A 72,089-nucleotide genomic window follows, 5' to 3' on the forward strand; every position below is an offset into this window, starting at 1 on the left:
TCTCTTCTAAAATCAGTTGAACTCTTTCCCTGATTTTTCTTATTCTCAATTAGGAAGCATGATGATTATTAATGTGGGAAAAGAGAAAATGGCAAAGCTTTATTTCAGTTCATGACAGTCAAGTAGAAGTATGTTGACAAATTATAGTTTAGAGTCCCAAATAAAACAGAAGCCCCAGTTCACAGAGTTTGGACAGCTAAGCAGCAGAGACCAAGTGGGCGCATGTATGTATGGAAGAGTCACACAGGTAGACAGATGTATAGAGATTAAAGAGGACAATTAACATGGAAAATAATTGAAGCTTTCATAACCTGAGGACCACTCTAAAAAAAACAAGTAGGGAAAGTGAATCTTCAGTAGAATTTAGGAGACATTGTGAAATAACATTAAAGAGAGAACAGGTGTAGCTAGACACTGAAATCAGAAAGGGGGAAAATAGAGATGTGCTTTGTTGAAACATATTTCATTGAAGCTCCAGAGAGATGTGATGTGGTTTATACCACGTTAAATAGCCTGGGGTAACAGGAATTAATGTTGGCTGAGTGGAGAATAGGAGGTAAAATGGAAAGATTGGTAGATCATACTACAAAAGACTTTGCATGCCAGAGTGAAGACCTTAAATACAATTTTCTAGGTCCTGGAGACTTTAGAGTAGTTTCGTTTTAAAAGTCATATAATTAATATTGGACTTTAGGAATATTTTTCTGGTACAAATTATAAGCTTGATCAGAAAAGGGGGATTTGAAGTCATAGTAAGCCATGAAGGTCTTATGATGTCATAGGAATAACAATAAAATTAAGTGACAAGAGTAGAAATGGAGAAGGGAAGGTATGGACAGAAGAAAAAAATAACATTTGTCATTTCTCCTATCAATTCTTGGAACCAGAAGAATGAGAGCAGAACATAGAGAATATAAAGTAAAAAGGTGTGTTGGGCAAAATGAAGGACAGGTGGTTGGTGTTACGAGAGAAAGTGATTAGAACTGCTAGAATAACATGGACAAAATGCAGAAAAGTAAGGTGTGAGTTCATCCTAGACAGAAGAGTGTGTGAGAATGCACAGAAGAAACTAAACATGGCCCTAGATAGGTATGTCTCAAACAAGCTTGTTTGACCAAGGACAGGGTGACATTACTCAAAATGCATTGTACTCATCAATGGATGTGTTGAGTTGTACTGCTACTTAAGATAATAAAAATATTTTTAGAAGATTCAAATACCTGAAGAGTAGTATCAAACTATTGTATGGATCTTTACCCTACCGCTGGGCCTCTTCTTACAGTCTAGCTTTGATTGTATGAATAAGACAGTTCGTGAAAATGGGAAAGAATAATGCACAACCAATACCTTCACTTGACAATGAGGAATCAGAGACCCTGAGTGAAAATCCAGAGACAATCAGTGAAAGTCATGAGACTGTGATTGGCTGGATCTAGAACATGATTTCTCATCTCCCAGAACCTTCTCATGGCAATAAAACTTTCCTGCACCACACATCTGTAATTTTTCAGTTCCTGTGAAAGTTTTGCTTTTGCAATATGCAATCAAATCTTACTTTGTCTCCTCAAAATGACTGAAGTAGGCTGGTGCCTGAGAAATATATTGTGCTAAATTAAATATACTCTTTTGTAACCTTAAAGATAAATGTCATGCAAATATCCTAAGGATAAAAAGCTGCCAAGAAACTGTTGATGTTTGACTGTGGACATCTAAAACCAATGCAGAAGGAAGTGCCCTCTTCCACTCTTATCTAAGAAGACTGACAGTTTTAATAACAATGTCAAATGCATTTGAGGGGCACATTTTTTCCCAGTTATTTGTGCTGTGCAATGCACTATCTTGAAATGTCAGAGCACTGCTTTTTCCCCCCCTTGGTGGTGACCTTTTCTATTGAAATGTACTAGAACAAGATTCGTATTGCAATGTTCAAATTCAAATTCAATTATTTTCATGCTACTACTGTTATAAATAGCTGTAATTAGCATTCTTGAAGCAACATTCAACATCTCTGTTCTCTCTTGGTACCAATGTGGATTTACATGGTGACTACAGGATGGAGAATAGTTTTTAGTTTGAGAATGCCAAACCTCGCCCCCATGCCTGAGACTCACTGATGACTATCGTCTCCTCTCCAAATCTGCCTTTGCTAGCAAGTTTTTCGTTGCTTTCACAACTGCATCATAAGTTTTGTTGTTTTTCTTAAAGCAGTATATATCACAAGATGCAATAGCCCGTTTAGGAGAAACAATATCTGGACACAATGTTGAATATGAACTAAACAACTGTGTGGGTGGCGACAGAAGGGAAAAACTGGGAAAGAGCAAGGGAAGGGGTGTCATCGTCCAAAAAGAAATAAACTCATTACCTGACTTATGTAACTGTACATCACTCTTTATAATAACAATAAAAACATTTTTTAAAGAAAGACAATGTAGGAAGTTTTGAAGATCACAGAGCTTGTAATGGCCTTCTGGAGTCAAATATTTCCATCCTATAGTTACATTTGTTGTACTCCCATACAATAATCGTTTCTCTCTCCAAGTTTCAGTTTCCTTTATTGCAACATGTGACATAATGGTTCATAAGGATCTTGGAATAATTAAAGAAGATGTGCAAGGTTAAAGAAAATCTACAAAGAGTTTTTCTTTCTTGCTCTCTTTTCCTTTTTATTTAGTGCTGACGATTAAATTCAGGGCTTTGAGTTTCCTAGGCAAGTGCTCTACTGCTTGAACCACAGTTCTATCACTTTAGAGTCTCATGCTTTAGCCCAGGTCAGCCTCAGAGTATAATCGCTTTGCTTTTACCTCCTCAGAGCAAAGGATTAGGGGTATGCACCAACCACACGCAGCATATGAAAGTGTTTTTAAGTGTTTTAACACATAAGGGTTAAGAATCTATGAATTCACATAAAAACCTACAAATTCTGTGATAGTAAGAATTATGTCTATACTTTCCTGCAGTGGATATTGAGGGAAAAACCTGACTCTCACATTGTAAGGAATCCATAATAATTACAGGTAGAGTGGATAGACTAGTTTTTTCAAGTACTTTTACATACATTGTCAAAATTGAGCCACAAATCATGCCAGATAATGCTAATGTTTCCCACACTATACATATAAGAAAGTTAGAACCCAGAGATATTAAATCACTTGGTCTCAAAAGCAGAGGCAAATTATTATAGATCCTCAGGTGTTCTGATCCCAACTAGCATACTTTTCTAATCCAAGCTTTCAACTTACTTTTCAATCTCTGAGTCCTGACTACAAGAGTTTTTATAGATAAACCATGGAAGCTGAGTGCTGGTGGTTCATGCCTGTAACCCTAGCTACTCAGGAGACTGAGATCTGAGGATCTCAGTTCAAATCCAATCTAGTAGGAAAGCCATGAGATTATTTTTTAAACCCTAATTACCAAAAAGGCTGGAAGTGGAGTTGTAGTTCAAGTGGTAGAATACTAGACTTGAGCACAAAAATCTCAGGGATAGCATCTAGGCCCTGAGTTCAAGTCTTAAGACCAGGACAGACAGACAGACAGACAGACAACACACACACACACACACACACACACACACACACACACACACACACACACACACACACACACACACACACACACGGAAATCACTGTTCTATTCACATCACTGCATTATTTGAGCATGAAAGTTAAAGTAGGTAACATATATCAAACTGTTATATCAATGTAAGTCATTATTATTGTAAGTCATTATTATTGCGTTTAGTGAAGGAATCTATAACAAAGTTGGATTGTTGTATGAGATGATGCAACATTTTTGCTGTTGTTTGTTGTGGGGTTGAACTCAGGGCCTGGATGGGAGCTGTCCCTGAGCTTTTCTGCTTAAGGCTCTAGCGCGCTACCACTTTGAGCCACAAGTCTACTTCCAGTTTGTTTTTTGTTTTTGGTTGTTTTCTGGTTTTTGTATGTTTGTTTTTTCTGTTTTTTTTTTTAAGGTGGCTAATCGGAGATAAGAGTCTTATGGCTGTTCCTGCCCCGAGTTTGCTTTGAATCACAATCTTCACATCCCAGCCTCCTAAGTAGCTAGGATTCCAGGTGTGAGTCATCAGAACCCAGCCTGAATGCAACTATTAAAAAATTAAAATTTAAAGGCAAGAGAAAAGGAAGGAAAATCTGGGTTAAGGAGAGTTGATGGATTTGCAATAGGAAAGGTTTTGAATTCCTGATTCCCAACAATGCTGGCAGATCAAGGAGGGAAAGATTTTTTTTCTGACATTGCAATGATCTCTTGTGTTGTCAGCCTGTATCAAGGTGTATCTCTTATATATTGTAACATGTGGTTGATAATGAAACTAGAAAGATACAATCTTTCTCCTTTTTGTTTCAAGTTCCCTTAAAAACATTGTGTTCCCATAGTCATACATTGTTGCTTGACTTCGAATTTTTCTAAATTGCTTTTTAACAGCACCAAATATCACAAACTTTGTTGAGGTACCATGAAAGTTGAAAAACAGAAGTAATGCCCCCAATGCACAAAGTAACTTCATTAGTTATATGGGATGCTGCTGGTAATTAACAGAATCAACCAAAATTGTTGAACACAGAATATGTGGAAAACACATGGTGCATGATTTTATTGGCCTATTTATTAATTTTTTTAATTTTTGGAACAGGGTTTTACCATGTAGCTCAGGCTGACTTTGAACTCACTGTAGCTCAGGTTACTGTTGAACTCTCAATCATCCTTCTTCTGCCTCCTACCTACTGAGGTTGCATACCTATTTCCAAACTCCTCCACTTGCATCATTTAGCATAATTGATCTATTCATTTCTTCACAAACATTTACTGACCACAATGCTACCAAACTCATTCTATAAGACTTAACACCCAAACCCTTAGGAACACAACAAGCCAGGTGCTGATGGCTCACACCCATAATCCTAGCTACTCAGGAGGCTGAGCTCTGAGGAACATGGTTCAAAGACAGTCTGGCAGGAAAGTCTGTGAGATTCTTATCTCCAATTAAGAGGTAGAGTGCCGGCCTGAAGCAAAAAGGCTAAGATACAATGCTCAGGCTCTGAATGTGAGCTATTAACCAATCTGCTTGATGAACATGGATGAAAATAATCTTAATTAAGCATTCATAAACTGTTTTTAACAACATATTAATATCATGCAGTTATCTAGTTGGTTTTATTCCAGCAATGTAAGGGTAGTTCAACATATACAATTCAATCAATGTAATGTAGCACATAATAAGTGACAAAATCACAGGTCATTTCAATAGAGATAGAAGAATACCGTGACAAAATTCAGCTTTCTTTTGTGGTATAAGCTCTGAAGAAATGAGGAATAAAAGGAATGTATGTCATCATAATAAAGGCTATGTGTAATAAACTTATAACCAACATCATACTAAATGGTGAAAAACTGAAATTATTTCCTCTAAATTTAGGAATGTGACAAAGATGTCTACTTTCTCCACTCCCATTCAACCTACTACTTGAATTTCTAGACAGAGCAATACAACAATAAAAATAATAAAGTTACATTTGAAAAATTATTAAATCATGATAAGTTCTACAGTATGAAATAAAATAACATGAAAGAATAAAGAATAACGGAAAATTATACAAAGTGAAGTAAGCCAGGCCCAAAGAAATATAGGTCCCATGGTTTCCCTTATTTGCAATAACTAGTATACATCTAGAATAATCTTACCAGATAAGTAGAAAAGGGCAAAAGCTCTGCACATATGACCATATAAGATGGTGCTGAGCAAAATGAACCCCAAGATAGGGACACAAGAGGTATTTTCTTTGTTGCTGTTGCTTTAAAAGTACTTATAAGGTACTATGTGATTTCTTTTGTATGTTCTTCCCCCATGGTATAAGCCCTGTTTTCACTGTATTTGATTCTGGTTTCCTGCATCTTGTATATACATTTCTCTAATTTGGGGAGGGGAAGGGAAATAACAAAATCCTGAAACAAGGATGCAGGTTGGCCCATTGTAACAATGAGACATACAAGACACTATGTTGAAACAATGAGATGTACAAGTTATTATGTCGAAAAACGAACTTGACAACTTTGGTGTGGAGGAGGGATGGCAGGGAGGATTGGGTGTGGGGGCGGGGAGAATGGGAAGGAATGGGAAGGGGAAACAAAGGAGGAGGCTACAATGCTTGATAAGAAATGTACTCATTATCTTTCCCATGTAATTGTAACCCCTTGGTACATTATTTTCATTAAAAAAAAAAAAGAGAGAGAGACTATGTTGAAAACGAACTTTACAACTTGGGGGAGGAGGGAAAAGTTGAGGAGGTGGGAAGGGGGAAGGGATGGTAGGGGAAAAACAAAGGAAGAGGTAACAATGCTCTGGAGGAAATGTACTTGCTCATGTAATGTACACTCATGTAATGTACACTTACTCATGTAACTGTAACCCCTCTGTACAGTATCTTTACAATAAAAATATATATTAAAAAAGAATAATGGGGGCCTGAGGTTATAAATGCCACTTAGACATTCTGTCATAGACAACTTCACTGAAGTTCTAAAATTAGCAGCTAAAATTAGAGAAGCTACAATTGGAGCAAAGGCTTGAATTAAGTGAGGAGTTATCTATGAAGTGTAGGTACTAAAGAGTCATGAACAAATAAAGCCTAAGCTCAAATGCCCTGAAGCAATGAGAAACTAGACTCAATTGGAAATGAGATCAGAGACCCAACCGCCACCATCAGGCAGGCTCCAAGGAAAAGACAAAGAACTTGGGTTTTCTAGTCAACACCCTGTAGAGTTCCTAGTCAGGAAAATGACAGAATTTGATTTTTCAAAGCATCATGCTGATTATGGTATAAGAAATGGATTATAAATTGTGCACAAGGCAAGGGAGGAAGGTAGGAGAAGAATTTGGAAGTAATTAATCCTCCAAAGCCAGGCAAGGGACAGTGGTGACTATCGGGGTAGGGTCGGTAGTAAATTGGGGAAGATGATGTAGTCTCTACAGCTTGTGTGTTCTGAATGAAATGGGTTGAATTAACTAGTGGAGAATGAGGAGATTTGACATGCAAGAAGGGGAAATTGGAGCGTTAACAAACTAGGGAAGAATATTAAGATGGTGAGTAGTAGATCCCATTTCAAGATTGTGGTTCTGAGTCTCGTGGGAGATGAGGTCATGGGCAAGTGTGATTTGTTTTTGTATGTAGGATATACATTTATGAATAATGAAAAAGAGCCTTTACCCAAAGTGACTAGTACAAAACGCAAAGTTCCTTCGCAATCTGATTAGGTCATTATTTTATGCATTATCTCAATCTGCTTTCATATTTGCCTTTTCTCCCTCTATCTTAACCAAAATTTCAACTTACAAAAGTTGAAGACCAACAGGAATACTTAATGTCCAACTTTTTATCAATAGTTACTAAAACATATTAAGCTACCTGTTTTCAATCCCTGGGTATGTTTAAACTAAATTATTGGCTAAATAGAAAAACAGACTAGACAATAGTTATCACACAAGCAAATAAGCTAGTTTGATTAGTATCACTGCTGTTACCTATTGCAATAACATATTGAATAAAACCCCATGACTGTGTCTACCTTTACTGTATTGGAGGCAAGGTCTTACTCTATCCCCCAAGCTGGCCTAGAGTCATTAGGTAGCAAGAGGGCATGAAGAAGCAAATACAGTGATGGATCTTAGTGGAGAGTGTCTGCCATATTGCTCCAGACCTAGGGCAGCAAGTGAAAAACTGGACTGGGAAAAGTGAGCAGGGATTTGGCCATCCCATCTTAAAAAGGGAGATACTGGAAAATGACTGGTGACTGACTCCCGCAATCCTAGCCACTCAGGAGAGTGAGATCTGAGGATCACAGTTCAAACCCAGCCCGGGAAAAACAAATCCAAAAGACTCATCTCCATTTAACCGAAATAGAAATGTGGTTCAAGTGGTAGAGCATCAGCCTTGAGTACAAGAAAAAAAAAAAAAGTCAAGCAAGAGCTAGAGGACCTGAGTTCAAGCCCCAGTACACACACACACACACACACACACACACACACACACACACACACACACACACACTAAATAACTTTTTCTTAAAGAGAGTATTTTTGACATTCTACTGAGGGACACATGGTGGAGAGGTGCGCAAAGAAGATGCCTTTGCGCCTGCCCTTGCAGCTCAGGAAAGCAAACCCTCCCCAGGTCCCACGGTTGCCAACCAACACTGGGAGTTTAGGGGTGGCCTAGATCTCCACCCTTGGGAGAAGATGGCATTCCTGGGCCGCAGCCAGCTCTGAGTGAGTTCCCAGCACCCCCTACTTCTTGATGTGACATCCAAGTTTCTATGTCACACAGGTGGAGGTGGGCCTTCCTCGCATCCCAAGGCTCCCTGGCCATCCTGAAGTTAGCCATCCCCAAAAGCCTCCCCCCCCCACCCCCCAGAGGAGAACCAGGTGCCCCTGCCCCTGCGCCTGGCTGCTCTTGCAGCAACCAGGCGTGCGCCCCCTTTCCCGATCCTTGACGTCAAGCTTGAGCCCGGCGCGGGAGGGAGGGAGGCGGCCCGCAAAAGCCATTCCATTCCAGCAACAGCTTGCAGGAGTGAGCTGCACATCTCTCGCCTGGAACACAAGATCGAGAGCCCGGAACAGGAGAAGGAGAGGACCTGCGGGGCTCCGAGGACACCCCCTCCTTCCCACCCCACCCTACCCTGCCCTTGGGCTTGCTGCTGCCCAGAGGGAAAGAGGGTGCGGGGAGAAGGGGAAGGCGGGGGCCGCGCGGTGCCCCCAGCGGGGGAATGTGACATCAGCGCGCGCCTGGGGCGCTGGCAGCTGGAGGAGCGCGCGGGCCGGGCTGCGCGCTGCACACCTCGCGCGGCAGCGCCCGGGGAGGAGGAGGAGGAGGACGCCGCCGCCGCCGACGCAGATCCGGCTGGCTTAGGCAGCCGGGATGTCGGCGAAGGAGAGGCCAAAGGGCAAAGTGATCAAGGACAGCGTCACCCTCCTGCCCTGCTTTTATTTCGTGGAGGTGAGTTGTGCCCCCCAGGAGCTTAGACATAATGCGGATCTTCCGGAGCGAATTGGGGTCCTGGATGGGCGATTGGAGGCCGGGAAGATGGTGCTGGGTGGGAGGGAGGGAAAGGGGAGCCCCCTCCCCCCCGCTGCTCCCAAATGCTTGACCCTCTTCCTTGCGCCCCACACACCCACCCTCCCTTTCCTCCTGGGGTTTTTGGGGAGCACTCCTGTGCGTGCTCGGCTGGGGGGGGGCGCGGGGGAATACCTGGCAGATCAAGGTGGTTGGAGCTAAAGGCGGCCTCCCGGGAAGACATACCTGTGTGAGTGTGTTTCTGGTTATGTGGTGCCGTGTGCACCACGTCTGCCAATAACCCGCCACGGGGCCGGGGGTGGGGGGCCATAATGCCCCTGTTTCCGAATGTATTATCTTTACCATGCTGACTATGTATCTAGAAGTCGGGGAGCCCTGAGGTGAGGATTCAAATGTACACAGCTGTGCCCCCCCACCAGACTCTGAGAAAGGGAGATGTTTGCAGAGCACTGCGATCGGATCGCCCATTGCTGTTATTACCTCCCCCCACACACACTCCCACCTCCACCCCCAAGCCTTCCCCTGTAGTTACTATGGTGCTGTCTTCTGCTTCTAAAACTGGGGTTACATTTCTAACCAACAACCATCAGGCTATCAGCCTTTATTCCACGGTGAAATGAAAACGAGTATATTGTACGTAACAGTATTTACACACAAAGGCGTATGTATTATATTTATATTATATATATATATATATTTAAAATACATGACATCATCTAATGGTACATGCTATATATCTGGGCATTTATTCCTTGCTGAGCAGTATCACAGAGAAGCAATCAACATGCAGATGTATTCTTAATGAACCTTTAACTTACCTAATGCAGTATTTGAGGGAGGAACATTTTATGGGAGCCGTGCTGGAGATTGACAGGTACTGGACTTCATCTACCATGATCCATTGCATTGGGAAGACATTTTTTTTTTTTAAGCAAAGAGCTTCTGAAATTAGAGGTAGGGAGAGGAAAGATGTATTGGATAGGTTTAGGGAAATCGAGGGGATTTAAGCATACAGCTCTGCCCTGTGTAATTACAAGCTTGGGTTGCACAGAGAATTGAGAATGTTGCTGGATTTTATAAATATCCTTTCCTGGCTATTTCCACAGACAAATATGGAGGTTTGCACCTCCAAGTGCAGCGAATAGAGTCTGTGTTTGATGCCTGGGAGGCTTATCTGGGTTGGAAAAAAGTCATTGCCCTGAAGCGTGGGGGGAAGGAATATGGCAAGTCTGTTCTCATCTAGAGCAGCATATCTGGAAGTTTCTTTCGTGTGTCATTCATTTGTTACATTTTCAGATTTGAGAAAGGGGTATGTGACCTGCATACATCTCAGACGAATAGTTGGTGACCCCTTCCTCGTGACCTACAGAAAAGAAGAGACAGCTGGTGGCTCATGCTTAACACTTAGCTACTGAGGAAACTGAGATCTAAGGATCATGGTTTGAAGCCAGCCTGGGGGTGGAGGGAAAGAGGGACAGAAAATGTCTATGAGACTCTTATCTTTAGTTAACCACCAAAAAAGCCAGAAGAGGAAGTATAGCTCAAGTGGTCGAGTACCAGCCCTGGGCAAAGACAAGCTAAGGGACAGCACCCAGGCCTTGGGTTCAAGACCTAGTACTACCACAAAGATTGAAAAAAGAGAAAACATTACCTTGCTTATTTAAAATAGTTGGTTCATTTATTGTCCTTCCTATTTTTTTTCCTCACAAGGGATTTTAAGGCCATAACTTAGGTCATTTGTTGTTGTTGTTGTTGTTGAAAAATAACAAAGAACTTTGTCCAGAAAAATGTGAGCAGCAACAGATTCCATGGTAAAAAGCCTAGAAAGATGCCTGGCTTCAAGTTCAGTGGTCAGACTGCTTGTTGAGTGCCCAATCTACAATGGTTTTTCACTAAAGCACTTCGATTCATATCTGGAGCTATTACATTTGTTCAAAGGAAACCAATGAGTTTTTAGGTTCCATGTCTAGGAAGGTCCACCCACAAGGTCAGCTAGAAGCTAAATACATATGCATTAAAGAAGTATAGCTTCTAGGGAAAAAAAAATAAAATAAAACCTCTGTCCTGAGGAAACAAGCCACAAAATTAAGCTCAGTACCTGAAAAAAAAATCCAAATTGTGTACTTTGATGGGATCTTTCAGAGGAGTTCCTGTCCTATGAGCCTAGGATTTTACAAGTAAGAATGCACTGGGCACCAGTGGCCTGTAATCCTAGTTACTCAGGAAGCTGAGATCTGAGGATCATGGTTCAAAGCCAGCTAGACTAGGAAAGTACGTGAGACTCTTATCTCTAATAAACCACCAGAAAACTGGAAGTGGCACTGTGGCTCACATGGTAGAGTGCTAGCTTTGAGCTGAAGAGCTCAGGGACAGCACCCAGGCCCAGAGTTCAAGTCCCACAACTGACAAAAGAAAAAAAAAGTAAGAATGTGTCAATGCATGTGAATTATAGATTTAGAAACAAACATCTCACAAATGTAAAATTGTGTTCATGGCTGGAAATAACCCAAGTTCATTGCTTTCACTTGGTCTCTTCAGTTACCCTGTATGAAATCTTTAGCAGGAAAATTACTTGAGACAACTCACAGAGTTTGAGTATTTATGACATAATATCTGGGGGGGGGGGAGGGCAAGAGTCTTTCAAGAGAAATCTACAAAAATAGATCATAAATTATTCCTCCAAAAGTGAGATGTATGATAAGGCACTAAAAATCTTCCAGAATATGGAAGAAGTGTTTGAGGCCTGTTACTTAGGAGTTAACATAACACACTTCCAAGCTCCATTGAAATGACTCATTTTGAAGCTGATGGAAATGAACTTTGCATCTCCTTTAGAAGAAGAATCAACATAACTTGAATTAACATGTCAATTAAAAGCTCTAGAGTAATGACACTTCACTTTATAGCATAATTTCCCAAGACCTTAGTGACTAAGATAGAAAAGTGTAACATTAGGAAAACTGTTTCCATCATTTATCAGCCAAAGTATATTTTTTCAAGCTCATTCTGTTACTTTAGACCATAACTGAAGGAACAAAAAGGGGCCAAAAGGACCAGGTAGAGGAAAGAGCAAGATATCCAGCACACGGGATGTTGTGGCCAACTTAAGCTGTCCTTCAAAGTGTTCGGGCTAGTGTCAAATTGATACTCCTTGTAGGTATGAGATACAAAGAAACTGGATTGGGAAATTTTCAACTGGACCAGAGAAGGGTAAAAATCAAATTAGAATCACATCAAGAAAATGAGAACAACCTACCCTTACAGACAAATCAACCCTGTTCAAACACCACCTGTTTCACACACTGCTTACACAATTCCAGCCATGATGTTCCTCTCATTCTCACATTCCTCAGATAGAATAGAAATCATTCGATCTACACATGGTTCCTCAGATTCACACACAATAGAAACTATTACATTCATGTCTGAGAAAACAGAACACAGTATGAGGTTAAAGCTGTTGTATCTGTAGCAAGGTAGGCCCACAATGTTTTGATTGCTTTTCTCTCTTCTAAAGGCCCTGAACTTGAAACAGATTGTTTTACTACTAGGCTAAGATATCACCTAAGAGATCACTCCCTGACTAGGTCTAGCTTGAGTGCTGTCATTGCTCAGGAGAAGTTACTTCCTCTACAATTCCGACATGATTTGGGTTCCATAAGTTTCCTGAAATGTATCTGTATACATTTTATATACCGATATACATGTATACGTATGTATACATGTATTATGTATGTATATTTGTATATATGAATATATATTCATCTGTATATGTTTCTACATACATCTGTATCTGTGGACATGTATTTGGGCATGGATGCTAACAGAAGAGGGCTATTTAGAGCAACAGAGCCATTTATGAAGTACTTCGAGTAAATCTAGTACTTTCCATGCAAACCATTCAATTTAATCCTTGAAGATTCTCATTAAGAAAGAGAGCATGATTACGGCTTTGAAGAAGGAGAAATCATAAAAGATAAATAGCACACCCCAGGTCACAGGCCACGCCTGATGTGAGCTCAGAGCTCAGGCTCTTCACCACTGCCCTCATGCTCACTCTGGGCTTGCTCAAAGGATTTCCATACAGACAACATCACCCATAAACCAGAAAGATGGTCTTCTGGGAGATTGAGGCAAGAGAATCACTTGCATCTAGCAGTTCAAGGCCAGCCTGGATAACAAAGTGAGACTCAGTCTCAAAAATAAAACCAACCAGCTAACAACCAGTAACAACAACCTGGAAAGAAAGTAGCAAGGGACATAGCACATCAGTTTATGCAGAAGATGCAGGTTTCTCTGGAAAAAAAAACAAAACCTAGCTTTCTCTGTCCAGTTGTCCTCCAGAGAAAGACTCTAAGCCTAATGAGTCTGTAGACAATGTGAACCCTACATTGGCTCTATAGCAACTAGTATCCCACCCCCAAACAAGTGTCCCTGGCTAGAGGAGAGGTAGAGATGCAGGGCATCTCTAATTACATCCTTGTGGGCAGCAATCCTCACCCAGGGTCCAGCCACTGAAAACAGGTATCCCACCCCAGTTCACTACCTAATGACAGGAAGCAAAGCACTCAGTTAATAGGCAGAATGGCGCTTTCTTATAGCTGCTATTTGATAATAAACGGTGCTCTGATTGAGAGTAATGTAGCATGGAAGTCTGAAAAAAGATCCCTGAGGAGTTTCAGTACAACACCTCAATTTAGGAATAAGTTCGATAATTTAGGTTTGTTGTTGTTTCATGTGTTTGATTTTGTGCTGATTCTGATGCTTGAACTCATGGCTGGGGTGCTCTTGCTTGGCATTTTTGCCCAAGGCTAGTGCTTTATCACTTGAGCCACAGCTCCACTTACTTTTTGATAGTTAATTGGAAATAAGAGTCTCATCGACTTTTCTACCTGGACTGGCTTCAAACTGTGACCCTCAAATCTCAGCCTCCTGAGTAGTTAGATGACCAATGAGATTTTTTTTTCCTAGTGGTCAACCTAGGAAATAAAAGCAAATTGTGGTAAGAACTCTCACACCAGTGTATCTAAGCCCTCATTAGACTGAAAAGTAGGCAGAGTAGAATATGTCTCTGAAAATAAAGCCTTTAAAGTGCCAAAGCACTCTCCAGGTGAGAGCTGTGTCATTTACAAGTACTTATTGCAGTCAAGACTTTACCTAGAAGTAGTCAAAGGTCTTTCAGGCTTAATAGCCCAATATTATACATGACAAGGCTAGTGACTGGGTATTAATGCATTTCCTTTATGCAAAGCCCTGTGATGACTCACAATTTTGTTCTTAATTGTTCTCCTTTTCAAAAACTGATTCAGTATGTAATATAAATCCATGATGAAAATTGTGTTTTAAGCCAAAAAGATGTAAGTTCTTTTTTAAAAAAAATTATTGTAAAGGTAATGTACAGAGGGTTGCAGTTACATAATCAGGTATTGAGTATATTTATTTTCAGTATCCCCCGCCATTTTCTCCCAGGTTTTTCCCTCTTGACACCCCTCCTCTCCCCGCCCCCAAGTTGTATAGATCCTTTCCAACCTAGTGTCTAGTGAGTATCTCTGCTGAATTGGTTCACCCTTTGTCCCACCTTTTCCTCTTCCCTTCCCCAAATCAGATAAACTTACATACAAGACAAAAAGTACAGAAATAAAAAACAGAGACAAAAGGGGAAAAAATAAAGAACCATATATGATCATATAAAATGATGCATATCAAAATGAACTCTAAGAAATGGAAACATGAGGGATTTTTTTAAGATGTAAGTTCTTAATACAAAATAAATGGAAATAAGATTTTTATTACTTAATCATTTGCTTTGACTACATTTTATTATTAATCTGATGTTTATGGAGCTAGTTTTGTTTGACTATATGCAGATGTTTTAACTGAAATATAGATCCTGATACAACTTTATAATCTCTTGCTTTCATACACACACACACACACTCACACACACACACACACACACACATACACACACACACAAATAACACTCCAGCCATGTATAAACCCAGAAGTGAGAAAATTATCTATTTACCATAAAGAAATAGTTTCTGAAACATTAAATCTAAAATAGCTAATACTAAAAGAATTGAACTTATTTTTGAGAAATATTTTTAAGAAATTCGTTTTCCTTCTTTTCTTCCTTCCCTAATCTCCCTTTCAGTTTTTAGATAGAATCTTATCATATAGACCACATGGGCCTCAGACTTCTTCCAGTCTCCACCTTCCAAATTCTGAGATTACAGGTGTGTTTGACTACACCCTGAGAATGCATTTCTTAATTGTAGTAAATGTTGATTCACAAGATTTCTGTTCTGTCTCACATTCTATGTGTGATCTTACTGGATCTTATTGGAAATTAGAGTTCCTTTTTTTAAATTTTAGCATCAAGAGGAAACACATCACAGTTCTGTAATGCACGTACCCAAATAGTAGCTCTAGGGTTTCTTTTCTTCCTTTTTCTTGATTGTAAAGAGATTGTTAAAAAATACCCCAAATCCAGAAGTGGCTCAAGTGGTAGAGCGCTCATCTTGAGCTGAAGAGTTCAGGGACAGCGCCTAGGCCCAGAGTTCAAACCCCACAACCAACCAACCAAAAAAAAAAAATACCCCAAACCCTGCCAAGTAAGATGAACTAGCAAGTCAAGTCTTTTTTAAAATTTTATTGTCAAGATGATGTACAGAGGGGTTGCAGTTACATAAGTAAGGTAGTGAGTACATTTGTTGTGGAACTTGTTACCCTCTCTCTCATTTTTCTCCCACTTTTCCCCTCTCTTCCCCCCCCCCCCGCATTTGGCAAGTCTTTCCTCCTCCTTTGGAGTCACAATGATGAAAGTCTGGTGAAAGAGAAAAAGACAAAGGAGAAAATAATGAATTCCCAAATTTTGGTAATCAAAGTAAATGGGGACATTTTTGGAAATAACAATTTTCAAACAAGGAGCCAACTATTAGGGAATTTGATTCCTACATACAATAACTATTTTACTTCTGACCAAGTCACTCAAAACGTTCTTTGTCCTACATTTTTCCAATAGGGGAAAAAATATAGTTAGCTTCTGCTACTTTCAAAGACATTTGAATAATGATAAAAAACCATAGTGATAATGAGTTTAAAAAAAGAAGTTGGGTGCTATTGGCTCAATCTATAATCCCAGCAACACAGGAGGCTGAGATCAGATGATTGTGGTTTGAGACCAACCCAGGCAGAAAAGTCAATGATACTCTTATCTCCAATTAAGCACCAAAAAAGCTGGAAGTAGAGCTGTGAATAAAGTGGTAGAGTGATAGCTATGAGCAAAAATGGAGCACAGAGACAGCACCCAGACCCTGAGTTCAAACCAAGGACTAGCATATTTATATATATATATATATATATATATATATATATATATATATGTGTGTGTGTGTGTGTGTGTGTGTGTGTGTGTGTGTGCATGTATCATATATACACACTATATATTATATATAGTATAGTATAGATACTTTTTATTCCCATATATGTGTATATATATATACATATATGTATATATATTCCCATATATATGTATATATACATATATATGTGTGTGTGTGTGTGTATATATATATATATATATATATATATATATATGTCCTTCAGGGTACCAGGTATTTTGTAGTTTTATTTTCTTTTCTGTTTTCTTTCTTTTTGAGGGAGAGGGTCTTTTTTTTGTTGTTTTGTTTTGTTTTTTTGTTGGTTGTGAGGCTTGAACTCTAGGCCTGGGCTCTGTCCCTTAGCTCTTCAGCTCAAGGTTAGCACTCTACCACATGAGCCACAGCGCCACTTCCAGTTTTCTGGTGGTTTACTGGAGATGAGTTTCATGGACTTTCCTGCCCAGGCTGGCTTTGAACTGTGATCCTCAGATCTCAGCATCCTGAGTAGCTAGGATTACAGGCATGAGCCACTGGCACCTGGCTGGGTCTCAGTTTTTAAACTAGACTAGCCTCCAGCTTGGCATCTTCCTGCTTATCATCCTTCTCAATGTCCTTCTGTACGCAGCCTTCACATTTCTTTATTTACTTACTGCCTTATTTATTTATTTATTCATTCATTCATTCATTCATTCATTCATTCATTTTGAGGGTACTTGCTTTGTGCTCAAGGCCTCATGCTTGCCAGGCAGGCCCTCTACCACTTGAACCACAACACTCCCCACCCCCTATTTTTGCTATACTTAATTTTCAGATAGGGCTTCACATTTTTTTTTGCCTCCTTGACCCAGAACACAGTCTTCCTCTTTATGCCTCTCACATAGCTGGGCTGACATACATGAGCCATGGCACCTGGTTTTTATGTTTTTTAAAAATTGGAACATGACTTCTCAGAGACAGACATTTCTCTTTATAAGGGACACATGGCAATTTCAGTGAGAGTTGGGATTTGAGAACTTGTCCGCTTGCCTCATGAATTATGATTATTTGACCATCTCCCTCTTACATTATGACTTTGCCCCGCCTCCAGAGATGCTGCGGCATTTAGCCACGGATGGCCCTGCCTTTTTTGTGACTTAAGTTGGCTTTACAGTATCTAAAGTCATGGGCTTGGAAGAAGCCTGGTTGGGCCCCTGACAGAACTAGAACCAAGTTTTTCTCTACATAATGGATTAATATGGACTTTGTTACTAACATTTTCTAGTTACTGGTAGTTGATTACCTCCAGCATGAATTTTAAAACATTGTATTATCATTATAAAGGTGATGTACAGAGGGGTTACAGTTACATAAGTCAGGTAATGAGTACATTTCTTTTTGAACAGTGTCATTCCTTCCTTTGCCTCTCTCCCAGTTTTTTCCTCCCATCCCCACCCACATGTTATAGGGTTCATTTTCAATATAGTATCTAGTGAGTACCACTGCTGCGTTTGTTTACCCTTTATCCCTGCGTTTCTGTGCTCCACCTTACCCTTCCAAAGACAGATAAACAAACAGACAAGACAAAAGAAAAGAGCAACAAAGAAAAAAACCTCTTTTTTCCATCTCCTGGAGTTTATTTCAATGAATAATATTTTATATGATCAGAGGCACATAGACATTGTACCTTTGTGTTCCTCTCCTAACCGTGTCCTCCTTTGGTCTTGCTGTGTGTGAATGCCTAGAGTCCTGTAAAATTTATCATGTCCCAGTGTACTTTAGATCTAGCTTCTGCATATGAGAGAAAACATGCACCATTAGTATGTCTGAGTTTGTCCAGCATGGATGTTTAAGGGTGGGACACTGTCTACTTACAAAGATGCTTCCTTTTGAGTTTTGCAAATAGCAACAACAAGATCCCTATGGAGACTGATAGGAGAAAAAAGAGGGCAGAATTGTGTCTCAAATGAAGCTTTAAGAAAGTAGAATCTATAGGTTTATGAGAATGATGGAGCATAAAAGAAGTACAGGTCTCAACGGGATAATAGAAACAGGGAGGTTAAGGCTCCACCGTATTAGGATAAAAGTGAAGGCGGAAATCAAGTGGATGTGAATTTATTGGATCCATTCTGTGAGAGAACATGGAGACACCTTTGTATATTCAAGCTGTCCAAGCTAGCTGGGTAAATAAAAATCATTTGATGTGGCGCCGTGGCTCAAATGGTAGAGCTGTAGCTTTGTGAAAAAGTACCTAGGGCCTGAGTTCAAGCCCCAGTACCACCACAAAAATAAGTAAATAAATCTCAACTAATAAGAATAAGGACCAAATATTAATTATCTGGGCATTGGTGGCTCTTGTCTATAATCCTAGCAACTCAGAGAGCTGAGCTCTGAGGATCATGGTTCAAAAACAGCCTGGGCAGGAAAGTCTGTGAGACTATCTCCAAATAACTACAAAAAAACAAAAACAAAAACAAAAAACAAAACAAAACAAAAAAACCCCACCAGAACTGGTACTATGGCTCAAAGTGATAGAGTACTAGCCTTGAGCACAAAAATCTCAAGGTTCAGTGTTCAGGCCCTGCATTCAAACCCTGGGACGGGTACACGAAAAAAATCATTTGAGGTACAACCATTTTGTTCATGCTGGAAATACATACAAATACAGCAAACTTTGCTTCTCTGCATGCATATATATACCATACAGGCTATTTCTTCAAGCAAACTCTCTCTTTTTTATTCAAAATTTAAAAACATCCTATTACAGAATTAAACATTTTCCTTATATAATTAGGTTTAATGCAATTACATAATCCAATAAAATCTGACCTGAGTCTTTCTTTTACCATATATTAAAAAAACTGTAGTTTGAAAAGTTTCAATGACCTAAAAATACACTGTAGTTAATATCAGAACAGGAATAGGATTGAGGTCTCCTGACTCCTTTTTGAGTGTTCTTCCCTAATTACTGCTATTTCTAGAAATTATTATATTAAAAAATGTCCCTCTGGGTTATAACATTTAAAACGCAGGTCATTAGAAGGAATTGTGACAGTCAGTCCTTTGTAGATACTTAAGTGCCTTTCATGAAATAACACTGCATTGAACAACACAATAAAGAAATTAAGAATGAGTCTTTTATTTTTCCAGATTTTTAGCTTCTTTGAAAACTATGGTTATAGCTAAAGGGAAGAATATTTTAAAAGTATACATTTTCAGTTACTTCTCTTCACATCTAGTCTCTCGGGGAGAGTAGTGGTGAAGGAAACCATGGAAAAAGCTAATATATAATTTGCACAATAATTTAAAAATTGCATTTTCCATTATACTTCAGTACAATTTTTCTCATAGATATCTCATTCATTCCTTCAAACACAAGTGAAGGGTGGATATTATCTTTGCTCTAGTCAATTGACAACTCATGCAGAGAAGTTCATGAATTTGTTTATAACCCAGCTAGTGCTAGTCTCCCTATGACACAGAGAAATTTAATTGTGATGTGAACTGTAAAAGACCCCAATAGCAGGCATCATGAGACCATCAGCTTTCTATGGTTTCTTCTAGAACAGGTTAGCTAACTACTGCACTTCTCAATGACTCTGGAATGGAGGAATTTCCTTATGATTGAGTGAGTTTGGACATTCAGGATGGAAAGGCTAATTTTGATATAATTCACATGTCATATAATTCATATGTTATATACTATAATATATTCATATAATTCATATTGAGGTGGTTTTTCCCATTAATAATTACACTTTATCAGTTGTTACATCCAGACATTGTTGTTTGGTTTCTAAAATCATAAAACAATGCAAGCCAGCACAGAGCAAGATAGCTTTTTCTGTTCTAAAATTCTACACTTCTTAGGCATAAATAGAAGAGAAAGGAGAATATAGGTAATTAAAAAGTTAATGTAATTTGTGGGAAAATTAAAGAAAAAAATCAGTAGTGCTGGGATTTGAACCCAAGGCTTTCTTTGAAAGCACTGTATTACTTGAGCCATATTCCACCTCACCCCCAAAATTAGTATTTAACAAACAATATTGTGGGAATGGGAACAATCAAATTATGTGCAAATAATGCTTTTGCTGAAAGTCTGTTGTACGATACGGCTTAGGTGTAAACCCTCATTTTGTGAAGTCATAGGGTATGCTTCAAAATCCACTCTTCACAACTACAGACTAAAGGAGAGCAATCTTATCCCACGAGGGATGTTGCAGTGAAATTCCTGAAAATAGCTTGTTTGCTAATTTTATAACAATTTATTCATTGAGCCCATATTTATTGATTGCTTATTCTGTGCCTTTTAGCTAAATCCATAGCAACAATAAGAAATCATTACTGGAATACTTCCTAGTCTATAGTAGAGCTTAAGAAGAAATTTTTCCTGAGTGCATAGCCTAAAATAGGAATAATCATTGGAACATAATTGTTTCCTTTTAAAAAAATATATTTTTATTGTAAAGATATTGTACAGAGGGGTTACAGTTACATGAGTAAGGTTATGAGCATATTTCCTATCAAGCATTGTTACCCCCTCCTTTGTTTTTCCTCTACCATCCTTCCCTTCCCTACCTCCCCAACTCTTCCCTCCCTCCACCCTGAAGTTGTAAAGTTCATTTTCAACTTAATGTCTTGTACATCTCATTGTTACAGTGTTTCAGTATTTTGTTATTTCCCTTCCCCTCCTCAAATTAGAAAAATGTATATACAAGATGCAAGGCACCTGAATCAAATACAGTGAAAACAGGAGTTATACCTTGAGGGAAGAACTTACAAAAGAAACCAGAAAAATCACATAGTACATTATTAGTACATTAAAAATAGCAGCAAGAAAGAAAAACCTCTTGTGTTCCTATCTTGGTGTTCATTTTGCTTAGCGTCATCTTTTGTTTGTTTTTTTTGGGTCCGGTCATGGGGCCTGAACTCTGGGCCTGGGCACCGTCCCTCAGCTCTTCAGCTCAAGGCTAGCGCTCTACCACTTGAGCCACAATGCCACTTCCGGCTTTTTTTTTCTGCTTATGTGGTGCTGAGGAATCGAACCCAGGGCCTCATGCCTGCAAGGCAAGCACTACCACTGAGCCACCTTCCCAGCCCCCCCCCCCCCCGGCTTAGCATCATCTTATATGGTCATACGTACATAGCTTTTGACCTCTTCTGCTATCCTAGACATATACTAGTTACTGCAAATAAGGGAGACCATGGGACCTATGTTTCTTTGGGGCTGGCTTACTTCACTTAATACAATGCATAATTGTTTCTTTAACTTTTTTTTAATGCTGGGATTGAAACTAGAGCTTCATGCATGCTAAACAAATAGTTTATCACTAAGATAGTCAGACCACCTGCAATATTTTAAAAATATTGTCTCTGCTTGTGGAGACATTTTTACTTGTAAAATAATTGATTATATTTTTCTCTGCCTTGCAGATTATTGAACAACTCAACATCAAATCAATGTCTTGATATATATGAGTCCTCATTTCAAACTCACACTTAGGCTCCTTTTATCATTTAAATTACACTGATGTATTTTTTTGAGATTTAAAATGTCCAAAATGGAATAACTGAAGCAATAAATGTGAGGTTTCAGCTTTCATAGTAAACTATTTTAGTTACATAAAGGCACATACCAGCAGACACATTTTTCTGTCTGTGGTAGAACAATCAGATAAGTATGTTTTATTTAAGAACAATATTAGTCGGGCGCCTGTGGCTCACACCTGTAATCCTAGCTACTCAGGAGGCTGAGATCTGAGGATCGCGGTTCAAAGCCAGCCCGGGCAGGAAAGACCGTGAGATTCCTATCTCCAATAAACCACCAGAAAACCAGAAGTGGCGCTGTAGCTCAAGTGGTAGAGCGCTCGCCTTGAGCTGAAGAGCTGAGGGACAGCGCCCAGGCCCAGAGTTCAAGCCCCACGACCGACAAAAAAAAAAAAAAAAAAAAAGAACAATATTGTCAATATTCACATCTATAAGTTCAAATATAAATATTTAAATAGATTTCCCTAAATATTATAAATATAAATATTTTAAAATATAATGTTATATAGTGTAATATAACATAAACATTATATATTAAATATGTGTTACATAATATAATATATAACATAAACATATTGCATATATCAAATATGTGTTATAATTATACATATTTTATAATATATTACATATTATAATATATAATATAATCATGTAAATACTTAAAGTTGTGTATAATTATGTTTGTTTATTTATGTTTAAATATAGAGTTAAATTTAAATATAAGTTACCCATATGTGTATATAAATATGGATACTTCTGTCTATATAATGTATATTACATATTCATTTGTACAAACAAATATGGGTATGCCTATTTACATAAATACATAAAATTTATGTATAGAAACATAGCTAAGCGCATGCCCCCTGTGAACTACTATGGTCAGGTTAAAATTTTATTAACACTTTAACTATATACAATTAATATAATATGGGTAATGATTTCTAATGTCAAGTCAGTGCCTAGAAAAAGACCTTTCTCTGACAACTTTCTCCATTTTGTCTAGAGTATTCTCTTTTGGTGGTTTCAGATATTACTAGATTTCCTGAAAAGAAATTTTGGTCTTCTGATTGATCTCACCCTCTTTGATATTGCACATTTAGGTCAATTTTGTACATATAGTGGTTTTTTCATAATGTACAAATGCACTAACATTAACACCTCAGTGGAATGCTTGCTCCTGCTTTATTGCTAGAATTGCATACACGCCCACAAAATGGACATCTCTTGCCTTAAGAGCCATTATTTGACCTAATAGGTAGAAAAGAATTCATACTTACTGAACACCTTCTATATACACATATAAAGTTCTCATCTAGGCCCCTGTACCAAGGACACTGGCCGTGAGGCCATATCATTCACATTCACAGAGTTTAGCAGCGTTATATTCAACTTGTACACAGCAGGCTTTCCCCAAGTCTAGATTTAGTCATCTGTGAAATGTTATGCTTTCCCAAAAATGATGAATGAACCAAAGGACAACCCGCTTTTGTAAAGAAGGGACCTCATTTAGGCTACTAGCATGAGATTCATTAAAAGCTTTTCTCCAAAGCAGTTTGACACCACTCAAGAATTCACAGTTTCTTTACCCTTTAGGCAATGATGTGGAAATGCAAAACAACTGGGAACTGAACTGAGCCAAACATTAAGAATTTTCAAGGTGAAGATTTTGGCCTAAATATTTTTCCTAGGAAATTAATTTACATATACTATAGAGATACACTATACAAAGTTCTGAAACATTTTCTACTCAAAGACCATATTCGTGTTCTACCATCCAGTTGAATTTTGCATGTTTAAACAAATATTACTTAAATTTTACATGTTTAAATAAATATTATTTGAGTCAGACGATGATGGGTCATGCCTAGCTCACAGTTCAAAGGATCGTGGGCAGGAAAGTCCAATGAGACTTTTATCTCCACTTAAAAAACCAGAAGTGGAGCTGTGGCTCAAAGTGTTAGAGCACTAGAGTTGAGCAGAAAGTTCAGAGACAGCTCCCAGGCCCTGAGTTCAAGCCCTATGACCACGACTACCAACAACAAAGGAAGTATTTTTTAATAATATTTTCTCCTTTAATTTTATTTCTTTCATTTATTCACTTTTTTTCCCTGTGTATGTGGTACTGAGGAATCGAACCCAGGGCTTCATGCATGCTAGGCAAGCACTCTACCACTAAGCCACATTCCCAGCCCAAAGGAAGTATTTTTGATGATTATCTAATGTTAAAATCTAATATTATCTAATTATGAATTTGATTATCTAGTTTTAAAGTAGATTACCTAAGATTTAAGTGTCAGATTGTAAAGTTATTTCATAGATAATGATTCCCCCAATGGACCAGGAAATAACAAAGGCAAAGTTCTTCATAGTATTCACTTTTTAAACTATCCTGTAGATAGATACACATCGTAGTCCCTCAATGACTTTGTGATACATTAACTATTGTGCTAGTCAAGAAATCCAGCAACTTAATTAATAGAGTTGGAGTGATATAGAGGCCACACTGAACATCAGCTTTGGTCTTGGTTTCAGTCTTTTCTCACATACCCCAAAGGCAAGTGGTCCTTTCAGTCCTATTTAGAAAGAGGAAGAAATAGCCAAGACCTCAGTGCATAGATGTATGCTCTAATATGACTAACAAAGGCCAAGTGCAAACACCTCCTAGAAGACAAGTATTCCAGATCTGTAACAACTATTATACATCATGTTATAACATTACCCATGATGATGCTCTCAGTCTCACTGAAGAGGCTAAATTCCTTCCTCCACCTCCACCCCTCCTTCACTTCCTATGGTAGATCACTGAGATCAGGGCAGCAGACTAGAGAAGAAAGGAAAATAGGCATCACACAGGAGACATCACAAAGTAGAAAAGCTTTAGGGAGACCAGTTCCACACATTATTTCTTTTTTTTTCTTCTCTTAAAAAATTACCTTTAAGTATTTGTACAAGGAGTTTCCCTTTAACCTAGCAGTTTAGGAAGACAATATATCTTGATCAATGGCATGCCTTTCAACATTCCTATCCATCCCTCCCTTACCCATTTCTTCCCTCCCTCACCCATTTCTTCCCTCCCTCTTCTTAATTTTATAGGATGTGCGTTGGATTCTTGTCTGCATTTTCTCCCTCTTCTTCTCTTCTTCCATCTACTCCTTTTCCTTTGACTCCACCCCACCCTTTTGAATACTCACTTCCTGATGCCTTATTTTTGATGAACTTTGACTTTGGCTTCCTAAGAAATTACACAATTTGAGTTCTTCATTGAATCTACCATAATTTAGTTAATACATTTGTATACACTGTCATACTACTAAAAGTATTTACTTATCAGTTTATAAGCTAAATCTAGCTTCCACGACAAGGGGAAAACATTCATCTTTTGCCTGACTTACTTAACAGTTTTTTTAGGGTCTTTCTATTTCTGCACAGATGATACAATATTCTTTGTAATGGATGAGTATAATTCAATTGTGTATGTACACTCCCATTTTTTGATCCATTCATCCATTGAGGGGTATCTAGGCTGATTCCATACCTTGGCTACGGTGACTAGTACTGCAATGAACATGGTTATGCTGGTGGCTTTATTCTGGTTTGTAATCTTTTGGGTCAATCCCAGAAGTGGAATTGCTGGGTCATAGGATAACTATGTTTTTGTTGTTGTTGTTGTTTGAGGAACCTCCATACTGCTTTCCAGAGTGGTTAAACAAGCTCAGACTCCCTATGGCTGCATACCCATCAGTCTCTGCTATTGTTTGTCTCCTTTTTTAAAAGGTTATTTTTAAGAATCACAGTAAAGTAGAATCTAGGTAGAAACTGTTTCACTTGGGATAGAGGCAAAAGCTGTTTGGTAGTGGGACAGGAACTTTCCTTTACCAAAGAGCAGTACTGGACCTTTAAGGTCCACTACCAGATGATAGAGCTATCAAAGGTTGGCTAAAGGGGAGGGGCAAAAGAAACCTCTAGGGGATAATGAAGCCTTAAAATTAGTGGAGAGCTTGATTAGGAAATTTCATCAATCCCGACACAGTTTATATATCCTTCCAGATTACAGAGCTTTCCAATCTGTACAAAAATCTTCATGATACATGTAAAGATCTAAGATGGTTGATTGTGTTGGTGTGTTGGTGTGTGTGTGTGTGTGTGTGTGTGTGTGTGTGTGTGTGTGTGTGTGTGTGTGTGTATGACTGACCCTTATTTCAAAGGTTATTAACTGACCCTTAGATTATTATTGTTTTTATAATTTTAATTATTTTTAATATTGTTCACCAAAGTCAGGTACTGAACTTATCATTGAAATACTTTTCTTATACATTCTAAAAGTTATTTCTGTTATGAAAAAATCCTGTGTTTGTCTCAAGCAACCCAGAAATAGTTAATTTATTCATTTAAGTTTTTAATAAGAAAATATGTTTCTTTGTCTGAAGTATATTACACATGTACACATGGTTCATCTGACTTTTTGATAATTTTCACAGTGAAACACATAATCTAACCTCACTTAAGCACAGCTGGGGAGTACTGGAAAGTAAAATATTTCACATCAGCAGCACACATTCATTATGTCTTTTATGATCACGACTCTCCTTCAAAACTAACAACCTAATACATAAGACCAGGTCTTAAGTAGCAGTAGAATTATTTTTCTAATTTTAAAAGAGAGTTTATAAATGTGGGTTTCAGTATGTAGCAGACAAACTCAGAGAGAGAAGCCTATGATATTCTCAGTTTCTCATCCTCTAAATTAGATTAGAAATCACTGCTCTGAATAGTTCATAGCTTACAAACATCTATCAGGTACATTGTTAAATAAATTTTCTAATTTTTCTTTTTTTTGTGAAAATACCATACAGAGGCTTACAATTACATGGGCAAGATAATGAGTACATTTCTTATCAAGCATTGTTGCCTCCTCCTTTGTTTCCCCTTCCTATCCCTTCCCATCCTGCCCCCCTTCCCACCCCCCCCATGCCCTCCTTCTCCCCCACTCCCGCCAAAGTTGTAAAGTTCGGGGTTTTTTGTGGGTTTTTTTTTGGGGGGGGGGTCCGGTCGTGGGGCCTGAACTCTGGGCCTGGGCGCTGTCCCTCAGCTCTTCAGCTGAAGGCTAGCGCTCTACCACTTGAGCCACAGCGCCACTTCCGGCTTTTTTTCTTTTTGCTTATGTGGTGCCGAGGAATCGAACCCAGGGCCTCATGCATGCATGAGCGCTCTACCACTGAGCCACCTTCCCAGCCCGTAAAGTTCGTTTTTTGACATAACAACTTGTACATCTCATTGTTGCAATGGGTCCATCTGTATCCCTATTTAAATGATTTGTTTTTTCCCTTCCCCTCCACAAATTATACCAACATCAAATACAGTGAAAGCAGGGGTTATACTATGGGGAAGGGACATACAAAGCAACAAAGAAATCATCTTATAAATATCAAATAATCGCATGCAAAAACATTTGAATACTTATCTTGGGGTTCATTTCACCTAACATGTCTAATTTTTCATAACAGAAACAAGAATTTGTATTGTGTGTAAGAAAACTATTTTAATGATAAGTTAATACCTGATTTATTATATTTATAGATTACATATTTATATATTTGTGTGTATATATAAATATATATCATATAGTACATATGTTATATATTATATATATAAATATATTTTTGGTATTTAGATGTTATATATTTATTATATTAAAAAATAATTAAACTTATAAAAATATTCTTTAATTAAGTTATGACCATCTATATTACATATGTCACTTTAGATCTCCAAATTAGAAATTTGATTTGTGCCATATCTCAAATACAGATTTTAGTTACCTTTCATAATCCATCTTTGTTGTAATGATGGTTTTCTCATAACATTTATATTACTTGATATTAAAACTATGTTGAGGCCCCAAAGGCATATATTTCCTTTGTCTCATTATTCAGATGAATACCAGCATGCTTTCTCTAGATAAATAAAGAAACCGTTAATAGTGAAGGTCCTATTCAAACAGTATATAAAGATCTTACTTTTTCTTAGACAATATAAAAAATTCACAATGCCCATCAGTAGAAACTCTAGGATGAATTTAAAGTATATAAAGAAAAAATGGCCTCTTTTTAGTTTTTGTTTCTCAGTGCCTTTAGGAAAGAATAGGCTAATGATAGAAGTTTCTAGAAAGAGGCATTATATACAGTGATTACAAACTTGAACTCCAATCATATTTCTTGAGTTTGTAATACATCTACTAAGCCATATAACCTTAACCAAAAACAAGAACATGCAAATCCTGTGTGTCTCTGTTCTTTCATCTGTAGAATAGCAAAACTAACAGTGTCCTCATCAGAAAAGTATAAAGACTGCAGGAATTCAGACATGTGAAGTCCTTTAAATAGTACCTGGAAAATATTAGCAGAATTCAATTACTATTCGTGCTATATATTTTTAAAGTTAGCTATATGTTATAGGAGAAGAGAAATTACAGCTGGAACAAAGGATTCAAAAGCCAATTACTTTGAACACCCAAAATACAGGCTCTCAGCCCCAGGACTCTGTCTCTAATCTGTTTGAAAGAACAAAATGCTTTCCCAGACAATGCACATATTTCAGTGTCTAATTATATAAAAAGAACAAATCCTCAGCACCTGGGGTTAAGGCTGATGATTAAAAAACACAAGACCCCAAGCCTACTGCTAGATCAATATTCATGGTAATAAAACAGCCACTTACCATTAGTTTGTACTTTATTGTTAAATCATGGAGTGATTATAATTAGTCTTTTTAGAACTGTAGACCTGTAATTCATATTCAAGCATAAAAGCACAGAAGAACAGATTGTTTCCCTGTAAGATTTAACACATATTTTTGGTCTCTTTGTGGCTTTCTATTAATTATCATTGGTATTTGACATCCCCAATTTACGTTTCTTGTATTCTTCAATGCTAACAAAATGACAAGAACTCCAGAAATTCAAGTATTTCCTTGAAGTAGAAATAAACAATGATCTTTTATGTAGATGTATTCTCTTGACTATAGTAAAAGGTTTTGAAAACTGAGGATTTTTTTTCCTTAGCTAGACTATTAAAATGTCCCAATCTTCAGGATTTCATTCCTGTACCTACCTATTAATGGATTCCACATTGAGGATACATGGAACATTGAGAATAATGAAGTGAGTAAGACAATTTCTCTGCTTTCAAAAGATCGTGTTGAGCAAGGTGCAGGTAGCTTGTGCCTATTAATACTAACTTACTCAGGAGGCTGAGGTCTAAGGACCAGGATTCAAAATTAGCCTGGACAGGAAAGTCTATCAGGCTCTTATCTCCAGCCAAACACCAAAAAGCTAGCAATGGAAGTGTGGCTTAAGTGGACGAATATCAGTGTTGAGTGGAAAAAGCCATGTTTGAGAGTAAGCCCCTGAGTTCAAGCTTCAGTACCTACACACACACACACACACACACACACACACACACACACACACACACACACACACACACACACACACACATACTGGACTGTATTGTATAGTAGAGAAGGAAGACAGGGAAAACAGGAAATGAACAAGTGCCATCTGTCCATCCTTCTTGATGAGCAAGCCACTCACAGATAGCACTGCTTCTGAGACATTCTTCTAGAGGGAGGAATTACCAAAGCCAGAAAAACCTTCGGTACCTTAGGTAGGCCCAATTTCTGATATCTCAATATTAGAAATCATTTACTCAGGCAGATAAAAGTGAAGATAAAAGCAGACCACATCTACAACCCAATTAGATTCTTTATTATTATTATTATTATTATTATTTTGTGAACACTGTACAGAGGGGTTACAATTGCATGGGCAGGATAATGCGTACATTTCTTATCAAGCATTGCAGTCTCCTTTGTTTACTCTTCACATCCCTTCCCAGCTTCCCCCCTCCCCCCCACCCAATCCTCCCCTCCTCCCCCTGCCACCAACATTGTAAAGCTCACTTTCGACATGACAACTTGTACTTCTCATTGTTGCAACAGGTCCACCTGTATCCTTAAACGACTTGTTTTTCCCCATCTCCTCTACAAGTTATACTGACATCAAATATAGTGAAAGCAGGGGTTATACTGTGGGGGAGGGACATACAAAGCAACAAAGAGATAATCTTATAAATGAGTTAGAAACAAATGCATGAAAGAAAAAAACATTAAAATACATATCTAAGGGTTCATTTTCCTAACATCACATCCAATTAGATTCTTAAGATGCTATAGAAAAATCATCATAAATAAGAACAACTATGGAGAACCCTCATGAGAAAGAAGCTTCCACCGCTGAGAATACCACATGAGCAAGAGTGTGGTTTGAACGTGTCTGCCACCCTTCCCTCTCAGTGCCACTTAGACCCCTCACACACAAGGACATCTCTCCTCATCTGTCCTCTTAGCTGGCATTCCCATGGAAGCCTGGGGCTACCCTTTCCTGAAAAGCACTAGACTAGTGCCAGATGGTGAAATGCGATAAGCCGCAGCAGGGTGGAACCAGCCCATGCTTCCAGGAACTTAACAGACCGTGATTCAATTATGGACCCTGCCACTCAGAAGTCAGGCGTGCTGTGCAACGTATCTGGAGCAGGCTATCTATCTTCAAATTTACCTTAGCTGGGCCTGCCATGGCTCACTCCTCTAATCCTAGCTACTCAGGAAACAGAGATCTGAAGATCCTGAGTTAGAGCCAGCTTGGGCAATAAAGTCTGTGACACTCTTCTCTTTCATTAACCATCAAAGGCTGCAAGTAGAGTTGGCTCAATAGTAAAGCCCCAGCCTTGAGTGAAAAAGCTAAGAGACAGGGCCTGGGCCATGAGTTCATATCCTAGAAGCAGCACACACACACACACACACACACACACACACACACACACACACACACACACACGTATACACAAAATAGTATATGAGAATTAAAACAGAGGAGTCTTTTCCAATCCCCTGTAAGACCTTCTTCCCAGTTTGGAACTACATCATCTTCACCATATAGAGGGGGAAGAATGTTGAGACTATGAGGGTAGCAGGCATTTCCTGGACTTAGGCACTGGGGCAAGAATCTAGTGTCTCTGTTTTCTCATCTATAAATTACTTTGTAAAGTAAGATTGAAATGTAGCAATTTACTAAACTTAGCACTGCATTGAGCAACTAAAGTCCTCATCACATGCTAGCTATAGCTAAGAAGTCGTGTATGTTTTCAGTTGCTTTGATAGTAATTTCCTGATTTCTTGCAATGACATTCAGCAAATATATCATGGAGGCATGAACCAAAGCATTGTGTGAATTATTTTCCAATGCTTGATTGTAGGACGAAAGCTAGTCATACACAAATAGACTCCATCAAAGGCAGACTGAGGCTCCCTTCCTTAAAGCAGGCATGGAGAATGAATGATAGAGCCCTCAACCGAATGGATTCCATGTAGGAAAAAATAATTGGAAAGAATAAGGACTTGATGAGAGAAAAAATGTGAAAGTATAACATAGAGTGGAGACCAGATTATGTCTCTTTGAGACATAAATGTAATGCGATTGATTTCTGTAGGTTCATTTCATATAGCCATCTAATCTTCGATAAGGGAACTAAAAAAAATAGAATGGAAGAAAGACAGCCTCTTCAGTAAATGATGCTGGCAAAATTGGTTAATCATTTGTAGCAAACTAAAGCTAGATCCTTATATATCACCCTGCACCAGAATCAACTCCAAATGGATCAAAGACCTTGGAGTCAAAGCAGACACTCTGAAAACATTACAGGATGGAATAGGAGAAACCTTAGGTCTCCTTGGCGCAAGCTGAAATTTTCTTAATAGAGACCCAGAAACACAACAAATCAAAGAAAGGTTGGACAAATGGGATTGCATGAAGCTGCAGAGCTTCTGCATGGCAAAGGACATAGCTAGTAAGGATAGAAAGCCCATGGATTGGGAGATCTTCACTAGCCATACAACGGACAAGGGTCTCAGATCTAAAATATACTTGGAACTCAAAAAATTAAATCCCCCAACAACAAATCCTCAAAGAAACAACTGCCCAATAAATAAGTGGGCTAAAGACTTAACGAGAAACTTCTCTGAAGAGGAAATAAAAATGGCCAATAGACACATGAAGAAATTCTCAACCTCTCTAAGTCATAAAAGAAATACAAATCAAAAAAACATTGAGATATCACCTCACCCCAGTTAGAATGGCTATAATCAAGAACTCTAATAACAGCAGATGCTGGAGAGGATGTGGTCAGACAGGAACTTTACTTCATTGTTGGTGGGAGTGTAAACTTGTTCAACCACTTTGGAAAGTAGTATGGAGGTTCCTCAAAAGACTCCACATAGAGCTCTCCTATGATCCAGCAATCCCACTTTTGGGCATTTACCCAAATGATCACAAACAAGACCATACTAAAGCTACCAGCACAACTATGTTTATTGCAGCATTATTTACCATAGCTAAGATATGGAACCAACCCAGATGCCCCTCAGTAGATGAATGGATCAAACAAATGTGGTATATATACACAATGGAATTCTATGCCTCTATCAGAAAGAATGACATTGCCCCATTTGTTAGGAAATGGAAAGACAGAAAAACTGTATTAAGTGAAGTAAGCAAGGCCCAAAGAAACATAGGTCCCATGGTTTCCCTTATTTGTAATAACTAGTATCTATCTGAGATAAGCAGAAATACTCAGATAAGTTGATGTTAGGCAAAATTAACCCCAAGATAAGGATTCAAATGTTTTTTTCTTTCTTGTGATTGTTTCTAACATATTTATAAGATAATTTCTTTGTTGCTTTGTATGTCCCTCCCTCACGATATAACCCCTGTTTTCACTGCATTTGATGTTGGTATAATTTGTGGAGGGGAAGGGAAAAAACAAATTGTTTAAATAGGGATACAGATGGACCCATTGCAACAATGAGATGTATAAGATGTTATGTAGAAAAACAAACCCTAAGATATGTATTTAAATGTTTTTTCTTTCATGCATTTGTTTCTAATGCATTTGTATGATTATTTCTTTGTTACTTTGTATGTCCCTCCCCATGGTATAACCCCTGCTCTCACTGTATTTGATGTCGGTATAATTTGTGGAGGGGAAGGGGAAAAACAAATAGTTTAAATAGGGATACAGGTGGACCCATTGCAACAATGAGATGTACAAGTCGTTATGTCGAAAACAAACTTTATAACTTTTGTGGCGGGGGTGGGGAGTAGGGGGGGTAGAGGTGGCGGGGAGGATTGGGTGGGGGGCGGGGGAGGAGGATGGGAAGGGATGGGAAGGGGAAACAAAGGAGGAGGCTACAATGCTTGATAAGAAATGTACTCATTATCTTGCCCATGTAATTGTAACTCCTCTGTACAGTATTTTCACAATAAAAAAAATAAAAAATGTAATGGGAGCATAGCTGTTTGGGGAGCATAGCTGTGAGGATTGTGGAGTTTAAGCACAAAGTGATATTAAACAAGAAAGGAAGGCTGATTGATTGAACTCATACTAGAAAAAGTCATACGTCCATTCTAGGTCTTTTGTACTTTATTTTGTTATTGGAAGGATATTATTAAATGTCTCATCAGATGTCAATTGTAGGAAAGTTAGTCTGGCACTCATGTTGGAGAATGAATTGAATGGTGGAAAAAAAGAGCTACTGCTGTTGTGTCAGGCCATGCTAGTGAAAAAGGGAGAGAGAAACAGAGAGGAATCTTTCTTAAATCATGCCATCTCTAGAGCTTTCTGCAATCAGAGGGGGATTTAAGGGTCCCTCATTTCACTGATAATAAAGGAGGTCTGAAAGGGTTAAAATCTAGGAGCTGATGGAATAAATGAAGGAAATAACTGGTTTTTCCCTGGCCAACTTCAATTTTGCTTACTCACTCTGTCCTGCTTTAATTTTATCTATACTTGGCATTTTCTGAGTGAAACTAGCTCAGATTTCTAGATTTTGAATAAATGTAACATGTTCATTCTGACCTGTTCCCTTTAATAACACCAAAATTGTCAGTATGTTTGTCTGCTCTGCTTTTGAGGGCTCTTTGTAAGTAATCTGAATATATTATAATGAAGGTAAAGATAGCTTTATAAACCATAAAACTTTAAACTGTGATCATCATTGTCACTACTGGAAGGAAACTTTGTATTGGCTGCAAGACAAAAAAAAAAACCTTCACAATATAATTAAAGAATTATACTCCAAGGAAGTGGAGGTATGACTGAAATGGTAGAGCACCAGCTTTGAGCAAAAAAGCGAAGTGAGTCCACAAGGCCCTGAGTTGAAGCAAAATAAAATAAAAATAAAATTGTATATGTGTGTATAATGTATATATATATAACATATAATATATAATATATGTAACATATGATAATATGTGTATATACATAGAGAGAGAAAGACAAGAGACAGAGAAAGCCGAGACAGGCAGAGAGACTTATACTGCAATAAGTAGATAATTCCCTCATCAAAATGTATTGATCACTGACAGATTTCTTAGTGGCCACAGTCTTTGCTAAAATTGCTTTGACCTACTAATGTTTTTAAGCATGAATCTTATTTTATAATTATATTGCTGTGTTAAATCTCGCACTTTATCTATTCAGGGGTATCTATTGACTGGTTCTAACCCCCTCGCATCTTATAGCTACAATATAGAAATAGTATTAAAATGTTCTTTTCATTATTATCAAAAATACTATTTAAATATCATTTAAAATATTCTTTTGTAATATTAATAATATTCTTTGACTTCTGACATTGCTCTATAAACATCATGAAACTTCTTGTGTATGTGTTGTTCTTCAACAGTCAGAAGCAAATCATTCTGCGGCTGTTCAAATCATCCTACACTGATGCTTTTAGATGCACATCTGCCTTTCAATCTAATTCCAGAATGGCATGCTAGTCTCTTCTAGTCAGCTATGTGAAAATAAGAGGCATCTCACTTTTCAACATTTCTGAAATAGAAGCTCAGATTCCATCTCCTGGCCTTCGCTAGCTCAGAAAAAGAAATGACATTTCTTGCCCAGTTGCTCAAATCTGAAATCCATCTCTGTTGTCTTGCCTTCTCCAATACTCACTGAACAAAAGCTTGTCACTTCTATCTCCCAGACTATAACCAGAATCTGACTTTCTCTATAGCTCTACTTCCCTGCCGCATCTCTTGCTAGGATTTCTGGGTCTGCCATGCATCCACTAGAACATGAGCCAGATAAGTGCAAGGAATTTTCTGCTTAGTTTACTCCATAGTCCTTGCACTTACAGCTGTGCCTAGCATCTCAAAGTAATTACTGAGTTTTGAAGCGCTTTCTAAATTTTGAACCTCCTCTACTTTAGACTCACCGTAATCTATTCTCACTCCAATGGCCAGAATAGTGTTTTTTAAGGTATTTCAAGGCTTATTAAACCTTCAAGCCCAATTCAACCCTCCAAAATGTTTCCAATTTTATACTGGGGGAAAAAAATCCGAACTTCTACCATCAACTTCCATACATCCGCTTCTCTGACTTACTCTAGGGACACTTTCTCTATTCCATTATGCTTTCTACTTGAGTTTTGTATGACGCATTCTTTCTTCATCCTTCAAGTCTCTATTTAAATGGCTGAAAAGTTAGGCCTTCATGATCTAAAATAAGAATCCAGGCACTGGGGGCTGGGAAGGTGGCTCAGTGGTAGAATGCTTGCCTTGCATGCCTGAGGCCCTGGGTTCGATTCCTCAGCACCACCTAAGCAAAAAGAAAAAAGCCGGAAGTGGCGCTGTGGCTCAAGTGGTAGTGTGCTAGCCTTGAGCTGAAGAGCTGAGGGATAGTGCCCAGGCCCAGAGTTCAGGCTCCATGACTGGACCCCCCCCCAAAAAAAAAGAATCCAGGCACTCAAGTACCATGGAACTTTTCATTTCTGTCCACTTTTTCTCAACTACAAAGAATATTCGTGAGAAAAAGTCCTTGTTTAAATCACAACCTTATTCCCACGATCTAGAACAAGGCCTGGAACCAGAAGGGTTTAAATAGATACTTGATGAAAAAAAAATAAAAGAGGTAAACTGTCCATACCATGTATGTTAGTTCACTAGTTCTTTGTGACTAGGGCCTGGTCAGTTCAAGAGGATCCCACAGAATGCTGGATTCACCATGGCCATGGGAAAGGACAACAATGGAACTGATATGTGTTCTTCTAGGCTGGATATCCAAATGAATGGTCTCAAATGAGAAGTCAAACTTGCCCTTATTACCAGCATACTAAGCAAGTAAGCTGCCCAACCTAGATAAAATGCCATGACAGAGCCTATAAAAATGTTATTAAAACTGATACATACTACAAATTTATACAGTGGCTCATGCCTGTAATTCTAGCTACTCAGGAGGCTGAGATCTGAGGATCCTGGTTCAAAGCCAGTCTGGGCAGGAAAGACCATGAGACTCTTTTTTTTTTTTTTTTTTTTTTTGCCAGTCATGGTATCTGAACTCTGGGCCTGGGCACTGTCCCTCAGCTCTTCAGCTCAAGGCTAGTGCTCTACCACTTGAGCCACAGCACCACTTCCAGCTTTTTCTGCTTATGTGGTGCTGAGGAATCGAACCCAGGGCCTCATGCATGCAAGGGCAAGCACTCTACCACTGAGCTACCTTCCCAGCCCCACCATGAGATTCTTATCTCCAATAAACCACTCAAAAAACCAGAAGTGGTGCTGTGGCTCAAGTGGTAAAGCGCTAGCTTTGAGCTAGATGAGGGACAGCACCCAGGCCCAGAGTTCAAGCCCCAGGACAGACAAAAAAAAAAAAAGTTGGCATCAGAAAGATCAATATTACAGAAATGGGATCTTTTGAGACATTTTTCTTTTGTTTGTCCTGTCTTGAAATACTATCTTCAAAATACTATAATATTAAACAGAATGGTTCTATTGTTTTCTCTCACAAGCTGTGTAGCAGACAGCAGTGATTAAAATAAGTGTTTTCTTGGGGAAACTGATTTTCTAATCTTCAAATCATTTCTGTGTTCTGTATTGTTGTATAAATGTAGTTTGGTTGACTCTTTTTTTCTTTAGGTACCTAAAAGTAAAAATAAAATTTGTAATGCCCATCTACATAGATCTGTTAAAATAAGTTTAATCTCATCTTTGAGATCTCATTTAAATGCAGTCAAAATAAGTCTGCATAGTCTTTCTTATTGTTAGCAAATACTGTCTGCTGGATTTCTTTTTCTAATATTTGTAAAATGTTAATTCAGAAGTAAAAGGACTTATGAACAGTTGTGGGTAAACAAAAAAAATATTCTGAAGTTTCAGGATTGTGAGGGGGCTAGAGCTTATTTATTTTTATTATCTTTAAGTAATTGTATTAAGGGGTTAAAGTTCAACATGATAATTTATTAGTGCAATGCATCTTGATCAATGCCCTTCTATCATTCTCCCCATCTCTCCCAACCCCGCAAGTTACCTAGCTCCATTTTCAAATATATGCCTTGCATAATTATGACTGTATTCACCACCTCTCTGCTAAGTTTCTCATACTCAAGAGAAACTTTTGTTGCTAAGTATTTCAGGGATAAAAGATATTTTTAAAGATGGGTGTGCTAGAATTAGTTATTCATAATACTTGAGTAAATGCAGTGAAATACAATTTTAGAACATAGTACATAAATTTATGTTTCCAAATAGCATTCCAAACAAAATTGATGTAAAGATAAAGAGTGAGTCAGGCTCACAAGGAGGGTGAAAGATGATGAATATGGTCCAGATAGATTCTTTCAAGACTCACTGAAACTGGTTTTTGGAAGGGAGAAGGGGAGAAGGGAGAGAGATAGAAGGGGTGAAATTACTGGAATATATCGTAAACATGTGTACAATCTCCCCCAGATAATAGAAGCTAATAAAAATGATTTTAAAGAAAAAAGACAAAAAGTGAAAGATACCTTTTTTTAAAAAGTCAGAGAAATAAACATCAAACTAGGAAAAAATTCCTGTTCTGTAATCATTAGGTTTCTAAGATGTACTACTGCAAGAAATAGAAAAGTTAAAAAAATAGAACCTGGTTATTATCCTAGGCCTCAAACTCATGCCTTACCTGCCTCTGACTTCTTAGTGTTACATCAATACATGCAGAAGAACAGTTAGAAGATATTACATTATTAGCATAGATAGAAAAGTATGTAGCTAAAAATTGGCAACTATGAAAAGATTAATGTGTAAAAATACTACTATATCTGCCACAAATATACATACATGTGCGTCTGTGTCATGAGTATATCATATATATGCATATATTAACTCACTTATATTAGTAATCACTAGTGACAGTTTAAAAATAAGATTAGTCTCTGTCTTAAGAGATATTTTGGCAATAAATTTAAATGTTCATCTCACTACAAAACCACCTCTTGGGAATAGAAAACATATTGGTGCTTTGTATAGTTACGTTTGTAAAAGACAAAGAACTAGAAATCATTAGTGGGCGATAACATCATCTTCAGAAATGCCCTGTTTGGTTAGGTAAACATATCTTCCATATACGTGAAGGCCTTCCACAACATTTCCAGTGTTCTCTAAGTCCACATTTTCAGGTTCTGAAACATCAGATATTAGGCAAACCATTTAATATTCTGTCTTTAGTTGTGATTATGTCTCTCACAAAGCCTATGGTACTTGGTGGCCAAGTCTATGTTTTATTCACTGCATTATAGCAAATATCCACCTAGTATCTGCTACACTGTAGGCTGAATGAATTAAATTCACTTTTTTTGTCAGTCATGGGGCTTGAACTCTGGGCCTGGGCACTGTCCCTGCACTCCTCAGCTCAAGATGAATGCTTTACCACTTGAGCCATAGCACCACTTCCAAATTCACATATTTTATATAAAAAATATGTCTAGAGAGTACATTGTGCCTAGTTTAAGGTCACCATACAAACAAATGGACACTGCAATTCGAATTTCAGATAAATTATTTTAATGGACACATTATCTCCCAAGTATTACATGGGAACAACTTATACTACAAATTATTCATTGCTATCTGAAATTATTTGTTCACTTGTATTTTTATTGACTGCATCTGGCAAATCTAACCTAGTTCTTGTAATTAATTAGGATTTACACATTCATTGCATTAGTCATTTACCAGCAGGTATTTATTGCTTTGTTAAATTGTTAAATAATGCACTGCATGCATACCGTTCCAGGAACAACCACATACACTGGGACTCAGGGATAAATAATACTGATGTATTCTTTCCTCATGGAGGATTTATTTCAGGGAGACAATATGGACGATGAAAAAAGTAAATGAGTGAAATACTAAACTAGCAAGATAATTTTATTTAATAAATACCATGAGGAAAACTCAGCATAATGATAAGGTAGAGGATGGGTCAAAGTTCATCCTAGATAATACATTATTAAATGATGAAAACGAATAGGGGCCATCTAGCAAGAAATAAATTTGACTGTCATAAGACAAGCAGGAAAACTAAGTTGTCATGGGCAGGGGGTTTTGCAGAATGGTGGGGTCATTGTCTAAGTGTGTGAGAGACAGAGAGACAGAGAGGTTTGGAGAAAGAACAAAATTGTGCATCTGGTTAGAATGGGAACTGACTGGGTAGTTAAATTAGAGAGTGACATGAGCGGAAATCTTTCTGAAAGACCCAGTGGGATTCTGTGTCTAAAGAACAGATGGGCAGATTAGGAGGTGAAGCATGAAAGTGGAACCCAAGTTGGAAGATGATGACGTGCATAGACTCCTGGCAGGCTGGTGACAGCAGTGGATGAACTGTGAAAACAGAAACTTAGACTCTGATGTATGGTTTTTCACCCTGGACCAAAGAGGAGTTGTGTGAGAGGAAGAGGAATCCGCCTGTCACACTTTACGCGGTACTGGTTGCATGCACGTGCTGTCTAGAGAGTGAGTTGATCTGTGTCCTTCATTCTCAGTTGCCGATACTGGCCTCCTCGGTCGTTAGCCTCTACTTCCTTGAACTCACTGATGTCTTCAAACCCGTCCACTCGGGGTTCAGCTGCTATGACCGGAGCCTCAGCATGCCATACATCGAGCCAACCCAGGAGGCCATTCCCTTCCTCATGTTGCTTAGCTTGGCTTTTGCTGGACCTGCGATTACGGTAAGGCTTACACCCGCTCCTACCACATACCTAATTGCATTCCTTTGTCAGCCCCAGAAAACTAAAAAAAAAAAAAAATCGTGTAATGTGTTATAACAAGGAAAAGGTGAATTATTGATTTTAAATGTGGAAGATCAGCTCTTTGGGCTACTTCAACAACATCATGTAATTACTAGCTTAAAATCATTGGCTTTAAAAGTTAAGAAAGACTATATGATGTCAAAAATGATTAAGCTGTATATACACTTGTTTAAGCCCTTCTGGAATGGCTTTGTAAATCTATAATTTTGAGTGAGTAATAGGACATCTACTTATTAAATTTTATGTTATGTGTTTGCCATCTAAAGTATAGAAAACAGAAGAAAAACATAATAATATGGTCAAAAGACTTCTTCTTAAACATAAATATTGTTTACAATTTATTTTGATTATGAAAAGTAGAAGTAGAAGTAAAGTAGAAGGTTCTGAGGTGGGGATGAAGAGTATAGAAGCATATATATATATATATATATATATATATATATCTTTATCTCTCTAGATATATACATACATACAGATATCGATCGATAGATCTATGCAGATATATACACAGATAAGGATATATATAGATATCTATATACTCATATAGATATATACAAATATAAATCTTATCTATAGCCATATAAATGTATACAGATGATATATATGTATATATGCATATTATATATTTAGATAGATTTACATATGATATATGATATAGATTATGATATAGATCCATATAATTCCAGTACTGATATAGATCTGTAGTTCTGTATAGATCTATATTATATCAAAACCCATGAAACATTGTTTAAAAAGGAGGAAGGGTACCAAACACTGGTGGCTCATGCCTATAATCCTAGCTACTCAGGAGGCTGAAATCTGAGGATCATCATTTGAAACCAGCCTGGTGAGGAAAATCTGTTAGACTCTTAACTCCAATTAAGCACCAAAAAAGCCAGAAGTGTAGCTGTGACTCAGCTTGTAGAGTGCTAGCCTTGGGCACAAAAGCTCAGAGACAGTGCCCAGGCCCAAAGTTCAAGCCCCAGGACTGGCAAAAAGAAAAATAGGAAGGAAAGAATAATTAAGGGATATAACAGAGAGGATGAACCTATTTAATATACACTGCAAACTCTGTGCATCTATGGAATTACCATGATGAAAGCCCTTTGAACTATTAATATATGTCATCACAAATTTTTAAGTAAGAAAATATAAAGCAAAACCCACTAGATCAAAACTTACCTCATACCTGCCCCGCCCCACACAAACACACTCATAAGATCATTAACTACATTTGCACACACAGAGCACATACATAAAGAAATGCCATAACATTCTGGAACTGAATTAAAGCATGGTTTTAGTTATTTTATAGGTAAATATATACTTCACACATAAATAACACACGTTTAGATAAATTCATTTATCAACCATCTCTTCTACCCCAAACACTAGCTAAACAGCAGAGGACAATGTTTCCAGGGCAATAACATTCATTCCCTCGGTGCGAACTTTCGCTTTCCTTTGATCATGCTCCAGGACAGCAGAGTAGGTGGCTATTAAATCATTAAAAGCTGCATTTAAGTGGAGGTTTTATGCAATATTAGGATGATTTGGCCTGTTGATATAGCAGCAGTTTTAGAAAAGACTGCATAGATCTCTACTCGATACTATTTGGTAGCTCTGATTTTGATTTTTTTTAATGTCTTCCATATTAACTAATAAACAGCATGATATTTACACTGTAGATAAATTATGTATGTAAGTTATCTTCTCAGAAGATAACATTGGAAGTTGACTTTTCTATAGAAGTTTAATACTTCATACTAAATGCTTCAAAATGACTATGTCACTTAAAACTCCACAGTGACGAGAACTATTAAAAAATATATACTTGGAAGTAGTCATGGTTCGGAGAGAGACATTTTTAAAGGGTGCTATTGCTGAGAACCAATTTTTGCCTTTTTTTTTCTAAATACTTTACAAAAATCCTTATCACTTAGAGCAGAAAGAATATGCGCTTTCTATGCACAGCAGATACTATTTCTCTCTGTAGAGCTATAGTGCCCAGATTTATTATAATTGATGTGTTTGAAGTAAAACACGTCAAGTGCCACACAAAGGATTATGACTGCTATCATTTAGATAATTTGCTTCTTGTATATCTAGAAGTCTTTCTTCCCGGAGCTTGCTTATCAAGTCATGTGGGAAACAAGTCTCATCACGATGCTTGCTTCCTGCCAGGACTATTTTTCTCACAGTGCTTCTTTCCCTGAGATTGTTGCCTGTGGCCTTGGACTCCCCATGCTCCTTTTTCTGGTTACACATCTTCAATATAAAGTCCAAGAATGTTCTCTGGGCTCTTTGAGGTCGAGGCTTTCTTTCTTGAGACCTGGGAAAGGAGCGAGGAAGATCACCATGTGTGCCTTCCCCTGAGCTGACCATGACTTGGTATAGAGGAGATTCCATGGTCCTTCAAGTCTGCTGTGAGCATCTTTTTGGAAAGGGGAGCAAACTAGGGGGCCATTTGCACCCTAGGGCTCCTAATACCATATGAAAACTTCTGTGCACTCCTGGGTGTCAGCATTTTCCTTCTATGCTAGGGTGTGTGTCTGTGTGTGAGTGCGCGTGCGCTAGGGTTTGGACCCAGGGCTTCTTGCTCTTGCTTAGCTTTTCTGCCCAAGGATAGTGCTCTACCACTTGATCCATACCTCTACTTTCAGCTTTTTTGGTGGTTACTCAGACAAGAGTCTCATGGACTTTCCTGCCCAGGAAGAGCCATAATCCTCAGATCTCAGATTCTTGAGGAGTATTTCTGATTACAAGTGTGAACCCCAGGTACCTGGCTGGCTCTCATGCATTTTGAGTAAATCATACTGAGTCAGATTTTGTTAGTGCTCGAATCAAACACCGTTTCTTTTACACATCTTTCTCTCCAAATGTGCACTATACTTCTTTCACATTTTGACATCAATGTCTTGTAGGCCTTCTCCCAAAACACACATTTTTTTTCAACATTGATCCTATTGTATTACATAGTAATCTTGTTCTAGGACCATAATTCTGTCTATAATCTTACTTCATAGTTACTTCTCTCATTACTGAACCACATTCTTGTGACAACAGACACATTCTAACCTTTGACTTTCAATGACATCATTTTATTCCATCCTTATGGTGACACAAACCTGTAGCTAAAATAGAGTCAGGAGGAAAGTAAAGAGGCAGAGGGGACCCATCATTAGAAATGGCTTTGAAGCCGGGTACTGGTGGCTCATGCCTGTAATCCTAGTTACTCAGGAGGCTGAGACCTGAGGATTACAGTCCAAAGCCAGCCCAGGCAGGAAAGTTCATGAAACTCTGATCTCCAATTAACTACCAGAAAACCAGAAGTGGCACTGTGGCTCAAGTGGTAGAATGCTCACCTTGAGCCGATGAGTTCAGGGTCAGCACCCAGGCCCAGAGTTCAAGCCCCACGAACTACCAAATAAAGAAAAAAGAAATAGCTTTGAGAGAGAGACAGAGACAGAGACAGAGAGACAGAGAGAGAGACAGAAAGAGGAGAGAGAGAGAGAGAGAGACTTCTTATATTTTACCCATTCACAGGGAGAAAGCACCACAAAAGCAAGAATGATTCTTTAAAGGGGACTTTATATGGGCAAAATAAAGATAATTGATTTTATATAAGCATTTAAGTATGAACTGTAGTGTTTGCTTGCCAGAGTTCTTTTGTTCTTTGAGACATCATCCTAATATTACACATAAAACTGTAAAAATGCTTTTCATTCCTGTGAAATAGATTGTTATCTCTTTTTTCAGAATCATCCTTCAGCTAAAAAATTTCATTCTTCAACATTCAATTCTCTTTTACTATACAAAGATAATAAAACCAGCATTTCATTTAGGTTCTGTGAAGATTATTTTTCAGAGGAAACAACCCAGAATGTCTGTGTTTATCATAAATCTTCATGAAATTACATGAATAGATTATAAATTATATATAATTTCTTCCTAGGAATACAACTTTCTTATGTATTTTAAGGCCAAATACATGTAATTTCATTTTCTACTAGAATCTGATTATAGTTCCTGGTGACTAACCTTGACTTTAGGAGAGTATATCACCTGCTTGTAGAACATTATCAAATATGGCATAGCTTCTAAAAAGCAATTCATTGGAAATTTAAACACTAAAGACTCTGATAAATAAGGCAATAGTTATATTGGCTTGTTTTATTGTATAAGAAAGACATTTCAGATTACATGCTCTTCTTATTTCAAGGACAAAATATTTCCTCTCAATGTCTTTCATAGAACAGTTATTAGAAAACCTATCTCTTCCCATCTAAAATCCATCCATGATATAACACATACACACAGAGACATAGACACAGACACACACACACAGACACACACACACACACACACACACACATTTCTATTGCTTCTTTAAAGGCTGGATACAGCATAAAACAAAATATCATAAAAAGGTACACTTCATAAACTATGAAAACAGCAACAAATAATTTTATTGTCCAGTCTAAATTCCCCAATGTCTTGCACAGACTAACATGCTATTCAGAAAGAGTAGAAATAACCAGAAGTAAGTTGGATTTACATTAGGAAGGATGAACCCTTACTCTGAAAATTCTCTTTAAACCAAATCAAGTCATTTTGAAAGCCCGTGCAATTGCATCTAGAAAAAGGAAGTGAAAATTGATTTGACCCTTAAGGAGATCAATTGGGCTAATATACTTGTCAATATACAGACAACAAACCTCTGTTTGTACTTCACAATTAGGCCAATAGTGTTGATACCCCCTTTGACATAGAGGTTTTAGCATATTAAAACAATGAATATAAAACTCCTGTAGTCTCAAGGTCATTTTAGTTCATGGCCACTGTGTTGTATCATAAAATACATTTTCCTAATGGCATTGCATCAATAAATTCCTAGATAATTTATCATTCATGGGCAAGGTGTGAATCATTACACGTGTAATTGGAAAGAAAACAACAAAACAAAATTGTTTGCAGAATTATTGAAGAAATGAATTATTCTCTTAAGCATGCTCCAGTGTCCTTCAAGAATGAGTGCTTGTCTTGGAATGATGGATTTGAGATAGCCATTGTATTGGTCTGTATAGACAGTATATTGTGTCAGGTTCTGTCTTAATAAAATTTCAAGCCTAGAGTATTTCCAGGTCTCACCTGAAGTGATGAAATAGGAAGATATTTGCAAAGAAATAAATATGGCTAGCTCAATATTCAATAGTTTGAAATAAATTCCTTTTGATTATTACTATATTGAGTGATCTTAAAGGAGTTTATTATGCCCATATATTTTCATATATGTGATTATTGGCAGTAACTTTTAAAATATGTTAAATCACATATGAGTCTTATATTTTATACTACATAGAAAATATATAATATATGAGAATCAACAAAAAAATATAAAATGTATAATAAATAATCTATATAATGTAGAAAAATATCTTATCTAGAAGAATCTTGACTCTTTTTGTTGTTGGTGGTGGTCATGAAGCTTGAACTCAGGCACTGTCCCTGAGTTCTTTTGCTCAAGGCTAGCGCTCTACCACTTTGAGCCACAGCTCCAGTTCATTTTTTGAGCAGCTAATGGAGATAAGAGGCTAATGGGGAGTTTTCTGCCAGGGCTGGCCTCAAATTGTGATCCTCAGATCTCAACCCCCTGGGTTAAGGATTACAGGTGTGAGCCACCAGTGCCTGGCTGAATCTTGACTTTTAATAGAGCATACACTATACTACCTCCATGTAGAATTAAATGTAGTAATATTAACACTTGAAGCTGAATGCCATAGGCTTATTGTCATTGTTTTTATTAAAGGCACTATAAACACTAGAACTTTAAGTACTTTAAAAATTAAGTGCTAAGCTAATAATGACCACTGAGGAGAGATTCCCCCTGAAGAAATCTAACCCTACCTACATATAGTTATAATCTTTATGGTGAAGCTGTGAAACAAATACTTCAAGTTTATTTAATTAAAAAATCATGGAACACAATTGAATACAGTAACATATTCAGTCCATTTGCTACATTTCAAGTGCTCAGCAACCACATGTGGCTCCTGTCTACTCTAACAGACAAGAAAAAGCACAGAAGGGTGTCCGGGACAAGCAGGCTTCCCATAGTACTCTTCCACACTCACACTTGCTCTCTACGGGGTGAGCCATCTGCTGAATTCAAAATTGGCTTATTGATCTGATTTGCTCACAATAAATGTCACTGCTCCAAATGATGGCATCTTTTCATTTTCCCTCATCATCTTGTTTTCATGAAATTAAGGATGGAAGGATGCCAAGGCTGGAAGTGTTAGAGCAGAATCAATCATCATGTGACTGGTGATGGAGAATAATTGTTGCACGAAGGTCTAAAGCTTGATTACTACGGCCAGGCTCCAGTCCACATCCCAGTGCATACAATTGAGCCAAATCTGTTTGCAGTACCCCTCTTACTTTTTTCTCGATGCTTGGTCAAATACTCAGAAGAAACTGCATATACCTCAATATACTTTTAAGAAAAATACATCCCTGATATGCTAAATTGATGGTGTGTTAAGAGATGCTAGAGATGTGTTTTTATCTTGCTACTGTGACAGGTATTGCAAGACTTTTTTGCCTGAACCCCCTTTTATCTTTGCAGATCATGGTAGGGGAAGGAATTCTCTATTGTTGCCTGTCCAAAAGAAGAAATGGAGTTGGACTGGAGCCCAATATTAATGCTGGAGGCTGTAACTTTAACTCTTTTCTTAGAAGAGCCGTCAGATTTGTTGGTAGGTGTGGGAAACCACAATGAAAAGAAATGCTTTTCCAAACAGAAATGTTATATTTAATCATAGATATTACGTCTCTAAAGCCATAATTTAGATGTATGATTTGGGGCACATGATAAGGTTTATGGTATATAGGAAACTGGTAAAACTAAAATTTAGGCTTTGCATTATAAGTGTATTGTTTAAGGGTATGGTTCTTGTTTAGAGAACTCACCCCCGCCAACTCTGTGTGTTTTTGTTGTCACTCTGGTGGAAACATGAATTTGCTCTTAAATGGCTTCACCAAATGTGCTCTAATTTTTAAAATAAAGAACCAATGTCAGCAGGCCAACATAAATGGAACACACGTGGGAATAGAGTACTGCATCGTGGTTCTTTTCCCTTGATTGTGATCTCTAACTTTACCTCCTATTTTTTCTGAGACTATAGGAAGCCTACAGGCCTAGATAAGGAGTATCTGAATCAAATAAGTTTCTAAGTCTTCATCTCTTCTAATTAGATGAGATCATTTTCATGTACTTGGAATCACAGATTAAAAAAACTTGTAATTGTAAAGGTTATGTACAGAGGGGTTACAGTTACATAAATCAGGTAAAGATAAATTTCTTTTTAGACAATGTCACTCCTTTCCTCACTCTCTCCCAGTTTCCCCTCCCCCATCCCTACCTACAAATGGTATATAGATCATTTTCAACCCAGTGTCTAGTGAGTAGCATTGCTGCATTTATTCATCCTTTGTCCTTACACTTCCATTCCCCCCCCCCATCGTTTACCCTACCAAAGACAGATAAATGAACAAACAAGGCAAAAAGAAAATAACACAGATTTTTTTAGAGCTAACTTTAGTGATCATCCACAATATGGAATCCATAAACTAGAGTGTTTTCTGTTTCTCAATGAATCATTATAAAGTCAGTCTTCTCTATAATATGCTAGCTCAAAAAAAAACAGGTAACAGTAGTTAATATCTAATAAATAATCAAATACAACCTTCTCTCCCATGAAATGAAATGCCTGCTCTAAATCATTCCTTGATCCCCATTTTTTAAGACATTTTCTTAATATCACATTGAGGTGGTTGGAAAATAAGGATCCTCTTAACCTTGTATTTGATTCAGGGAAAGAAAACTCCAGGTTACATAGCTTATCTCAGAGAAAATTATCCTCAACATGCTTTGGACAAATGCTTATACACTCTGAAATGCTGTCCGCCACCCTATCCCCTTTTGATCTGCAAATCCTTATTCTCTTCACCATCATGTTGAATGCTTCTAGGAATTAGAACGTAGAAATAAAGTTTCTGGGTCATAAATTTTGGATGAGTGCGTGAAGGAAGAATTGGAGTCATGGTGATTAGGTTATAATAATCAGAGAAGAAAAATGAAAAATGGAGTAGGTACAAGCCATTGTTCTGGGTCTAGCTTGCTAGCCCAATTCATAAGTCAGAATCCAGGAGTTCAAGTCAGAATGGAGCAAAGGGCATCAACACAACCAGAAAGGAGTGGGTGAGTTGAAGATCATACAAATTGGAGTGGAGAACAAGACACATGAAGGAGACCAAACAAAGGAGGTAAGGCAGGCCTAGAAGTTGAGTAGCTGAGATTGTTGTTGCCTGATCCCCAAAGGTTCTCCACAGGTTGGAATTTGGACAGGAGATATAAGAGTATCATCCCCAAATTTCCAAACTTGAAGCAGGCTATTATTATTGTTGTATTTATTTCTATAACAAAGCCTAACCTGCCCTCTTCCCTGTTTATCAGCATTCCTGGCATGCCTTTAGTTTTTAGGGAATAAGAATTGATTCTGTAGTATTTATTGATTGTGGCTGGAGTTAAAGACCATAAGGAAAGAGATTTGGCAGCTCCAAAGTACTCAGGAGTTTAAAATTATTCGTAATATTCCTCCTGGGATTGTTAGTCAGTACTAGGGCTTGAATAAAGGACCTCATACTCTCACTTGGCTTTTTTTTTGCTCAAGGCTGGTGCTTTACCACTTAAGCTATACCTCCACTTCCAGCTTTTTGCTGGTCAGTTGGAGAGAAGAGCACTGTGGATGTTTTTCTGCCCAGGCTGGCTTTGAACCAAGATCCTCATATCCCAGCCACCAACACCTGGCCATTCAAGCCACCTTAAATCCCACAGGAAATTGACTTTACATGCTTCGAGTGTCTGACAAGTGGCCAGTGGTGAATCATGTTAAGAATTGACCTTATTGAACAAAACTGCCCCCAAATTACTCATTGCTCTAACTTCATTTTTACATGATCTATTTAGGAATGTTCTATGCTATGTTCTCAAAACAGACTTGGAGAAAATGATGACAAGTGATTTTTAGGTCATCATATTAGTGTGACATGAACATGCTGACGCTGGTATAATCTGGTAATGATGCTTTTCATTTTGCTTATAGGAGTTCATGTCTTCGGACTCTGCTCCACAGCTCTCATTACAGACATTATACAGCTGTCCACAGGATATCAGGCCCCCTACTTTCTGACAGTTTGCAAGCCAAACTACACCTCTCTGAATGTATCTTGCAAAGAAAATTCCTACATTGTGGAAGACATATGCTCAGGTTCTGACCTCACAGTAATCAACAGTGGCAGGTGAGAAATGGAGACATAAAACCACCACAGATTGATGTTTTTATTAATCAGAAATGGTGTGGGGTACCATATTCACCATGCCTTTTTGAGGCATAATAATGTTGGGGGGGGTTTTGTTTTCAATTCTGCAGTCTCTTCAGTGACTGTAACAAAAGTCTGCTGACGTTATCCAAGTACTTCTCTTGGTCTCTGAATTTAAGTTTCATTGTCTTGTTACTAATCTGCTCATTACTGAATTCCACTCATGACTTGTTATCTACTCTCATTATGGTTTTAGGTTTCCAGTATTGATTTATTCTAGCATATTTTTGGAGCTTTACTGTTAATATGTGTTTGTTTTTTTGTTGCTGGCTTAAATGGAAGACTAAACATTTAAGCTAGTTACTTCATTGCCTCCCTTTCTCTCCCTCCCATGCCAGTATAGTTCCTAGAACTCAGGCCCTTATACTCTCACTTGGCTTTTTCACTCAAGTCTGGTGCTCTACCACTTGAGCTATGCATCCAGTTCTTACTTTTTCTGGTTAATTGGAGATATGTGTCTCAAGGATTTATCTCTCCAGGCTGGGTTTGAACCATGATCCTCACATCTTAGCCTCTTGAATAGCTAGGATTACAGATATGAGCTCCTGGTGCCCAGCTATCTTTTATCAAGAGAATCATATGAATTTCCCCTTTGACAGAGATTGAAAAAGAGTAATAATCTGTTTGCCTTGAATGAACCCAGAAGATCTGAAACAGCTTCTGAACTATAAGGAAATCACTAATGCACTGAGTTTTTTCAATCAACAAAGCAAAAACAAAGCCAGGTGCTGGTGGCTCATACCTGTAACCCTAGCTAATTAGGAAGTTGAGATCTGAGGATCTCGGTTAGAAGCCAGCCCTGACAGAAAAGTCTGTGAGAATCTTATCTCCAATAAACTACTCAGAAAAGGCTGGAAGTGGCATTGTGGCTTAAGTGGTAGAGCGCTAGCTTTGAGCCAGAACTCAGGGACAGCACCCAGGCCCTGAGTTCAAGCCACAGGACTGGCACACATACAAAAAAGCAAAAGCAAGCTTGTGTGACAAGAGAATATGTATGAGAAATTCAAGAGATATAAATTATCAAGGGATCTGGGCTACTAAATGCTTATTTAAGAATTGAATAGCATTCAATGAATTCTCAAAGATCTACTGAAGAGTGAAAATAGATTGATAACTATACTTGCAAAATAAGACCTGAAATTATGTGATTACACATATACAGGTTCTCAACGATTATTCAGTACTTTCAGGTCTATATACATATCCATTTCCTCAACCATGTTGCATTGTATTACATAATAAATAACAAAAAATTAGGAGAGCACTACCATGATGAATTTCACTTTTATAGTTTTTAATTTATTACAAGAAATCTCCTCCTCCTCCTCCTCCTCCTCCTCCTCCTCCTCCTCCTCCTCCTCCTCCTCCTCCTCCTCTTCTCTTCCTCCTCCTCCTCCTCCCTTCCTTTCTTCTTCCTCCTCCTTCCTTCTTTCCCTCTCTCCCTCCTCCTCCTCCTTTCCTCCTCTCCTTCTCCTTCTCCTCCTGCTCCTCCTGCTCCTCCTCCTCCTTCTTTTTTGTTTGTCTATTTCAGTATCTCTTATTATCCAACACTCAAATTCCAACCTTTCTCTCTGAATAAAATAGTCTATTATTCAAGATTTTACCAGTGTTTGAAGTCAGGGCCTTCTGCTTACTTGGCTGGTAATCTATCATTTGGACCATGGTTATTTTGGAGATGGATATTCACAGACCCTTCTGCCCAGGCTGGCTTTGAACCATGACCTTTTGGACTTTATCCTGAGTAGCTAGGAATACATGTGTGAGTTACTAGCACCATGTTATGTTTTTGTTAATATTGGTTTCATTTTATTTTTTGAAAAAAATCTAAATATAAGTTAAAGTTACTGCTTCTTGCCTTGTGGCTTTGAGTTGACCTCCCATTATTTATAAGCACTCATTTATTTTTGAAATTATGGCTAGCAGTGTATCTGAGTTCAAAGGCATAATCTGCCTCCTCTCCTTTGACAGAAAGTCCTTCCCTTCTCAACATGCGACCCTCGCCGCCTTTGCTGCTGTTTACGTTTCAGTAAGTAACTGGTTCTTTAACAATAAACTGTGTCCTACAGAAAATCAGATAAATGAGCACCCTGCCAGGGGACTAATTAGATTACAAACTTTAATGTGACAACCTTTTGAGCAGGTACATTGAAAGCAAAAGTCAAATGCCACTATTAAAAAATGGAAAGTGAAAGCAATTTTTCTATATAACCAATATTCACTTAACCTTGTAGCCTTTCCTTGCAACATTATACTTTGTGGTGGATACTCTCAAATATGAAAATGTTACAACTAATTTTAATATTTGAGGGAATGAGATCAAGTCTACAAGGACAGTATTTATGTAACACTGGTAAATTCTAAGTCAGTGTAGATTTGATAAATGTTGTGCCATGGAAAGTCATTGTATCTGATTATTATAATAGCCCATGGAGTCTTTGGTGAGCCAAAGAGATTGGAATTTTGTCCCAAAGAAATGTGATGATGAAAGTTATCTAACTGAACAGTCTGTATCAGTCCTTCTCAAGCTTCCATGCATGCAGTAAGAACACTGATCATTTGATGAAAGATGTCATGCATCCCCATGGTTAGCTGGTTTCTAGACAACAGAGCCATAGCAGGAGACACAGATGGTAAAGCTGAGGTCAGCAGTGTCTGGGAGACTTGGTTCACATTTTCATTTGATGGGACTTTTCTAAGAAAATGGATTTCTAGCATACTTACCCTACTTCTTCTCTTTTTCAGATGTACTTCAATTCCACGCTAACCGACTCCTCCAAGCTTCTAAAACCCCTCCTGGTGTTCACGTTCATCATCTGTGGCATCATCTGCGGGCTGACACGCATCACTCAGTACAAGAACCATCCAGTTGATGTCTACTGTGGCTTTTTAATAGGAGGCGGGATTGCCCTGTATTTGGTTAGTGATTTGTTACTATTGTCTGATGAACTATAGCTTTTAAAAAATGAAAAAATGTATAAGATACTTGCTGCAATTTACTTACAATATATTTGCACAAAAATTGTCACCAGAAATTAAGATAGCTGGAGCTGTGCATGGTGGCTCATGCCTATAATCCTAGCACTCAGGAAGCTGACACAGGAAGATCTCAAGTTGGAGAACAGCCTGTTACACAGAAAGACCCTCATTCAAATAATAATAATTAATAATAATAATAATGTAGACACAGAGGCAGCCAACCATTCCATTCTTATCGGTGCCATGTTTTGTTATATTGGAAATGTATTCCTTCTAAGCTGTGCTGCTCAGAGTTTAGCATTCTATAAAATGTAAAATCCATGCTATGCAGTACCTTCAACTTGAAAAGCAGACAGTTGCTGTCTTCTATTGAAATAGCACACGCCGCTGGTCCTGCTAGATCTGACCTCTGTCCCAAAAAGCTGACAACCCTATAAACATTAGAAATTCTGCATATAGAAAGAACAACCTTTTTAATTGGAAATTTGGCCCTTTCCAAGTCTAAAACAAACAAAAACTGCTAGATGGGCATAAAAAGTCCAGACTGGAGTCAAATTGGCTCATGGCATAGCACTAATGAATCCAAATTTTCCAGCTGAAGTTCAAATTTATATCAGGAAAGCGTGTGGTGCTTCTGTCTGGGGATTGGCATCTGTCTTCACTTCTAGGACCACATTTTTTTCATTTCTGATCTCATTTCAAATCTAGATATGATTTCTGGGCACTGGTGGCTCATGCCTGTAATCCTAGTTGCTTAGGAGGCAGAAATATTTAGAGTGAGATTCAAAGCTAGCCTGGACAAACTTGAGAGACTGCTATCTCCAACTGACCAGCAAAAAGCCCTAGGTGGAGGTGTAGCCCAAGTGGCAAAATGCCAGTTTTGAGTGGAAAAAGCCAAGTTAGAGTGCAAGAGCCTGAGTTCAAATCACAGTACTGACAAATGTACACGGGCATACACACACACACACACACACACACACACACACACACACACACACACACACACACACACACAGATGTGCTGTTTTCTGAATGACCCACAGTTGTATATCTTGTATATCTCCTCCTTGTCATAAGGAATGATTGAAAATGGCAGGTTAAATAAAACACTGAAGCTACTTGAGATGTCACTCAGCAAGAAGTTCTTAAACCCAGAAAAATGGATTGTTTCAGAAGGGAAAGTAGGGGGGAATAGAAGTCCTGGTTGTTTTTTTCCTTCATCCTTCTGCCCTTCCTTCTCAACATAGACATAAAGTAGTGGCCAAAAGCATCCTCTCGGGTGGAGGAAGAAATCCACAAGTGCACGGTCTCGTTTTACAGGTCGTGGTACTTGCCCTGTCTTGTCACTTGTAGGCCCCTCAGAAGGAAGGAAGGAAGGGCAGGCTTGTGTCCTCTGGTCCAAGCAGGGAGAACACTCCTAGGAGGAAACTTCCCCCGTCCCCCCGGGGGGGTTGGTGGGCTAGGGACTGACGGGTTGTCCCGCTTCTTTTCCCCTCAGGGCTTGTACGCCGTGGGGAATTTCCTCCCCAGCGAAGAGAGCCTGCTGCAGCACCGCGAGGCCCTGCGATCTCTGGCCGACCTCACGGCCGACTCGGGCCGGGTGATGTTAGCCAAGGCTGGAGGCGGCGGCGGCAGCGACGGCCTGGCGCACCCGGAGGGCATCCTCAGCCGCAATCCCCGCGACTGCAGCTCGCTGAGCAACCTGAAGCGGGCCAACGCCGACGTGCAGATCATCACCCCCCGCAGCCCCATGGGCAAGGAGAACATGGTGACCTTCAGCAACACCCTGCCCCGGGCCAACACCCCGTCGGTGGAGGACCCGGTGCGCAGGAACGCCAGCATCCACGCCTCCATGGACTCGGCCCGCTCCAAGCAGCTGCTCACGCAGTGGAAGAGCAAGAACGAGAGCCGGAAGATGTCCTTGCAGGTGATGGACCTCGAGCCGGGACAGTCCCCGCCCCGCTCCATCGAGATGAGGTCCAGTTCCGAGCCGTCCAGGGTCGGGGTCAACGGAGACCACCACGGTCCCGGCCAGAACCAGTACCTGAAGATCCAGGGGGGCGCGGTGCCCCCGGGGTGTACCAACAGCCTGGCGGGCGGCGGCCCGCGCGTGTCCATCCAGTCCCGGCCCGGCTCGTCGCAGCTGGTGCACATCCCGGAGGAGACCCAAGAGAACATCCATGGCGCGTCCCCCAAGAGCAGCTCGGCCCGGGCCAAGTGGCTGAAGGCGGCCGAGAAGACGGTGGCCTGCAACCGCAGCAACAGCCAGCCCCGCATCATGCAGGTGATCGCCATGTCCAAGCAGCAGGGCGTGCTGCAGGGCAGCCCCAAGAGCACCGAGGGCAGCACCGTCTCCTGCACCGGCTCCATCCGCTACAAGACCCTCACCGACCACGAGCCGCCCGGTGGAGGAGGAGGTGGTGGAGGTGGCGGAGGAGGAGGAGGAGGAGGAGGCATCGTGAGAGTGGAGGCCCACCCCGAGAACAACCGGCCGCCCATCATCCAGATCCCCTCCACCGCCGCCGAGGGCGAGGGCAGCGGCTCCTGGAAATGGAAAGCTCCGGAGAAGGGCAGCCTGCGCCAGACCTACGAGCTCAACGATCTCAACCGGGACTCGGAGAGCTGCGAGTCCCTGAAAGACAGCTTCGGCTCTGGAGACCGCAAGCGAAGCAACATCGACGCCAACAGCGAGCAGCACCACCACCACCATCACCAGGCCCTCACCACCATCCGCGTCACGCCCGTGGAAGGCAGCAGCGAGCTGGGCTCAGAGACGCTGTCCATCTCCTCCTCCCGCGACTCCACCCTGCGCAGGAAAGGCAACATCATCCTGATCCCCGAGCGAAGCACCAGCCCCGAGAACACCAGAAACATCTTCTACAAAGGAACCTCCCCAACGCGGGCGTACAAGGACTGAGCGCTGGGACCTCCCATCCATCATCCCTGGGGGGACAGCTCCCCACCTCCTTCCCCAGCACCCCACCACCACCCCACCCCACCACCCCCAAAATAAAGACCAAGCGCAGATTCTCTACACCGACCCTCTGCCAGCCAGGGGTTCGTGGAAGCCTTCTTGCCAACATCAGCCTGGGCCTCCCTTGTCTAACTCTTGAACGAACACACGCACACAACTTGTACATTCTTTTTCTCTCTCTCTTTCTCTCTCGTTTCTTTCTTTTTTTAACATCCAGGGGAAGGCAGGGGGGGAGGGGAAGCACAAGGCAAGAAGCTAACAGTGTGAGACTGTCCAGGGCTGCTTCTGAAGACTTGTCATCAGATGGAGAAGGTTCCAAGAAGAGGAGCATTTTACCAGGAAAGAGAAAACAAAAATGGTATCCTTCCATGTATACTATTTAACTTCCTGAATGTGCCAACTTTGGGGTTGTTGTTTGGTTTATTTCTACTTTTTTTTCTCCTTTATAATTAGCTGTGGGAATCCAGAACGCAAGGCGTTTTCTACAGCAGAGGCCACACAGTATTATATAGTCTTTTTTTTTTGTGGTGGTTGTTTTCTTTTTCAGAATCCGCACCTCAAACTCAGTATGACGGTGCTGATGATTAATGGTTATAGTTCCTATACCATGTAAACTCTCAAACCTTACTTAGCTGTGAAATAGTGGTGTACAAATTCCTTGTCAAAGAAATGCTACTTTATTCCAGAAGATACTGGCTGTGTTGTGTTAGGTGAACGGGACACCTGCAGCCTTCCTGCGGTGTTTCTCAGTTAAAATATGACCAGTTTTCATGCATTTCAACATTGATCAAAAATCGTGTAGGGATATTCCCCTTAGAAAAAGGAATATAACTTAGTGTTTGGCTGCATCATCTTTTTTTTTTTTTTTTTTTGGCTGCAAACTCTTTATTTCAGTACAGGTACAGCTAATGATGAATCTTGTTTTAGTGGAGTTAATTCACAAAATTTATATATCTTGTTTTAGAGCATCTTTGATATTGTTGTGATGATATGTTTTGCCTTTGATAGCTTTTCATTTGTTGATTTTTTTGACATTATCATATGTCCTATTTTTTTAAAGCAAAATTAACATTCCTTGAGCAAAATAAGCAAAATATACTGCTGTGACAAGAAATCTGAGCCACATGTTGACATACTGGGTAATATTCCCAGAAATGTTGGTCAAGTCAATATTTAGCTCCAACCAGCTGGCTTAGGGAACTTTCTTAATAGATAATTCAAAACTTGTATTTTGCCCAAATATCCTAAATAACCAGAGACACAGTAGTTGGATTTTTAATCCTCTTCTCTTAAAGAGTTCTTGTTAACTGCACACCAACAGAAAGAATCTATAAAAAAGCAAATTGATAAGCAAAAGTATCTCATGGTATAAATTAAAACTGTACTTTATTATCATATCTAAAAAGAAGCCAGGCGCTGGTAGCTCATGCCTGTAATCCTAGCTACTCAGGAGGCTGAGATCTGAGAATTGCCATGCAAAACCAGCCCAGGCAGGAAAGTCCATGAGACTCTTATTTCTGATAAACCACCAGAAAACCAGAAGTAGAGCTGTGGCTCAAATGGTAGAGTGCTATCCTGGAGCTGAAGAGCTCAAGGACAGCGCCCAGGCCCAGAGTTCAAGCCCCATGACGGACAAAAAAAAAAAAAAAAAAAACCCAAAATCTAAATTGGTATACCTTTAGTGCAAGCAACCATTTTTTTGCTATCTTAAATTAAGCTTTGAGCCTAAATCAAAGGAAATCAATATTATCAAGAGATCAAAACAAAATGCTTGGGAATGTCTTCCCAAGATACATATTTAAAGGATGAGGAAATATTTGGTTCTTGGAATTTAGTAGTAAACCTTTTCCACACCATTTCTTAGGAATCCTAATGGGCACTGATGATTGGCAAGGGGCTAAAAAAGAAACAACTGCTGGGTGATTTAGTCTTAGTTCAGTTTCCAGTAAGAACAAGAGTTGTTTAGAGAGAAATACTATCACATCATTATCAGTTTCTATACACAAAGGGCAGAGCTTTCTTGAGAAGCCAATCTCCTAAGACATTAGGATCTTGTTGAAACCAGCAGAACTGATAACTCTGGCAATAAAAAAACAGACTCAACCACCATCCCTTCTGGCAATTTCCTTCTTGGAGAGGGCAGTGGGAGTAAAAACAAAGAACAAAAAACAAACAAAAAAAATGTTGCCTTCCCCACTTCTGACCATCACCTCCACCATGTTGCTCCTACTGGCTTTTGCCAGTGAATTGAGGGAAAGGTGGGCTGGTTTCCATTCTCTGAAGAAAAACAAAGCTTCAGCATTTCAGGTGCAGTATGATATTTCCTACACTTTCCTATTTCTTAACAGAAGATTTTAAAGTACTTCTCTAGTCATTGAAGTGTTCTTTTTTTCTTTACATAATATTGAGAGATTCTTTTTTCTACTCAAAGTGCCAAAGGCTACTGTTTTTAATGACTTATCAAATTGTACCACATTGCTAGGGTAATGTCATCATAGACACTAGAACTCAGACCTCTGCATGTGTATTTGATAACACATCTTTTTTGTAAAAAAAAAAATTATGAAAAAATTTGTTTACATTCCACTGGTACCTTAATTTAAAATAAGTCAGACTAACAGGTGGTAACCCTAATTAGTGTTCTATTTACCTTCTTTGCTAATGAGAGCACTTCTTCCTTTGTTAGGCTGTGCTTTATTGACAAACCCAAGTATTGGACAAAGAGAGTTCATTATCTTTTTAAAGTAAATAAAATTATGAATATAATATATAAAGTATTGTGTTTAATAAAATGTTATGCAATGTTTTTCCAAACCTATAAAGTTTGTAAAGTGCTATAAATGTATTTTGTTTAAGTACAGATCAAAGCTATTGTGTGAGCATATTGTGCTAACATCATAGAAATAAAGATTAGATTTCTTCATCAAAAGGGGGATAGTGTGCTCTTTCCATTAAAACAAGTAGACACAAATAATATTAGCTATAGAAAAACAACTGATAAAATAAGTGTAGTTCACATCTGATTAAATTCATCATTGTTCAGAAGTGTATTGGTCAAAAAAATGTAAGAAAGAAAGAATGTAAAATTAACATTTGTTTGTTTAGCATTTCATGCTCTTTCAACATTTATTTAGACACAGATTTTCTCCCTCATCCATTTTCTAACATATAAAAGAAAGAAAGAAAATAGGATTGTAGGGCAAATGTTCTGAGTCAGTTTTTGACTAAATGTAGTTAATAATACATATTTCCCAGCCATCATCACCAATCATCCCATCCTGAAAATGGCCATGGCACCTTTCCTTTAAAAAAGAAAAGAAAAAGCTTCATTATTATTCTAGGGTTTTCTCCCACACCATCATCATCTACCATATGAGCTCTACAACTTATGCATGTACATCTCATTGAAAGTTTCAACACAAGTGACTCAGACAAATCTAAATCAGAATTTATTCTTTTTGTGAATGACCCTAAAGTAGAATATAGAATGAAACATGCCATATTAGTTTTCCCAGTTTGAACAACAAGCCCTCAAGTTGAAGAATAGCAAATGACTATATCCTAGTTTCTGTCTACCCAACAGGCAGCCATAAGAAATATCTTCGTTTTGAAAAGTTAACGTATGGGCTGGGAAGGTGGCTCAGTGGTAGAGCGCTTGCCTTGCATGCCTGAGGCCCTGGGTTCGATTCCTCAGCACCACATAAGCAAAAAGAAAAAAGCCAGAAGTGGCGCTGTGGCTCAAGTGGTAGAGCGCTAGCCTTGAGCTGAAGAGCTGAGGGACAGCACCCAGGCCCAGAGTTCAGGCCCCACGACCGGACCCAAAAAAAAAAAAAAAAAGAAAAGAAAAAAAAAGAAAAGTTAATGTATGAAAAAGGGTGAATCACAATGGTTGAAATAAAATAGTAAGCTAAATTATCCTTTCTAAAGAAACCCAAAGTCTCATAAATTTCTATGACTTGGTAGTATATGGTTTCTCCAGTAAACAAAACTACTAGCAAGAAAATAGAAATAACTTGCATGACTAAAATGACTAACTGATTAGTGTTGTCTTCTTTGACCAGAAAAGAGACAAGCTGATTTAGGTGGCCAACAGCTTATATCAACCATTGTATCACATAAGATGCCGAAATAGGTCCCTAGCATGCATGCACCTGTGACTCTAGGAGCACTCTCCTGAGCAAACAAGTGAGTAGATTCTGGGTTATCTACCCAAGAAGCCATGTGGAGGCCATGTGTCTGTCTATTGCAGGTTACTTTTTAATACCTATGGGTCATTTCCTAATTTAGGTAGAAATGTAAAATGCCTACACACTTCAGACAATTACTTAATTAAAATTATATAACTGAAAGTAAACAAAAGGAAGTAAGAAAATTTAATCTGGAAGTCAATTTTGGCTGGATATTTCCTTCTTCTAACTATTGAAGGTGTCCCCTGCCTGTCTGTTCTAGAAAGCTTAAAAAAAAGTGCTCTAGAATCAAAGATTACAGGTTGAAGCTAACATAGAGCTCAGTAATAGAATGTGAACTGTGCTAGATGCTCTCTGGTTATAGGAAATCTTTAGTGACTATGCCACCTAGTCACAAGACAATATCTAGATGAGCCACTTGATATAGAAATTAGAGGAGGTGAGAGAAGGAGGAGGGGGAGATAGGAAGAGAGAGAGGTGGAAGGAGAGCGAGAAGAGAAGATAAAGAAGAAACGTATTGACCCACAGAATTTAAACAAGTCTCCAGAGCATTATGCTCAATAAAGAAGCCAATTACAAACAATTATATGCAAATAGTTCAGAAATTATCAACCCATAGTAAGAGGAAAAGAGTTTTCAGGCTTTAACATGTTACTTCCATGGTTGCTCTAATGGTCACAATATTGTTGCAAGAATAGGTAGGGATCAGCCAGGCACCAGTGGCTCATAACTGCAATCCTAGCTGCTTAGGAGGCTGCGATCTGAGTATTGTGGTTCGACGTCAACTTGGGCAGAAAAGTCTGTGAGACTCTTATCTCCAAAAAAAGCCAGAAATGGAGCTGTGTCTCAAGTAGTAGAGTGCTAGCTTTGTGCACGAAAGCTCAGGGACAGCGCACGAAAACTCAGGCACATCACCAAGGCCCTGAGTTCAAACCCCAGGACCAGCACCAAATGAAAAAAAAAAAGGAATGCAGATGAGAACTAGGAAATCAAATATAATAAACAGCTCTACTTTCACAATGACTTAAACCATCCAATACTCCCAACACACTGAAATGGCCTGAATTACATTATTTTCTGCAGGAGAAGCTAAGAAATGTAGCCTCTAACTGCAAGATCTTGGAGCCAACTAAATTTGTGTCTTCTCTAACCAAGTGGAAGAAAATGAGAAAGGTACCTGGGCTTTTTAATTTCCCTTTATCCTTCAAGGTTAAATCCCAATCGTCTTGCATTTTACAGTTGAAAGGAACTGAGAAATCATTACTCCTTTCAGGTATAACCATGACAATGACCTGTCTCACTCATGAGAAAGTGAAAACACATCCATACAACTAGTACATGTCAGAAAGTCACTGGGGGCAGAAAACATAAGTCTACTGTTCCCTTAACTCTCAAGATTAGTCTGTCTCTCCACCCTGTAGGTCCAGCAACCAACAAACATGAGTATTAATGAATGAATTTACTCCTTGAATGAATGTTGACGTCTTCTAAGTCCTGAATCAGCTTATTTTTCAGACACACTAATCCAAACTCTCCCTTTCCAAAAACACTTATAGATCTTTGTTTTACATAATCAATGTAGTCACATAACTACACAATTTGCATTATGAACCAAATTAACTGATTCAAGTAAGGAGACATTTAGTACTTATTGCACACTAAATTTTAATAAGCTCATTATAAGCAGTTCCTCCCACAATAAATATTCAATTCAGATAAAAGAAATCAAATGAGTACGGTATGTCCTATCTATCCTGAAAGAAAATACCTTAATACAAATAAATCATAGAATTGAGTGCATAAAGGAAGATAGGAGAGAATTTGCAGTTGTTTGTTCCCTCAAGTTCTAGTCTTCAAAAAATCCACTCCATGACTTTGAAGCCAAATTGATGCTCTTTATGTTTTTCTCCATTTTTCTTATTTGAAACATGTCTTAAAAATGTTTATACAGTGCAAGCCAGATTTCCTGGAACAAGCTGTTTTCGAACAATAGTTATGACTTTGCAACAGTTATTTATTCCAATCTTCCTGCCTCCTCTGTCCTCTCTGGAGTGGAGGCAGGTGGCAGTGAAGCGTGCCTTCCTCGTCTGTGTTTGCAAGAAAAAAAATCACAAAGCTCAAAATCCCTCTTTATATTCAAGCACTCCGAGTATAAGATTAGTCTCCAAGAATATTCTTCAAGCTCGGAGGCAGATATGAGTTCAAGATTTCTAGTGACTTCTTTGTAGTTCGTGAACACCTTGGCCAAGCATTGCTACCCAATGTGCTACTTCTCTCTCTCTCTCTCTCTCTCTCTCTCTCTCTCTCTCTCTCTCTCTCTCTCTCTCTCTCTCTCTCTCTCTCTCTCTCTCTCTCTCTCTCTGTATATATATATATATATATATATATATATATATATATATATATATATATAATTACAGTAAGGAAACAGTCTTCAAGTTGACCCAGTTCACTTGTCTGTAAAATAGAGATCATAACTTAGGGTAGTTTTCAGAATTGAATCAATAGCTATAGGGAAGACATTTAATTAAACATTGTGTGGTAATTAAGGTGCAGTGGCTCCTACATTAATTTTTATTCTTATATGAGTTGGGAAATCTCTAGTTCTTCCTCTCTCCCTAGGACCCCAGACTCAAACATGCAATTGTCTTTTGGACTGATGACTTCACTTAAATATCTATCATTATTTCCAATTTAATGTTTAAATATATATATGTATTTACTGATTTCTATTCGAGAATTTGTTTTTGCCTCTTGACAAAAACAGTACACCTCTCAGCTGAAGAAAAGTTCTAAATTATCCTTCATCCATTCCTTTTTCTCATCATTTGTTCCTAATCAAAAGTCCTATCATTTCAACCTCTAGAATATATCGCAACTCAGATCCTTTTTGCTTTACTCTCTCATCATTGTCTTTACCCTAAGCTCTTAATTACATTGTCAGCTCTTGAGTCTTCTCCGGGCCTGGGTTTCCATTTCTGCTCACCACAGTCTTTATCTGGCAGCTAGGTAAACTTCTAAAAGGCATATATCAAACCAGATATCCCCCTAAAGTTCTCCATGTGGCTTAGAGAACTTCTGATTCTTATTTTTTTAAAAAGCATTAGGATGTCAAATATTAAGTACCCAGGCCCCTTCATTTGAAGATAGATTTCCTATGAAATATTCACAAGATGGGGAACAAAATAATGCCTCCTGGCTACTGGAAACCCAGCAAAGCTTATGCTTTCAGACAGTAGTCAGGGCTAGTTGAACCTTGTGCTAAGACTCCTCTTTCTTTTTCCAAGCCTTCACCAACTTACATGGCAATGTCTTCTGTGGGGCTGGCACGTGCTACTGTGGGGAGCAGCCAGGAAAAGATGAGGTCTTTGCTCTTAGTGTGTTGAGGCCTGTCATTTTCCTTCATGGATGTAGTTACACACACACACACACACACACACACACACACACACACACACACACACACACACACACACACACACACACACACACACACACACACACACACACACACACCCTGCTGGAATTCCACATCCTCTGAGAGCCCGCATCAGCTTCTCTTCCAGTGCAGGTGAGGCTGTGCTGCTGCAGAGCCTCCTCACTCAGCCCTTTCCCCAGAAGGCAGCCCCGCCAGCCCCCATCTCCACTCTCTTTTGCTTCTCTTCTGGGTACACTCAGTAGCTGCTGTTACCTATGTGCCACAGCAGAGGTAAGACTCCTGGGACACCTTTCCGGGTCTTGTCTCTTTACCTCCTTGGATTAGCAATTCAAGTATTGCCTTGGTAGCTTTAAAAATATAAATAATATATCATATGTCCATCTTAGGAACTCATAGTGGGACAGGAGAAAAAAAAGGACAAACTGTAAGGGTCATTTGGTAGTTATAAGAGTCAAGATAAAAGTGGTAACTATGAAAAAAAAATCCCAAAGACAGGAATTTGCGTCTGACATGAAGCCTTTTTTGATGTTGTTAGCAAATGCAGAATCAAGGCCGTGTCGTTAAAATACATGGATGTGATTGATTATGTCTACAACTGTTGATGGGCATTTTCTCTTAGAAAAATACACCATAAATGTCCCTTTATTGCAATGTCAGCAGTCACCTAATCAGGGGCAAATTATTATTGCTGCTAGATTGACCGACACAGAATGAAGGCAAGTATAAACTATATCTAATCTTACTTCTAGAAAAAATAAAGACGATGACAGTACAAAACTAACTTAGTAGAACTAGTCTTAGATTATCCAAGCAATTAATCTTCAAAGATGAACTCCTAAATCCATTAGGTTTGAAGTAAGTGAACTCTAGGTAAATAGCCATAGGGATATCCTTAGATTCCTACATAAATTGAAATCAAGAACAGATGTCAAGGGTACTGTGTCAAACAGATGCATTCATTCTTCTGGGTATCAGCAAGCCATGGATGACCTGAAGAGATTTTGGATGAAGGGACTATTTACAAAGCCATTGAACCACGTGAAGAGAATCAACAAAAGATAGTAAAGCACAGAGGAACTACCAACCACAGCAAATCACACAAGTACTCCTAACCTAAACAGAAGATGAATTTGCAAATTGCTAAGTGCAGGTGGTGGAAACGTGGTAACTCTGTAGCCTCCATCATTGGAGGCTACTTTGGGTGTTTTTGCCTTCTGGCTGACTGTGTGTGCTGTTATGTACTCTTGCAAGAATGCCTGTTCTGAAATGAATACTAGGGGTCCCCAATCCATTCTGAATTCTAGAAGACTTAGCTCTTTGTTCTGTAGACTATGACAGTATTTGGAGATAGATAATAAAGTCTCAGTGAGTTCTAATACATCCAAAATTCAATGTACCTGGGGTATTCATTCATTCAATGGACTTGAGAAAACTTGGGACACAGAGATGGATACAGAGTGAAGACATTGTGAAAATAGAGAGAAGATTTCATGTTTATGTAGTTTCTTATGAAATGATAGCAACACAACTGACTTTTCTATGTTGGGATGTAGTGACCGCCTACTCGACCAGCGAGGAAAAACGACCACCACTCCAGGAGTCTTCTCAGATCACGCTTTATTGGAGAGCCTTTTAGTTGTAGGAGAGCTTGGGCGCGAGAGAGCGTGCACCCGAAACACAGCCGCTTATATAGGGAATTCGAACACGGGTCTTTTCTATTGTTGGTCGCCTGCCTTTTACCGTCACCAGGTGTCATGGGATTGGCTGGGGACACTACCGGGCTCGCGCACGCGCACAGCCCAGGCGTCCCGCCAAGCACCGTCTGGAGTGGTAATCCTCAAAACTGCAAGGGAGTGGGCGGAGTCTCGCCTCGGCTCCCTACAGTTCCCCCTTCTTTGTTTTATGGCAACAGGTAAGAGTAGAGGTTGGGCCTCTGTCTAAGACATTAATGAGAGGACCTTGCACTGGCCTTCGCCTGAGGGGCGCCTTCCCCAGTGATGACCAGGCCCGTCCGATGCCTTTTTTGCAGAGGTGGGATCTTGGGCATCAACCCACTTGCAACCCAGCATGCTCTTCTTGAGGAGATGAGAACCATCTCCTCAAGTGCAGTGCACTTGCCTGGCACCCTGTCCCAAATTGCAAATTGCATACCTGTCCCGGTGCAATGGGATCCCCTGATCCCTCGGGGTGCTAAGGCTATGCAGAATGGTAAGGCTTAACTGCCTCTTAGGGCCGACAGCCAGATCTGGGGTGAGGATCCACTCTCCAAAGCGGCTAATGCTTGCAAGATAACAACCTTGTCCCTTCTGGTTTGGGCTCGAAGGCGACAGACCAACCATAGGCAGACCACGCATCCTCCCAAGCAGCAGGCTAAAAACATTCCGACTCCCACCCGCTCTTTGACAAAGGACACCACAGAGGCAATCCAGTCAGTAAATTGTAACAGCCCACAGCATCATTGGTTTAGCTATCACAGGGATTGCTATTAGCACTGTTGCTAACAGCAAGAAGATCAGCTGCATCTTCAAGAGGGGGTTTTTCTGCAGTCTCCACCGGCCTGGTCAGTCTCGTTGGCACCCAGTGAGGTACTTCTTGACTCTGTGGAAAAACACAAACAGCTCCCCTGGATCTCGTTATTACCGGATCCGGTCCATACCATTTATTATTAATAACATCCTTCCACATGACCATGTCTTTAGTATCCATGGAGTCTCTTGTCATATGCCGATCTGCGGCAGACTGATCGTTGTCATTTAGAATTAAAAAATTAAGGGTAAAGAGCGCAAGAGAAAGTCTTTCCCTGGGGGACGCGGACTCAGCAACTCCCCCTTTTTGTTTTTGAAGCATTTCTTTTATGCTTCTATTAGCTCTTTCCACTATACCTTGTCCTTGAGGATTGTAGGGCAATCCGGTGGTGTGGGCAACCTGCATTTGTGCGCAAAAGGCGCGAAAACCATGGGAAGTATAAGCAAGGCCATTATCCGTCTTGAGTCTAAGGGGCTTTCCCCAAGCTGCCCAAGCTTCTAAGCAGTGTATTCTGACGTGAGACACCTTTTCTCCTGCCAGAGGTGTGGCATGAATGACACCGGAAAAGGTGTCCACAGACACATGTAAATATTTCAACTTACCAAATTCCGTCAGATGAGTAACATCCATTTGCCATAGGGCGTTTGGTCTCAACCCCCTGGGGTTTACCCCCACATGGGGAGGATGAAGAAAGGTGACACAAGATTTACAGGCTTTAACAATATCTCTTGCCACATGCCTGGACAAATTATATCTTTTCCTAAGGGTATTAGCAGGTACATGATACAATCTATGAAAGTCTTTTGCCAATTCTACAGGATCAGCAGCAACCAGAGCCATAGCCCGAGTTGCCTGGTCCACCAAATCATTACACTTTGCCATCGGGCCCGGCAACATAGAGTGGGCACGAATATGTCCAATATAAAAAGGATGTTTTCTGTTTAAGATAAGGGATTGAATCTGTAACAAAACATTAGAAATTGTACTGGCCTGCTTAACTGAAGCAGCAACTTCAAGAGAAGCAACGGCATTTACAACATATAATGAATCAGAAAATAAGTTAAAAGGTTGATCAAATCTTTTAAAAACTTCAAGCACAATTAAACATTCAACAGCCTGTGGGACATTCGGCCGAAAATTAAAAACTACCGGCTGTTTGTGTCCTTGAACAAAAAAGGCACCTTGTCCAGATTTTGATCCATCCGTAAAGATGGTTAGAGCATCAACCAAGGGCTCCTTTGAAGTGACAACAGGAAAATACACTAAATTTTTGTTAACTATGGCAAGCAGAGGATGCTTAGGATAATGATTATCAATTACATTTGGAAATGAGCAAACAAGAATTGCCCACATATCCATTGTGGCTGCTAAAATTTCAACTTGCTCACGGGTGTATGGAATAATTAATTTATCTGGAATTTTTGCAAAGTGCATTAAACAACACTTTATACCCAAAATTGCCTTCTTTTTTTTTTTTTTTTTATTTTTATTTTTATTTTTTTTCAGATCAAAATTGTCTGTTTAGCCACTAATTCAGGAAAATATTGAACAGTTTTTGCTCCCACAGAATCATAGCATTAATAGTTAGCCTTTGAAGCAAGGCAGTGGTATAATTGGCCGTCACTCCATAAGTCCGGACTGCCTCAACTAAATCCTTAAGCTGGAAGTAGGAAACCGGCTCAAAATTTCTTTCAGCAGTAATCGGATTTTCAAAAACTGGGAAAGCAGCTGCCAGCTGCGACCAGGTATTTTTTTTTAATAAAGTGACTCTTCCCTGCCGGCGGGCACGGCGGGGGGGCCGACGGGTGAGGGGCAGCTCCGTTTCCTCTCCCTGGCTGTTGCGGTACTCCCACCCCTAGGGGGCGCCACCCTCCATATCTGTCTGCCACGTGCTCCGCCGCAGCCTCTTCTAACTCTTCACTATCAGCTGGATCGAGCTGCTCTCCCTCCTCCTCTAACATTTCTTCCTCTGAGTCACTCACAAGATTACTATATTCTTGGTCCCGCCCTTCCACATGTAGGGCTGAGAACCGGTTTGTTTTTAAAGAAGGGCGCGGGAATCTCCTTGAGACCCCCCTCCTCTCTGAAACCCTTCTCCTTTTGTGAGGGCTGCAGCCCCTCTCGCTTTAATTCTTTAGGATTCTTCTGTCTTTTTTCCCTTTTTCTTTTAGGCCTCTTTTCCTCCCCATTACTGTATACTGACTCTGATAGACTATCCTGATGCTGCGTTAGTACTTTGCGTCCTTCCTGGATTAAATCAAACCCTCCCTCCTCGAGGCAACTGCGCACCATCAAAAAGACAAGCCACAAGGGAAGAAGCAATGCAAGCAACCAATAAATATCTAAATCTACAGTGAACAGCATACCGGGGGATATTTACCAACGTCTCCTCTCCGCGTGTTGAGTTCTGGCTCCAATTCGGCCTCTCGCGCGGGTCCCGTCCCAGGTTCGTTCCCGGGTTTCGGCACCAGTTGTAGTGACCGCCTACTCGACCAGCGAGGAAAAACGACCACCACTCCAGGAGTCTTCTCAGATCACGCTTTATTGGAGAGCCTTTTAGTTGTAGGAGAGCTTGGGCGCGAGAGAGCGTGCACCCGAAACACAGCCGCTTATATAGGGAATTCGAACACGGGTCTTTTCTATTGTTGGTCGCCTGCCTTTTACCGTCACCAGGTGTCATGGGATTGGCTGGGGACACTACCGGGCTCGCGCACGCGCACAGCCCAGGCGTCCCGCCAAGCACCGTCTGGAGTGGTAATCCTCAAAACTGCAAGGGAGTGGGCGGAGTCTCGCCTCGGCTCCCTACATTGGGAGTTTTGTATTCTGCAGACTTACCTTCCAATTGTAACCAAGCCCAGAAATCAACTAGCCCAGACTGGAGCGGGAGGATGAAGAGTAGTAGAGGAAATGTCCCTGAGAAACAGAATTGAGCTGAGTGCATATGAAATATCTGAGCATCTGGAAGGAGGATTGCTAACTATTTGACAGATGCCGGAACATTTGCGGGGGGGGGGGGGGGGGGGGGGGCGGGAAGGGCGGGAGGAAAGTCACCAATTGGAACTTTAAAGAAAAACTAAGCCCAAAATAAAGCATCAATTTAAAACTTTCAAACAAAACAATAAAGCCACTGATGTATACATTCATGACTCCTCATGAATGATATCTATGTAATAATATCAAGAGCATCAGCCCCAACCCACTGGTTTAATTTACATTCATGTAACAGAAAGGCCACTGAGGACTTCTATGAGCCAAGTCTTAGGGAAGCAGTAAGAACAAGAGCCTGATGAGAGTGGGTTTATAAACCAATAGGACAGCAATTGGAGATGACAAATGTAAGCAATGATTTCAAGGAGTCTTAGCAAATATTTGGCCCAGTATCACTAATGTGGATGCAGCTTTGAACTAATGCTTAAGTGTCTATGATAATTACGTATATATGAAGAAGCTATATAAATTTATATTTCTATGTTCTTTAAAAGTTGCTCTACTTGAGACATTCATTCTATTTCCTTCCTCCAGCTCTAAACTCTTGAATGTCTCAGTTTTTATAATTAAAGTATGTGATACACTGGGTGCTGGTGTCTTGTGTCTGTAATCATAGCTACTGAAGAGGCTGAGATCCGATGATCACAGTTCGGGGCCCGCCTGAGCAGAAAAGTTTGCTAGACTTCATTTTCAAAATAACCAGCAAAGAGCTGGGTTGGAGTGTAAACCAAGTGGAGAGCATCGAGCTTGCAATCATCCTGAATTATTGGGATACTTTTATTTTGTTTTGTTTTGTTTTTAAAGATAAAGAATCTCTAACTCTATAAATACTAAGGTGGAAAGAAAGACATGAACCCTTATTTACCTTTCCAGTGTAGCTGTTCAGGAAGTAGCCTTTTCTTGTAAAGGCCTAATACATTGGTCACATGTCTTCACTTGTTGAGTCTAAAATACTAAATAACATTGCCAAGAGCAAATGAGGTCCTCTGCTAGTTACTTTCCTGCCGAGCAAACTGAACAGAAAAGTGTTGCAGATCAAAGGCACGCTCTCACTTCAAATTGATGCTGAGTGCACGTAAGCATGTGCGGTCTTGGAGGATCCTTCATTATTCAAAGTAACTACTGTGTTAGCTTTTTTTAAACCTTACTTTTCTTTAACTCTACATAAAAGAAGTCCTTGTGACAAGACTAGCTAGCACTAAGCAGGCCATCTTGTTAACTCCCAGAACTAGTGAGAAACTAACCGCAGAGCCTAATGGATAGAAAGCGCTCACCCTGCCAGGTGCTGGTGGCTTCTGCCTATAATCCTAGCTACTCAGGAGGTGTTGGTTCAAAGCCAGCCCAGAGAAGGAAAGTCTGTGAGACTCTTATCTCCAATTAACCATCACAAAGCCTGAAGTGGAACTGCAGATTAAGGGTTAGGGCACCAGCCTTTAGTGGAAAAAGCCAAGAGAGAGAGCACACGGCCCTGAATTCAAGTCCCAGTGCTGGCACACAGGCACATGTACACACGTGCACCGTGCACGCACAGACACACACACAAATAAAGAAAATAGCATTCAGAACATGATTTTAAGAAATACAAGACCCATCCTAAAGCAATGGGGCTTATTTAAAGTAATCATAGTCACAGTGCAAACCAACACTTATGGCAGAACATGGGGTAGAAGCCACTCTATTCTGTGCCCTAGAATTCTTGCTTTCTTGCCCCCTTATCTCCCTGTTCCCATTATCTCCCTGTTCTTTTATGGCTGCACTGGTCTACTTCATGCATGTCTTCATGATCTGGGTATCACTACTGAGCTGTACCACATCCGAGTTGGAGAGAATGCATTTAGGCCTTTGGAACTATGTAAATACGTGATATGGGGATTTGTGCAGTGTGTGTTCATAGCTTTAAGAGAAGATGTGGGTCTTGTATGTTGATAGAGGTTGCTAAGCACTGGCTGTATAAATATTTCATGTTTCTTCCTGGCCATTGCTTCTGTAACCTGTTCCGCTGGTGCTAAAAGGAGACAGAATGCAAGAGAGGCCAGTTTCCATAGGAACAAATGTAGCAATGGAAAAACCCATGAGGCTAGAGTGAGCTACCCCAGGTGAGCTGACCTAGCAGCGACAGTGTTAAAAACACATTGACTTAATTAAATTGCTCTTCTCCAATAGCTTTCCAGAGATATTAGTTATAATGTTCCAATTGTATGATAAAAAATGGCCTACCTGGCCTCTGGAAAAAAATATTTTAAAATCACAAAATTAATTACAATTTTGAATTGGCTTGGTACAACACAATATTGACTTTTTCTTAATTATTAACTGTGTGGTCTGCCTAACTGTAAAACATACTCATTACTTCACAGACAGCCTGAGGGATTAAAAAGAAATCACAATGTAATGAGTAACCTAACATTTTCATAAATGTATAAGAAAAGTCAGAAAAGTCCTTATGCTTCTGAAGAGGAATTTCAGTGTTACAATGTAACAACAGATACATTCTGGAAATTGTCTTTGAATTCTTCTCCCTCCTCTCTCTCCATATTCATCTTAGATGTCATAAAACTCTTCATCCTGCCAGGCTGGTGGCTGACATCTGTAATCCTAACCACATGGAAGGTTGAGATCTGTGAATCACATTCAAAGCCAGCCCAGGCAGGAAAGTCTCCCAGGCTCTTATCTCCAATTACCCACCAAAAAGCCAGAAGTAGAGGTGTGGTTCAAGTGGGAGAGTGCCAGCCTTGAAGCACAAAATCTCAAGTACAGGTCCCAGGCTCCGAGTTCAAGCCCTAGTATTTGCGTGTGTACGCGCGCGCGCGCACACACACACACACACACACACACACACACACACACAAATATAAAAATATTCAGGGTATTATGTATAAGAGCCAAAATGAAAATGGCCTAAATGTCTGCAACAGAACAAATAAAAATAAACTATAACAGTCACACAATTATATAGTAAATATGACAAACTACAAATGCAAGAAAGGGCCGTCATAAGGATGATGAATAGGAGCCACAATTGTGAAATAGTATATACAGAATGCTTCCATTCATACAAATGCCAACATTTCAACAACAACCACACAATTCCAAGGTAGGAGAAGAGAGGCTGTATTTGGCCTTGGAGGGGTGGAAAGGACCCCACAGTATCTCATGGGTCACTGAAATGCTGGGCTTTTTGACTTGTGTGCTCTTTAAAAACGGGGGTCACATGGTGAAGACTTTCTGGGCTTTCCCGAGAGAATTGGTTCACTCTTTATTTGCCTGTTGTGTTCCTAAAAAACTCCAACTAAAAAACAAAACAAACATTATATTAAGTGATGTAAGCCAGGCCCAAAGAAGCTATGTACATATGACCATATAAGATGATGCTAAGCAAAATG

At 39.3% G+C, this 72,089-nt stretch overlaps 1 protein-coding gene across 1 annotated transcript; it reads left to right on the forward strand.

Moving 5' to 3' along the window:
- Positions 1-8,782: 8,782 nt before the first annotated feature.
- Positions 8,783-55,597, forward strand: Plppr4 (phospholipid phosphatase related 4). Its single transcript, XM_070007796.1, has 7 exons — positions 8,783-9,006; positions 39,906-40,091; positions 46,801-46,930; positions 49,340-49,535; positions 51,585-51,642; positions 52,359-52,532; positions 54,091-55,597. The coding sequence occupies exons 1-7, from the start codon at positions 8,929-8,931 to the stop codon at positions 55,507-55,509; spliced, it is 2,241 nt and encodes a 746-aa protein (XP_069863897.1). The 5' UTR covers positions 8,783-8,928; the 3' UTR covers positions 55,510-55,597.
- The last annotated feature ends 16,492 nt before the right edge of the window (positions 55,598-72,089 follow it).

The sequence above is a fragment of the Dipodomys merriami genome, unplaced genomic scaffold (assembly GCF_024711535.1).
Source record: "Dipodomys merriami isolate MVZ:Mamm:240054 unplaced genomic scaffold, mDipMer1.0.p SCAF_7, whole genome shotgun sequence".
Lineage (NCBI taxonomy): Eukaryota > Metazoa > Chordata > Mammalia > Rodentia > Heteromyidae > Dipodomys > Dipodomys merriami.

Bases quoted from the DNA above. Each gene is read 5' to 3' on its own strand.
- Plppr4 (XM_070007796.1), top strand. From the start codon at position 8,929: ATGTCGGCGAAGGAGAGGCCAAAGGGCAAAGTGATCAAGGACAGCGTC. The intron at 46,931-49,339 runs GTAGGTGTGGGA...TTTTGCTTATAG, and splicing joins AAGAGCCGTCAGATTTGTTG to GAGTTCATGTCTTCGGACTC. The intron at 49,536-51,584 runs GTGAGAAATGGA...CTCCTTTGACAG, and splicing joins ACAGTAATCAACAGTGGCAG to AAAGTCCTTCCCTTCTCAAC.